General features: G+C 37.4%; 1 protein-coding gene across 4 annotated transcripts; it reads right to left on the bottom strand.

Moving 5' to 3' along the window:
- Positions 1-6,131: 6,131 nt before the first annotated feature.
- gabrg2 (gamma-aminobutyric acid type A receptor subunit gamma2) lies at positions 6,132-50,053 on the bottom strand. Of its 4 annotated transcripts, none has more exons than XM_003446933.5 (10): positions 49,560-50,053; positions 41,546-41,685; positions 38,370-38,437; positions 34,974-35,194; positions 33,629-33,711; positions 31,667-31,804; positions 15,780-15,932; positions 13,860-14,065; positions 12,444-12,467; positions 6,132-9,815 (listed from the first exon to the last, which is right to left on the bottom strand). In XM_003446933.5, exons 1-10 carry the CDS (start codon positions 49,673-49,675, stop codon positions 9,537-9,539), a joined length of 1,428 nt encoding a protein of 475 aa, XP_003446981.2. In that variant the 5' UTR covers positions 49,676-50,053; the 3' UTR covers positions 6,132-9,536. The 4 variants fall into 4 exon arrangements, with proteins under 4 accessions (XP_003446981.2, XP_005452616.1, XP_013127909.1 ...); XM_005452559.4 differs by having other exon boundaries at positions 6,132-9,818; XM_013272455.3 differs by lacking the exon at positions 12,444-12,467 and having other exon boundaries at positions 6,132-9,818.
- Positions 50,054-72,089: the final 22,036 nt, after the last annotated feature.

Genomic DNA, 72,089 nt, shown 5'->3' on the forward strand with positions numbered 1-72,089 from the left:
TCCAAACTTACCATTTCAAAAAAAGATTGTATTGCTTTCAAACTTAAGAATGCTGTACAAACCATTCTTTGGTTGCCAGTGGTACTGGTATACTGCATAAAGTGGACAGAATAATGAAAAAGAGGACTACCTCCAAATCCAAACTCACCTCAAATCAACATCTTGGACACAATTTGGTGTTCCGACAGGACAGTAATCCCAAATTCACATGAAAACTGGTTTTGGAATGGAAAAAGAGGCTAATGTTAACACAATAAACCAGGATGACAGTAAGCTTATGGAATAGCTTTCCCAAAGCCCCGATGTCAACCCTCTACCAAGTCTGTCAAAAAAAGTGGTCCAGTATCCTGCCAGAATTTTGCTAGAAGCTTGTTGATGACTACCAAAAGTGTCTGGTCAAGGTATGACTTGCTAAGGGACATTTAATCAAATATTACTGAGGATGTATGTATATATTTGATTCTATATTCATACTTCTGACCCTCTGTGGATTAGAAAAAATTCAAAATACATTCAAACTTGTGCATCCAATTCTTGTTTTTCTTAAAGCCATCCATATAGATGGATGATGTACCATCTTTCCACCCTTGAAAATGAACTGCTCAAGGAAACTATTAAAAGGCCAAAATTACCATGACATTCATCCCCATGATGAGTATATATGTAAACTTCTGACCAAAACTATAGCTCGTCTGTTTTGGCAAATCTTACATGAGGTAAATACTGAATAGCCAGTGTCCTGCAGGTTTTAGATGTGTCCAACACAGCTGATTTAAATGGCTAAATTACCTCCTCAATATGTCTTGAAGTTCTCCAGAGGCCTGGTAATGAACTAATAATTTGATTCAGGTGTGTTGACCCAGGGTGATATCGAAAACCTGCAGGACACGGACCCTTGAGGCCTGGATTTGGACACCCCTGGTTTAAGGGCATGTTATAGGGAAGATGCTTGTATGTTATGGACACAAAAATTACTAAAAAAACCCATTAACAATCCCCACAGGCTAAGGAGTGCATAGCCTGGGTGGGTGCATTGAGTTCTGCAACTTCTACTGACAAAAATGTTATCTTCAAGTTACACCTTTGTGGGATCATAAAATGTGTAACATGTTCTTAGTTGTCGCTGTTCTTGTTCTTAGTTGTTAGTTCTGGTGCTGTCAACAGGTTTCTGTACTAACAACATATCTTCTATTCTGGCTCCCCAGTACACCAAACCTATAGGTAAAAATTAGTAGAAAATATTCCTTCTTGCAACCACTTTATATTGATTACTAAACTTTATACTCTGAACTCGCAAAATAGCAAGACTTTGCACAATAACTGGCCATGTATTCATGCTTATCTGCTTGACATCTTCACATCACGTTTCTCTACTATTATCCAAACATCTACCTGCCTGAGAAAGCCTATTACCCGTTGCTAACAGCTAGTGGTGTATAAATAATTTCCCATATCAATGATTTCCCAGTGGCTGAGGTGTGTAGGTATATTGTATGCTTTAGAAAAGCATATGTAGATCTACTTTTAGAATTACTACCTTCATCTAAATTGCTATTAACTTTTAAATCAAACCCAGAATCTTTTCAAAGTTCCTTAAAGGTCAGACTATAAAAGCATAGGATAAATTTACTGAAGAACTATCGAAAGCCTAGAATGTACAGCTCCAAGCATCACGGATCATTGAATGTAAGTTGTCCATAAACTCTGTGCTTTATGATGCTTTCAGATCCTAGTAAATGTACCTTGTCTACAAAAAGACATTGTGCAAGGTTGTCATACTGTGTTAGATCTTTGCTCTCACATTGAAAAGAAGAGGATTTAAGCCTTTCTATGTGGGTCAGATTTGTACTCAGGAAATGGAGAAGTGGAAAAACAAGTACTATAATTCTTAACTCTCCATTGCATTACATTTAATACACACTTTTAACACAACATCAGCCACTATACACTTCAGATGATTACAGTGGCAATCTAAAGGTAAAAGTGCCTCCAATACAGTTTGTTTTTCTTCAGTCTGAGTCACTGGAGACTTAATTAGCAGCTGAAAATATAAGGCTTTTCAAATCTGAAAACACAACAGGGATTCTCTGAACACCTAGATGGGTATGTTTTGAGACATTCTGAATGACAAACAGCTTTTCAGCATCATATTCAGCACTAATAGTTGTTGTTCTTGTTTTAGAACTCCACACACACTCCTTTCTCCCCCCTCCTCCCATTTTACTGAATTTAAATTTCATTTGCTGAGATAAAATATTATGAGCCACAAATACAAATAAAACTAACCTATTCTTTGAGCCTATTAATGGTTTATACCATTTCACTTTCTTTCAGTGCCAGCAGCTGCTGACCCTATTATGAGTGCTATGTAACTAACCAGTTCCAAGATAAATTATAGATGTATAAATTCAATGTACTCTTTGGAAATATTGGGGTTTGGCATTCATGTTGATGTTGTAGTGGCAGCTAAATATACCAATCACAAACAGTGTGTTTGAAATATTAAGCCACTGTATGGCAACACTGACCACTCCCAGCAAGACAGTGTACTCCACCATTATCCAGAAACAGCTCAGCAAGAACTGAAAAAACATGACAAAGAGCCCCATCCATTGATCTGGCCTCCAAACTCCCCAATTACTAATCCGATCTAATATCTGTGGGACTGAGCTCAGCTCACGGACTTAACCGACAGAACCTGAAGGATCATCCTGGAGCCAGATTCCACAGGACAACTAAATGGGTCAGAGCTCTTTTGACGACAAGTATGACACAATATTAGCCAGATGTTTTTATTAGCCCTGTGACAGACAGGTGACCTTTCCACGGTGTACTCTGCCTCTCGCCCTATGGCGACTGGGTTAGGATCCAGCCACCTGAAAGCTTCCACTTGCACAGACTCATGAAGTAAAAAACAACTCAGTATCACACTTTCTGTCAGTAATTAGTAAATAGTTGTATGCATGTGCATTATGCACATGTAGTGCATTTAAAATCACATACATGATCTGCCTTTGATGATAATGGATTTGAAGTATCTTGACAGTTAGCCTTGGCAATTAATCCCAGTTTAAACTGAGTGTCTTGGCAAAAAGAAGAAGTTATGCAACCATTACCCTGTTACCCTGCTCAGAGTGTTACTAATCCCAAGCAGATTACAGTTGAGCTGGTAATGAGGCATGAAGAAAACCAGCAGAAACATACATACCCAATTAATACATATAGATAAATACATATTATAAACACAGAGAAAAACATTTGAAAAATTCTATATGCAGTTGAAAATTACATACATAGGCATTAGAGGACACTCCAACCAACACTCAGTGCTAATGCAGGAAGCATAGTCTAAATTAATGTGAAAGGTCATATTATTTTCGGCTTGACATTTTACATCCCAACAAGCATCATTGATTCAGTAGTTCAAAAGTCACTGAATGTCATATCTAATGAAGACTGTCGTATATTGATATAACGTGGTGGTATCTTTAGCATCACGACTTTTTCCAACACTGCTTTCGAAAAGAAGTCACTACTTTAACTATTACTGAAATCGGATTCCTTTGATTTGCTCTTTTGATTGGTGTCAAGTGGTGGTAACATGAGGAGATAAGTTTCAGAGGACAGTTAATATGATTAATATTATATGACCAATATAATATTAATTAACAATGGTCCAGAGAACTGTAGTTGCTCTTTCACTTGAACTCCCTTTTTAAATTTTCTGTGTTGCATTCCTCTGTTTTGTCACATGGCATCCCTTTTAAATAAGTGAGATGCACAAAGAAAGCTTCAACAGTTTAGCTAAGCAGATAATAATCTTTTTTTTAAAAAAATGCTTTGCAAATTCATAATAATGGTTCATGGATAATCAATATTTTATAACTGAAAGTTCTTGGTGTTTGAAACAATGAACAAAGATGAGTGTAAAGAAATGGTTCCTTTTATAATGAGTTTAACATTTTTCAAAACTTTTTGGTAATTTTCATTTCTGTCGTTCAAAGTGTGGCCCTTTAATTACTTTATCTAAGTCATTATCGCCTTATGAGGAAAAAAGCAAAAAACAAAAACAAACCAGTTGCCTTTTTTAAAAATTCCATTAAAAAAAACATAGATCTGTGCCAATATATTCATATTTTGGATATCTTACAGGGATCAAAGCATTGAGGTGAAGTCCTAAAAAGTGAGCCATGTGCAGACTGCATTATTAATACAGGACTCCCTGTACTCCCTTCTCTGCACTGACTGAAGAGCTTGTACCTCAGTTGATGAAAGGGCTAGCTATGATGGCACGGTGCACGGTACATTGCAGACGGTTGTGTAATAATCAGAGGGATTCACTTGCTGTCCTTTGCAGCTGCCACCCTGCCCAGAGAGAGAGGTGCCAACACAGGGGCCCAGCAGCCAACTGCTGCTCTGTTTCAAGTGCACTTTCCTGGAAGGAAGAGCGACTCACAGATTCAGATTCACTGTTTTCTTTTATATGTGTGTGTATATATATATATATATATAATTTATTTATTTATTTTTTTGGTACAACTGAGTCTGAGTTTCAGGACTGTTGTAATACATTGCCCTTTGTGCACCTGGAAGTATGCAGCCACCACAGCATTGTTGGAAATGACAGAACTTGCTTTAGTGGTCATACAAATATCAATATGATAATATAATATATAAGTGACAAAATTTTAAAGATACACATTGTTTTTAATACTTTTGAATAATTTATGTTTTAATAACCTGGCAATGATAAGACTTGGCTACAGTTTTTCTTAGCCAAGGAAATTATTTTTTCAATGATCATTTTAACTTCTGTGATCTTCCAGGTTTTAGTTTTGTTGAGCTGACAGGTGCTTTCCTTCTTTTTAAAAATATACCAGATTATTGATTTTGGCCACTCTCCAAGTTGTTCTGGTTGCTCTCATGGGTTTCTTTTTGTTTTATCACCTTAATGATAATTGAATCAATATCTCTTTAGAGCCCATGTTGAGAGTTAAAGTAAACAGCTGACAAATACAATTTGGAATCAACTCCAGATCTGCCTCACCTGGCCACGATACTGCTTTTTTTAGTCAAATGTTGACTTACCTTTGAGCCTCTGAAAATGAATAAATAAAGCTGTTGTAATTCCCAAACAGTTCATGTAGTGCTTTTGTTAAATCTCTTGAATAAAACCTGAAAACATAAAGCTATACTTCAATCACATCCACTTCAATCACTAAAATCCACTTACATGGTATGCAGAGTCAAAATTACAACAATAGTGTGATTGTAACTTGCAGTAAGCAACCCTGCAAAATACTGCTTATTTTGCCATTGAGTGCTGCTTGATGTCGCTGGGCCCAGTGACGTGAACCTTGCCCTGCCCCACATGAAAAATGTGGTCCCGAGCATGGTTCAGCTGGACTTGGGCAAATTAAACATGCAACCCAAGCATGGAACTGCAAACAATGAGTGCCTCTGTAGAAATTGTTTTTTTTAATGCATAAACAATACACGACCTGATAGTGTGTCACTGTTTCTACTGTTTTGGCACAAAATGCATAAAAACATAAAACCTGTGCTCTGCAAGGGCGCTTTTAAAACTGCATGCGTGCGCATTAAAGAGAGCACGAGAGAGAGACAAGGTAAGATTGTTTACTAAAAGGCATTTCACTTCCAAGCTTCCAAGAAACACTGGCAGCATCTTTATGCGAGGTGTAAAGAAAAGTGCAAAATTTCCCAAAGCACAAAAAGCTGTTCGAGAACAGCTGAGAAAAAGATACTGCCAAATACTTGCAAGAGGTGAATGGTGATGGCAGTAACTGAACGTGCTGGTACAGGCACCAGTCAGAGAACTACAAAAGCAAGGGATCCATTCTTGGTGGAAAAAACCCATGCGAGATGACTTAAATGTAACAATAATTTTTAAAAACTGGATAAGAATGATCCAGATGCTCAGTGATTACCTCAATAATTCTGTTGTTATTACAGGATAATTAAACCCAATATATAAACTGTGTGAGGAAGGCAGAGTATTCAAGCAGGGGCAGGGAGAACATACTGACCACTGTACACCCCACAATAATAACAACAACAACAACAGCATTAGTAAGAGTAATAATAATAATAAATGAACCTGTACACACTGATAAATGCGACCATTTTATTGTAAAATTCCACAGCTATGTGCAATTTTCTTATGAAAAGGACTTTTATCTTCACATATATAATTTATTATGCAGATCCTAACAGAATTGATCAGTGCCCATTTTATACAATAACCAAATGTACATAGATGAGAGACAACTATTATACTGTATGTATGGAGAATCGTGTGAAATGTATTTAGCCTCACAATACCTTTTACTGGGCTCTGTGATTCCAGCGCTTATTTTCTTTTCTGCAGTTTGGCAAAATACACATATTAGAAAATATCAACATGTGCTGTTCACATATATGTCTCATTTGTGGGTCCCAAAATAAATAAAATCACATCAAAAATAAGTACAGTGTTAAGTGTCCATGTCAATGCAGGCAAAGAATTAAGGATTCACCTGCAGATGAGCGAGTCCCAATTCTTCGAAACATCCCTTTTAAACCTCAAACATATTCAACATGCACGCTACTGAGAATAAACACACTTGAGTACCTCCCACACAATTTTCTATCTCTACATTTTCTGTAGAGCACACACAAACAAAAGAAATCAATCAACAAGCATCTATTATGGAAAAAAATATATTTCATAATATTTTTTTTTTTTTGACCCTCTCTTAAAATCACAGCACACACTCTCGTCAGCATTAATAAGGTACGTCACACAGTCAAGTAATTTCCATTTTACCTTGATCATTTTTATTAGTTTCATGTTCATTCGAGCATAGCTGATGCTTTTGGTTCTGCATCATGTCAAATTTGAACTAAAAGAAAAAAGAAATCCAGGGCACCTGCTAATCCATCCTGCAGGGCAGCATTTTTTTTTTTTAAAAGAAAACCCTCACCTTTTATCATGTCTTTTCTTTTACAAAGTAGTATATGATGATATTAAAGTTAGATATTCTCTATTCAGTGTGTGTCAGTTTGGCACTTTATAAGATGTAGTCACTCCATTACACTTCTTTAAACAAACACTGATGAGGACCAGTTTACATTGCTACTGACACACTTGGAAACCCTAAAGATGTGAGAAATAGCATATGTATACACTGAAGACAGATTCAGACTACTAGGTGGTAGCTTTGTAACACAACAGGACAACCATTTAATACAAAAGGGAAAGAACTGTAAGAAATATGACATAATCTGGTAAATACATATATTTGTATAACCAGAGATGCTTTATTTATTTCAGATGTCAAGACCAAAGCAAACCAATGAGATGGCTGGAAAAGTGAACGCAATTAATAGTCATTTAGACAAGCAAATGTTCTTCTTCTGGTGGCTTGGGAACTGTTTTTGTATATTTATATATATTTTTTTCATTAAATAAAGTCTACTACTCAGAAGATGCACAACAGGTAATGCTGCAAGCCACTAATTTAACAAATATAACAGATTGACAGGCTTTTGTGAGAGTAGTGTACACTGATCACAACAAAACACAAGATAAATAAGCTCAAGCTCCATTGACACACTAAACAAAAATGTATCTTTGATATAAATGACAGCATTCTGCGTTTCTTTTCAGGGGCTATATGAGCATAAAATGCATTTTCTTTCAAGAAATAAATAAATGCCAGCAATGGATAAATAAATAAATACCCCATTTCCCCCAAATATTCTACATGGTTGGTAAAACCATAATATAATAGGTGTGATAGACTTTACGTTGATATAATAGCAATGCTGAAATTACAAAATATATACCCTTTACAAAATATCCCAAGGGCTTGACCAGTTTTTTATTCATAATTTATGTACACAATCAGTGAGCTCTCCATTAGTTGCATACTGGTGCCTGCTGTAAGGGATCTGTAAAGTGGATTGTACTGTATCATACATAGCATTTACAGTTCAGAAACGTTTCATTTATTTTCTGCTCTCTATACATTCAGACATTTTTTTTAATGGAAGAAAAATAATAATAATACTGAAACAATACCAGACTTCTCAGCCTTTTGAATATATCTTCCCACTACGAATGAGTTACATTCTCAATGTGATTCTTCTCAAAGACACAGGAAATGAAATGCTTGATTAAAAAAGGTTACATCTGTTCTTACACTTGAATAAAAGCCTCGTTTTTTTCTTGTAATCTTAGTAGAATAACAAAGAGAATGAACTTTCAACTGCAAAGATTGCAAAATGCCCTACAGCTGTCTGTAGATTAGTTGAAGAGTATCCTCTATTCAAAAGTAAAACTCAGGCTCTGAATATGCTGCTGCAGTTACCACTCTGACAAACTTCCATAACTAAAAACACAATAGCGTGGTGTCATGTTGCAAATATGCACTTTTACAGCAACCGGAGAAAGGGATGAAGTGTAAGCTAGTGGCTGCAAGGTAATTGACTAAACCAGTTTTCTGCCCTGGGATGATCCTCCCATCTGTAATCACGAGGGATTCCTCAACTTAAAAGCATCAACTCGGCTGATTTTTACTGTGTCACTTTCTGAATTTTCATAAAAAATGAATGATAATTATTAGTGCTTGTTTTCTTATTTTCCATAGCCAACAGTAGAAGACCATAAAATAAGTTGCTTTTTGGCCTGAAAGGTGCATGCAATAAATGTAAACCACTATGCAATAGTAAAATATATACAGTGTCTGTACAGTAGAAGTCCATAAACAGCATCACCACACTTTGACCACACTAAACAAATAAATTGGAAAAAAAAATGTAATATTCTCATGTCAGTGTCTAACAGCTCTGTTAAAGTGCTTGGGATTTTGTTTTTTAGTAAATGAACAAAGAACTATGAACATAATTAAAGGTACAGTCAATGCAAAAGATGTTATGTATTATTACTCACCATAAACTGGTCACACTCTTTTTGTTTTTAAGAATTTGTTGATTTAGTAATAATCATTTACAAAAACACATCGATATCACTTTGAATTCTGCAAAGCACTCGGATCTTATTTTTAATTGTCCTCTGAAACCTATTGACTTTGTCTGATGAATACTTGATCTGACATGATCTGAACTGCTGTTATTGAATTACTAATTGGTTCTTGTGAAATGATCTTTTATCTAATAAAACAACTGGTAAACCCCCCATTGAGACGTATATTTCAAATTTCAAATTCAAAAATAAAGTGGTGAAAATGAAACAAAACTTTGTTTGATCTTTTACACAATCCATAGTTCCTCAACACATCTATAAACCTTTTCACACCAGTTAAATGTAATGCTACAACATTTGCAATGTCTGTCAGAGTTCTTTGATAAAATCAACGAGATTTAATTGGATTAAAAGAAAAGAAATAGAAGAAATGCTATAATCAAATCTCTGGGTATTTCAGTGGGTCCCCTCCTCCATAATGTCACTTGTTGGCGCAGAGCATATGTAGAATGTAATGGACTGTATGATAAGGCTGGATACACACCTGCACCTAGAGATAGAGATAGGAGACCCAGTAGACCAGGTTGAAGAGAGCAAATGCAGTGGGGAAAAAGATGCGTGCATAAGAGTCTATCTTGGCGATGCGAATGTGCAACCTGCCGTGCCGCCAGGCTCCGGAGCGACAGTCCTCGAAACAACAGAAGAAGCTAGTGCAGTCCTTTCCATCCAGACATTCATAGCCGTACTCCTCGTCTCGCTCCTGCATGTGCGTGGCGTTATTCATCTGAATGGCAGTGGCCGAGCGCGGACGGATGTCTACCGTGGGTGTCTGCTTTTAACAGGACAAAATGACGCAATTAGCCACCAGAACCTGAGAAAGCTCTAATGAAGACTTCACTGACATAACAGGGGACCTCATTTGAGCTGCCATTTTCTGTCTTCTTCTTCATTTTCAGTCATTAGTCAGCAGAATGTAATTTGCACCTTTAACTTGCCAATGGACCCTTTTAGCGTCAAGAAATACAAATAGACCCATAACTACCACCTGTAGTTGTAATTAGTGAGGCTTAAAATGACAAAGGGTCTATCCCCATGGAACCCATGATGCAAATTACACCTTTGGGCTAGGGTGTAATAGGCAGCTGAAGCAATCAGTTAAATTTTAGTACAGTGGTCCATACTGCTTTATTTGCCAGCTATACAAAGCTAGTGCTGGGCAATGGGCCCTCCATTTCTTATTGTGATGCTCTGCATTCGAAACATTACATTAAATAATCCTACAAAATGTCAACGAAAGCAGATGATTATTCATATTTTGTTCTAAGACATTTTAAAGATCTTTTTAACACTCAGTGATTTTGGAACAGAATGGATGTTTTTCTGAAAATTCATTTAAGAGATATGTTGTAACTGGCTTATGATGCATCATGTAGCTAAGAGAAAGCATGTGCTGGCAATTGAGCAGCACAAAGCTCAGTATTTTTCCAACCTACTCTTTCTGTAACTAGATGGGTTAAAATAAACCCTCTTTTCAATCTGTGCTCACCACTGCAGGGCACATGACTTTCATTTGTTAAGGTTTCTAAAATAGGACAGTGACATCAGTCACTCGTTGGTCCTGTCATTCTAAAGAGAGACAATTAGTATTCAAATAGACCATTTTCATCAGCCTTTATCTTCAAATGCCATGTCACCTTTGCAGAAATTGGAAGTCTTGCTGTTTTGCAGATTAAATGCTTTTCTTCCCTTTGACAAAAGTTTCCTTGACCTTGCTGATAAACTAGGGTGTCGGCCTCATGGTTTAAAAGGAGTCAGTTAAGTGTACTCCAAGAATTTCGTATGACTGCTCTCCCACTGAAAAAAGATTTAGATTGTTTCTCATATATTGTCTCCATTATGGAGAGACTATAGATAGCTAACAGCGACGATAATCTATAATTTTGCACTCCAAGTAAACCATATTTGGAGTGCCAGTGTAGCCTATAAGTGACTGCACTTACACTCCAATTATAGTTTACAACACATATTCATATTCTGTTTTGTGAGAATATAAACACTTTTAATGAGTTAACAACCATCTCAAAACGGCGAATGCTTTTTGTTTTCATCTGCCTCATTATTGCTTTTGTTCCTTTTCAATATAGTATGTAGAAAAGGCATGTTTACTGCAAAAGAAAAAAAAATAATAAAAATGCAGTTTTAGTTTTAGTACACCTCATTATCTGCTGTAAGCATGCATCCTTAAACAAGCTTAAAATACAACTCAAAATAATGTTCATTCCCTGAAACTGAAATTGCCCAGCACTAGTGCAAAAATCTGCTGACCCTTTGAAAAGGATACATAACCACAACAAAATGACGCACAGGTTAGTTTCAGCATTTTGTCCTCTTAACGGACCATATGTGAAGTTAATGACGGGATTAGCAGAGCAGGTTATGGCTCCATTCTCAAAGGGGGATTGGTTGCACTGAAGAAAGCGCAGTGGAAGCTCAAGCAGAAGGAGCATTAACAGCATCCCGCCGCATGGCCTGGTCAAGCTGGGCAATGCTGAGTCGGTGTTAGCAAAAGATATAAAGAAATAAAAACAAAGAACCAACACAGTGGCATTTGCAGCTTTAACCGACTGAAAGGAGACAACCACTCTGAGAAGACAAAAGATTTGGAAACACTCAGGATTAATACTGCTTATCTAGCTTAAGCTGATAATTTGTAGTAGTGTTTCCACATTGCAGGTGGTGATTTTAAACAGTACATTTAGATTCCCGGAAATCTAACTAATCTTACTTTAAATTATTTAGTCTAGTAAAGTATCAACAAAGCAGTTTGTGGTTTAAGCTCAATTTAAATCTTTGCTTGCTTTCGCCTACCCTGGACGCTTGTTAGGTGTCTCTGTCTCACTGTGTGTTAATCCTTTAAATGGTTTCCAATTTAATTTAGACCTAGCACACTGCATGGGTTGTCTATTTCAGTCTGTTAAGGCTCTGCTGACTCTATAGGAAGCGTCAGGTTGAGAAGCCCAACAAACACACAGGTATAGATTAACTGGCAGAAGAAGGGAAAGAAGAGGAAGCTATTGTAGCAGCTGCTAGTTCGCTGTGGTAACAACAACAACAAAGAGTGAAACAGGACAGAGGGAGCCAGAATTAAGTCCACACTGAGCCTGGAATATTACATTCTTCCTGACATGGGATGTGTGGGATGCTTATTTGAATTTTAAACACTGCAAGTATGTCTGGCTGGCTGCCTCCGCACTGTGCACTGCAGAGCGCCCTTTTTAATGTTATCTGTGATACCTATTTAGTAAATGAGGAGGAGTACAGTAAGAATGCAGGTAGATAAAGAGGGAATATAGAGAGGTGTATCAGCTGTAGAACAGACAGAAAAAAGCAGTGAGGTACTGGGGGCTCAGAGAGCCAAAATGCAGCAGACACATGCAGTCAGACACAGGCAATATACCTTTGAGGAAAAGAGCCGGAGGAGCTTTTGTCCCAACAGGAGAAAAAGAATATGTGGAATTGAAAGAGAGTAACACAACAGGACAAAACAAAACAGAACAAAAACACAGAATACATGTAAACAGAGAATTAAGAAAATAACCATAAAAAATAAAGAGAAACACAAAGATAATGTGTGAAAATTACACATACTGCACTATTTAACTCAAAATGGAAAGAGAGGATATATATTGCAAGGAGACATACATATTACGAACGGACACAGGGGGAGATGTATGGTAGGATACATGTATTTTACATGCTGCCTTAGGAAAACATTACATCCACTTTAATTCAAGCTTTACAAACTCCTTGCGACTGTGACTTCATCGTATCTTCAAGTTTTTAATTACACAGTATTTCACTAGCCTTGTAGTCGGTGTCACTATACGTAGTTTATTTTATTGTAATTCCTGAGAATATTTCAAATTCTTCAAAGGGTCATATCAAATGTAGCTGAAACAGCAAATAGTAATGAAATAGTAAAATGGAAGAAAAAAAGAAAGCTTCTCTTTGCTTGACTTGGTCTTCCCCTCTGAAATAGCAAACTAGCATTACACCTTCCACTTCATTATTCTTTTATTCACCCGCAAGACATTCTGACTATATGCAAAACCTTAGTTACAGAGACTACATCTAGATCACCTCAATTTTCACCAATTTTCATTTGAATGATTCTCATCACACCACTGTGGTGTACTTGATTTAAGATCTAATATCTTTCACTGAAAAGCCTTGTTAAAACAATTATTATCCTTCCCCAAAAAAACAGCTGGAACTTTGTCTTGCCATAAAGTAAATAGCACAAGAGGTATATTTAATCATTTTTTTAAATTAAAAATTGTTCCTCTTACACAAATCAACTTTAAGTGATTAGAGAAAAACTGCTAGTTTTGCTGTATACCATAAACATCCTCCAAAATATTAGGTCAGAGATCATGGTCCTTAAACTGAGCTGGCATGATCTCTTGGGGGCTTAAGACTTGTAAAGTATGAGGCAATTCAACTGTCACGTGACCTGGATCTAAATTACAACTGTAGCAGATGTGTAGAGGATTATGAAAGATTTGACCTGCTTGCATTACTCATTGAGTAATTTGGGGTGGTGGCCATTGGGAAAATACTGTCTTAGGAATTCTAAACACTGTAGAACTTTTTTTGCAGCTTATCCCAGTACTGTAACAGAGTGGGGGAGGGAAAAAACATGTGAAGAGATAATCTGACTATTTATCTAACTAATAATTTAAAATACACATCCAGAAATAGTAAACACTTAAAACGTTATTTGTGGTCTCATTGTTAAATCGAAGATCCATAGTTGAGAAACTCCTAATGATAACTGAAAAAAAGTTCAATTTAGTTTTGGAAAGACACCCACCGGATTCTTCTTCTTCTTGTCCTTTTTGGCACTCGGCTTTCTGTTGCTGACAAAGTAGTGCAGTGTGCCATACTCTATAAGTGCGGCGAAGACGAAAATGAAGCAGACAGACACAAAGAGGTCCATGGCTGTCACATAGGAAACTTTTGGAAGAGATTTCCTGGCAATAGTACTCAATGTGGTCATGGTCAGCACTGTGGTAATGCCTGGTAATAAAATAACAGGAAAAAGGAAAAAAATCTGATCAGTTTTAAATAATGACAGATTACAAGTTCGATTATTCTTGCTATGTATAATTTGCACATCCCAAGTTGCTATTATATGTTTAAAAATGCTCTCTTCATATGCATGATGTCTATGCACTGTATATTGTATCAGTATAAAAGGTTAAAAAAAAGTGGCTTTTGATTTGTTAGCTCTTAACACTGGAATAGCCATGTGGGAATAGCGAGCAGCTGTTTTACTGTTGCCTTGATCCACATAGCTACTTACTGGTTGACATTTCAACTGCAATTGACCACAACAGTGACATACTGCATTGCTATATCCACCATCTGCTAACCCTTTTACTCACTCTGTTGGGCTCTAATGATGATGTAGATGGAGGCAGAGTGATGGCACATGACGAGGAAATGTGTTTGTAAGTACACATACACAGCAGATTACCAACAACACCATCACAATCCCCAAACACCAACAAAAAAGCAACTAACAAGCCCGCCTTCTTCCCTTTAAATAGACCATACGTGTTAGGGGACTCGCTTCGTATATAAAGAAGATGATTTATGTCTAAATTTAATGTGGCCTGAAGGATATCAGTCTGCGCCAAGATTAACACTGTAGTACTGTGAGTGAATTGATATATTTCTGGATGGCATTGAAGGATTACGAATTATGTCATCTGAATTAATCCGCTTCCTAGCCACCAGGCTCCACGCACCTTCTGCATCATGTTTTAAAGAGGAAATTAAGACATTTCACTCTTGGTATAATTTTAGCAGGGAATTAACTGTGTTATTACTACAACTGCAAATCACGTCTGGACTCCAGAGGCTGAAAAACAAGAAAACAACCTATTTTTAGAAAGATTAATGACAGACAAAGCAGTGATGGTAGGAAGGTGGAAAGGGGGTTTTTGGCCAGAAGGGATTATTTTACATAAAGTTACTCTTGCTAATGCTAATAATCACACCACATGGACTTCAGGTCAGGCTTTGGAGCCTCGAGGGTCTAAAAAAAGCTGACAAAGGAATATTTTTTCTTACTCCATAACAAGAAAACCTTTGAGAATGTCCATTAGATGCTATGGGCAAGTTCAAAACCTGAAAAATTCTCTTGAAATTCTCCTTTTTTCCCCTCATGCAGGGTGCCTCTTTGCATTCTGTGAGGAAGCCACCTGCATTATTATTGTGCTGACGAGGCATCTCTGCATCTTCCTTTCTGCATTGCATAATTAATGCCTCATTAAGGCATGCGTGCAAACATATGTGCTAGGACAGGCTCTTCTAATCAAGATGCACTAGATTCCTAAGCAGATGTGCTGCCCCTGACTGGAAACAGTCAGGGGCAGTCTTGTGAAAAGAGAAGACAAAACGAAAAGAACAACAAGAAATGGGAAGCTTGAGCAGACTGTTTTACAATATGAGGTGCTGCCTAATCACCACACAAGTCAGATGTGTTTTACCAAGGGGAGTAATTAAAGCAAAGATTGTGTCAGGGTTAAGTGGACTGATTGAAAAAAAGAATTAAAGTAATTCTGATAAAGCCTTATGATTTTTACACAAAGGAGAGATATGTATAAAAGAACAAAAAAAGCAAAAACATTTAATTTATATTCATTTTTCTTTGCTGATGAACTTGCATACTTTTTCTTTAAACAGTCAGAGGCAGCAATGACATCATGTTTTTTTTTTTCCTTACCTAATGATGTCCTGGCAGGCACTGCATCCTTGTTGATCCAAAATGAGACCCAGGAGAGGACAACAATAAGTGTGCATGGGATGTACGTTTGGATCGTAAAGTAACCCATTCTCCTGCTCAGATCAAAGTACACAGTCAGCACCACATAGTCTCCTGGACAGACATAAAAAACAAGAAGAGGGTAAAAAGAGTAAGAGCATGGAAATGTATAACAAGGCATCAGGAAGATAGCACAAACATAAAGCATACAGTTTACTGTGTGCTTTATTTATGCTATCATGTAGTGTAAAATATGCAGAACTGAGAAGAGTGATTAGTATCAAGAACTGATTCACAGTCCATACAGAAGTACTGTAGGACCAGTGCGAGTTAAGCAATTTCACACTGTCTGCTTATGAAGAAGGCAGCTCAAAGAATGCTGTCACCACAGAAACACCAAGCATAGATTAGACAAACTGTTAGGTCTTCAATACTTAATGTTGTGTAACCACAGTCTTGACTGCATGTTTGCCCAAGGCAACCTGAGATCTAAAATGGAACAGAGCGATTCAGAGAGCTGAAACTGGACTTGCTTGGATGCACAAACACAAACGCTTGTCTCCTGCCAGTATTTAGCTGGAACATGAACACCACCGTCCAGCTGATGATGAGCCATCCCTGGGCTGGCTAGCTGACTCAAGCAGATGTTGGGTGTTAAAAGGTTGAGGTTAGCTGAGCCCAGAAAGACCTGACCCTGACAATATGGATGATCTAGCCTGCCTGTTTAAAATGCATGCTAAGCATGCGTGCCAAACATGCGAGGACTCACAAATGCACAAATGTTCACACACACACTTTTCAAATGTGCATCTAACATCCTGTAATGAGGCTGAATTGATCATGATCATCTAAATAGAAAGACAGTCATGTTGGAACACGCACAAACACACACATACCCGTGGCCTCAGCTTTACAATACAGCTTTGCTTGCCAATAGCTACTGTCTAATTTTTTTTTTTTTGCTGTCTACCGATGCACCTGTCTGTTTCTGGGAGTCTAATGACAGTTCGCTGCTGGCCTCCAGCTCAGTCAGATGTCTGCTAATTGATTAACATCACACAATTAACTGTGTCAAGAACCTCCCCTGGCCTCTCGCTATGGCTTGTAACCTGTGGGGCAGAAATATACTCTCTGATATATCTCTGTGCACGTGTGTGTGTGTGTTTGTGTGTGTGTGTGTGTGTGTGTGTTTAAGCACCCATGGCACACCATAGCCTATGCAGCTGGGGAATGAACAGCTGGCTAATAATTTCTCTCATGAGAAAGGGCACACAACACATACTGCAGTGGAAAACAGCCAACATCTGTGTATTTTTCCATTAATGAGAGACAGAGAGAGAAAGCGAGGAGGCTGTCAGTGTTTATTATGTCTGTGGCCATGCGCAGGCTGTATATTGCCACAGACCTCATAGCAACTGCACAAGGGCCAAATCTTCGTGATGTATTCCAGCACACACCCCTTTCATTCACCTAGCCATCGATGGCGTCATCAAATAAGCCCTGTGTAATAACCCCGGCAGCACAACTATAACTGTTCATATCGCAGGTGCACGAGATATTACAGTGCACTGACTGGATTTGTAAGATTACAGGAGAGACACGAAGGCTGCTCTCAGGGGTCAGACGGCTCAGTGTTTTGTTTTTATTAACATTACATTAGCAGGGGCCCAAAACCGAGACCCTTGACAGCTGAGAAACCTCCGGTTCATACGCTTATTTCAGCTTTGTCAGCAGCACAAAGCCTCCTTCAGATTTTCCCAGACTCTTAACAATAATGGACTTTCCACCACAGGGGTGAGGTCGGTTGGTGTAAGACCCTTCTGCTCCATGCTTCTCTTCATCTGTTTGCTGGTTTCATTACAGGCCGCAGCACTTGCCAAAAAGACACTCTGAGGAGGTGTTATCGACCGATGCCCTTTATTCTGGCAGCGCGATGTGTTAGTATCAGAACGTCTGCCATTACAGCCCTGTAGTATTGCAGCAGTTTGTTAATCATGTCTCTAGTCCACTCAAAACAAAATGGCTTCCAGCTCCCTGGCTAGTTTAAGTTCATGACGGGGATGCAACATACTTTAAATGTAAGTAAATTTAGTCCCTCAGATTTAAAGTCACAACACTCAGGTATATTGTTATGCAGCGCTTTGTAAGCTTTGTCCCAAAAAGTGCAAACACAGAGATGATGCTTGTATTAAATATATGCAAAATCAGTGTTACAGAAATATTTTCAACCCATTGTGACAGAGAATCAAAGTGGGAATAATAGTGTGAGAATTTTAAACTTGATCCCCCATAAAGTGTCATTCAGTGGTGTGAAGAATTATCTGTGGTATGAATCCACACGCTCATTGGCTGACGGCTAATCACACATCAGTAGCCAATGAGTGTGGAGTTTCACATGTTGCATTCTTAAATGTTCACCTCAATGCTTAAACACCAGAAATCAGAAATCCGTGGGTGACATTACAACAGCTAAGACCATCTTTTACACCGTCTGTTATTTACGTTTGTAATTACAAATGAGCGTCTAATCCAACAGTAATTGAATTAGTATCACAGAATGGAGATTTTTAAAAATCTTGTAGGAGCATTTAAAAAAAATCAACAAATATGTACCAAAAGGAGAACCAGATTCCTGCTTTAAGTTCAATTATTTCTGATATTTGTACCTTGTTACATTTGTTGCTGTTGGAAGAACAAAAGTTTGGTTTTGCCTGCATTCCTGCATATCTCAGTTTCTGTATACTTGTCCACTTGTGTACTCTCTGATATAGCTCAGTGTCTGTGTGTGTGTGTGTTTACATGAGGTTATATTCTACTGGGCTGGAGCTGGAATGTCCATCATCTAAACATCTATGTCCACTCTCCCTCTAACTGAGGTGCTCAAACTAATTTTAACTCAAACACATGAGGTTTTTTCACACTCTATCTTCACAGTGTCTCTAGAAAGCGTTCCCTTTCTAAAGCTGCTAATGCTAAGGTTACCGATAATAATACAGGTGTGATACTATTTATTAGCTCTCACAACTTTCCATGTGCATCTAATAATATCCACATGTTCAGTGATACGCTAAGTCTTTGATTCTTCATCATCATTGCGTGCAATGTTCTAACTTCTCCAGTAACACACAAATCTCACTTTCTCCTTTCTTTGCCACTCTTTCATTGACATTCGTGCCAACCCTTTCAGTCTTATTGCATAATTGCACCACTATCAATTCACCCCAATCTTTTCTGTTTATAATTTAGGAATGAAGAATGGTGATGACAGCTGCGTGGGGGGAAAAAAAAATCAACCACACAGCAAAAAGCTCAAAACTATTGTTTACATTAAGATATGCTTTCACCTATTTTTATTAGGATCACACGTTTTCTTGGCAAAAGTGATTTACTTCGAGCTGATGCAATCTACAAAAAGCAATAAAAACTCGGCAGGCACGATCATTCATCAGAAAAGAGTGTTGCTTTATTGTTAAAAGCCGCAGAGACAACACACTAAATACAATTAGATGCACACAAGAAACAAAAAAGGATCAGTCTTCCAGTATGAACCTTCTACTGTGGTGTAACAGTAGAGACATATTATTATAAACACACAATGTTTGCTCTATCGTTATGTGTTTGATACACGAGTACACACGAGTACGAGTGTTGAACACGCAAAAAGGGCTGCTGGTCTCAGTGTGACCATACAATATTATAAAATAGCCCCAGTAGGTCAAAAGAAAGAAACATTGTAATTCTGGATTGCTGACCTCAGGAAAAAAAACAAAAAAATGTCATATGAGAATATCATTCTGCTGGCAGCCAGGCTTTAAATTGGTGTAGATATGGATGGGCAGGGAGGACCTGAGGCACATGCTGGCCATCCAGTGAAGGCAGACAAGCCAGACACACTGCAGAGCTGCTGACAGGCTGTCTTACTGAGCTCTTCTCCTGTCAAGGGTCATGTATATCGGAGGTGACAGCAGATGCTATTGTGCGTTTGTGAGAAAGAAAGGAGTTTTGTTAATGACCAGCGTAAAGCCACGGCTGGTTGCCAGGGTCAACAAGACGAACAGGCAATGTTAACGCACCACTTTCGCTGACATGACTACAGGTTATGTAGAAGTGATTAACTAGTTACAATCCCTTTGCATTTTGCCTCCATAGCCTACAGAAGCTATTCTTCCCCGACCGTGGGTGGCAAGATGATGTCACAGGAAAAGAAAAGAAAAAAAGAAGAAAAAAAAAAGGATTAAAAAAAGCACCGCATTGTCATGGTGAGTAACTGCGGCAACACAGCAGCATGATTAAACACCAGGCAGGAGTCTACACAGTTTGATTGCCTTGTTGTTAACATTGTGTTTACTGTGACAGGGACAGATGATTATCCCTCTCCCAGACACACTAATAGCTCTCAAATTATTGAGAGCAAGACTGTTTGTAGGATTTATGACAGGTAGTCAGAAGCTGGCAAACCTATTTTCCATAACATTATTTGGCCAGTTTAGCAAAAAAAGGGAAAGGTAACACAAATTAATAAAACTTAAAACACTAAGCAAGGATTTTCAAGGTATTTACCCAAGGGCCCTATTTAAAATGAGGCCTTAAGCTCAGTGAAAATGAAGAGGCTACATTATGGCAGTTTTAATTTTACATTTTCATTTATGCTTCAGTGGCTCGTCTGAAACACATTTATAATTAATCAAATCGCCACAGCAGGTCAAGGGACAGCTGCCTATCATGCCAATTTGGTATTCCAGTGTGGGCTGCACATTTTTCTGTAGAAGTATTTCGTCTGAGGCTATGAAGAACATCTTGTTCATGTTTCATCCTTCTTCAAACCCCGTAAAATATTGTATTTCTCTAAAGAATCTTTAAGGCATCTAAAACGTGTGAGTTTATTTCTGTCATATCACATAATTAAAAACAAGGCCAAGACATTCCTCACTTATTTCTTGGTCTCCCCTCATTTTATCAGTTTTCCAGCTTACCTCGTCTAAAAATGGCTTCATTATTTCTTATTCACACACTGAGGAGAGATGCGATTCACACTCATTACATAAGCTTGAAGTTCAAACTCTCACTCGTTTTATTCCAGTGTTTAATATATTGCTTCCCCCCCCCACCCCGAGTCTCATTTTCTGTTTTAATCACTTTTGGCTGGGTGACAGGACTTATTCGCACTCAACAGTCACGACACTAGTGGAAAGACTTATTTGTGCTTCTTTAAAAAAGACAGTTTGACTACAATTCAAAATAAACAAGTCATTTGGTAAAAGGTGACAAGAAGAGAGATGGCATGGCTAATAATCACAGAGGACTTTTTCAGAAGCTGTAAGTAAGGGGAGCTAATCAGTTTAGCTTCATATTTGTATGTAAAACGGAAAGTAAAGTCTAAAAACACACATGAATGAACTGTTGACTTGATACTTCTAGACATGTAGTCAGAAAGAAAAAAACAGAGGACAATATTTGCAACTGTTCTCAGTAATATAGTAAAGCGCATATTTATGATTTAGCTTTTATGTTTTGCTTTGGTACACACACACAGCAAAAATAACAAGCTGTTCAATTTAAATAATTAACAGCAGCTAAACTATTTTTATGTCTAAGTGTCTGAAAGCTTTCCGGTTAAATCTAAAATTTAAGGACATGGTGGCAGAGCATATATTTGCATAAGTAAGAAACAATCAAGTGTAAAAACATCAGAGCATTAACATTTTGTCATCAAATATTCAACTGAAGAGAAATCTATAGGTACCTCCTGATCCCTTTTAGAAATGCTAGTAATAGATTTAAGACTTGCTTTTAAATATCAGAACATAAAATGACACTGACAAATTTGGAAACTGTAATTTCCTTATTTCTTAATAGACTCACTGATCAGAGCCGATTCTAACCCCTTGCTTTTGTCCAAGCAGGGATTCACTTATTTACTTGAGTTTTGGACTGAAAACACTGAGAGCAGTTAATCAACATTTACTAGATATTATCTTATCGCAGTGTCAGGTTTAAAGGATCATAAGGACTGCCTGAAAATGAAAAAAAAAAATGTATATATAGCAGGATTTTTCAGATATAATGGCGCAATATACTGGTCCACAGTATATGGATGTTTAAATCTATGTTGGATGGATAAGCTCAGAGAAATACTCTGTGAGACAAGACAATCAGTGCTCATTGTACTCCCAACGGCTTTGGGCTATTACAGATAAGAGCTTTAGATAACTGGTTTTAAGCTTTCAGTATTATTAATTATATCTGGCTTATCAACTTTATTGCCCCAAACTATAACACTAATTTATGCCTATGTATACTCAGTCTAAGTGGTGCTGTCTTAAATACCTTAACAATCTAAAAATCTTGCATGAAAAAAAATTCTTAAAGACAGCATTTTTATTGGAATATATCTATTAGGCAAATGTGCTCCTGGTGCTTAGATTTCCACATTATTCCAGTTATCTTGCATGTACATTGCGCCTCTTGGATAGTTTTACTGAAGCTAAAATATTCATGTAAAGGAAGGTTAATCCTCTTTGTAAACAAAGTCCAAGCTTGGGTGACTTGAGATTTAATTTCACTGCAACCTATGTTAACCTTACCAGTAATAGGTCTGCTTGTGTGTATTAGCCATATTAACATAACATGCTCCTTCCAAGGATGTGCATTGTAATATCTTATGCCACATATGACATATTGATACTAAAGAGTTTTGATACAGTAACAGAAAAAAAAGTAACTTAAGTGGGTGCTTAGAATTTGGGTGAGGTGCCATTATGTCATTATGATTATTATTCATGGGAGTCTGCTTACTGTTTTATGGCAACTGTAAGTTTTATCCTCTTATGGTGTATATTAACTGGCCAGACACTGAGTATTTCACAAAAATTCTAGCCTTGTGGCTAATTACTTTGAAACACTAAGTTGCAGATTATTACCCAAGGCTAATAAGCTGACTGAGAAGAATAACTAGGGCTCTGGCGTGAAACTATAACAGTTTATTGAGCAATGAGGGGCTTGCCCTAGGAACAATTGCTCCACAGAGCAGAACTGCTCTGAGCTGCTTTTAGCCTCCAGACCATCTGCATCCATCTAAACAGGGTCACAAGAAGAGATCCCAGAAGTTCATTTGCATTTTTACATTTAGGATTTAGTAATAGCTGCAAAATAGCTAGAAATCCCTCCTTCTCCACAATTCTTTGTGATGACCCAGGACATGAAATTCAAAGCAAATTTCTGGCCATCCATACCACTACATTACACATAACGATCGATTAAAAATATCACTTTGTATTGCCCTGGCCTTAAAACTGTAGAAGGTGGAAATATATAGCCCTTTTCCCCATAAAAGCACTCTCTGAGAGACAAACTGGAAGGGTGCCTGCATGCACATCCATTTGTGTGTGCACACGCACATGTACACGTGTATGTGCATTCTACCCCCCAGTCTCTCCATCCACCACATAAGAAAAATGAGCACCATAATGGTGCATGAATGTTGAGATTAATGCTCCGAAGGTGAAAGTATTGTGTTTAATGCTTAATCCATTATCTATGCTACATCTTCTTTTACAATGGACTTTTTTTCCCCTTTATAATAATTTATACTAATAGTTTTCTTTTGGTATTGGCTCAATCTTTTAAATAGAAAAAATAATAAGTAATAATACTAGTGTTGTAGCATCGTTTGGCATCACTAGACACAGTTAAAAATGTTAGAGGGCAGTGACACTCAAGTATTAATGTTAAGATGTTAGGACTTTGTCAGGCTGCATAGACGAAGCAATGTGCTGCCTTTGATAACATTATTCTATCTGCCAGCTACTATCACTCACTGTCTTCAATTATTCTCCCTGTGTTCTGTATGGTCTGTCCACCACAAAATAACAAAGATCTAACACAGATTAGACTGACAATATAAAATCTCAGACAGATTTAAAATCAGAAAAATCGATTTTTCTAAATCTGCGTTCCTTTCATGTCCCCACAGGCAGCCTTTTACATGCAGGTGATCAATGAGGAGGAAAACAACAGTCTTATTTTCTCAAAGCAATCTCTTCTCCTATGGCCTATCCCCATTTTTTTTTTCTTCAGGTGTTAATTACTGGCTTATTAGACTGTCGACTGAGAAAGGCAGAAAGAAAGAGAGCGATAAACAGAGGGGGAGGGGAGGATGCATACAAAGTAGGACACAGGAATACGCCAGGTCCAAAATAAAAATCATCTCTTTGTATGAGTGCACAAGGGAGAAGGGCTGGAGGCGGAGGGACTCCATAGAGCCAACACTCGTAAATATGAATACTGTTAGTGTATGGGGCAGGTGTATGGAATGTGTATATGGAGCATGGGGGAGGGGATGGGGGGAGTCTAAACTCGTATTTAACTTCACAAAAGGAGAATTCTGGCTGAGTCAGAGCATTTTCACTCCCACTCCTGCCCATCACACCTATCAACCAGAAGCAAGAGGGAGAACTCACAGTGAGAGGGGGTGGGGTAGGAGAGGATTAGGGAGAGTCGTTAGTACTGCAACAGAGTCACACCATGGATAATAGATTGTTTCAGTGCTTCTTAACCCTTTAGAAACTATAAACCTCTAAGCCTTCAGTCACACAGTCACAGTCACACTAGACTGGCCAGTGACCCCCTGGTCACCAGCGATTGCTATGGAAAAATATATATTCCCTAACTGGTTAGTGGGTGGTTGCTGGATGGGTGAAATTTGTTACAAATAGGGTACTGCACCATAATCGTCCTTACTTTAAAGGTAAATGTTATCAGGTTCTGGTTTGTGTTGTATTTTTGCAAGTTCAAAGACGCTCAATGAGGAGTTGGCAAATGTTTGCAGACAAGTAGGTATCTTGCATGTGAACTGTGGGTGACTGCTGCTATCTGCTAGTGACCAAAGCAATCACAATGAGGTTTTCGGAGCAGCACTCTACACTTCTTTCCAATCAATTTCACCTACAGACCAGCAACTACTTGCCAACCTGTCGAGGAACACATATCTTTCCTAGCAAACTGTTGTCACTGCACTGACTTGTGTGACTGTTGCTTTGGCAACCCATTTCACACCAACTACCATCATCCTCCAGCAGCCACTTGCTGACTGAGGCCTTGGATAGAACCATCGCCATCGGAAAAAAAAAAAAAATTTGCTGATTTGCTTTTCATCACCAACTTATCCACCAGAAAGTAAAATAAAGTGAAATAATTTCATACAGCATTCTGGATCATATTGTGTGTTATTTGATCAGGGATTCAAAGTCCCAATTTAGTTAGTTTTATTGCCTTTTGTCTCATTCCATGTTTTCTTTAATTAAACCTGGCAGGCAGTGACAGGCATTCTTGTCTCAACTGTACAAGCTTCTATGAAACTTGGTCATTTTTCATCTTTACATTGCCTTGAATTTCTGCAGTTGAACCTATATGTGACATAAGAATAACCTTGCCTTTCAAAGCTATGAAACTATTTCAGATACATTCGGATTGGAAAAGCACGACTTCCATAGATACCTGCAAGTTAGAGACTATTATAACAAGAAGTTACTATTCAAAGAGGAAAATGAATACAACCTAATTTATATCTTTCATGATGCATACAAAAAAAAGGACACTAAGAAGTTGGTCTAAAAAATATATGGAAGTATGCAAGCCTCTAAAAACCACTCTACATTATATATCAAGCAAAAATGGGAGAGGAATTCAGGATCACAAATATCAGAGGAGAGCTGGATGGAAATCTGTGAGTCTCAAGCTACCTCTGCAAATTCAAGGTCTTTGAGAGAGTTTGGTTGGAAAAACGTAGTGAGATTTTTTATCACTCCTAAATTAACAGCTCGGCAAACAGGCTTACAGAGCCAGGGCCTATGATGGAGAGGTTGCGGTTCCCCCATGGCAAACCATTTCCATGTCTTCTGGGCCTGCCCAAGAATCCAGCCAAAATAATCGGGATAAAAATGGATTATTCATTTGTTACCTTGTATCTTGGCAAGATACCTAAGACACTTCCACATAAAGATAATTATTTATTGAAAATACTTTTGGCTAGCAGCAGAAAGGCCATAACCCGAAGATGGCTAAAGGCTAATCCTCCAACTCTGGCCCAGTGGCGTGGGATAGTGAAAGAAATTTTTGGAATGGAGAGGCTTACGTTTGTCCTTAGACTTGAGCTGGAGAAATTCAAGAAGCTCTGGGAAAAATGGATTGTGTATACCCTTTGTACGGAATAATTATAAATTACCATGATGTATGTAGATATTAATGTTGAGACTGTGTATAGCATCCATGCTGACCTAATGTTTTGTAAATAAATAAAGAAAAAAAAAAGAAAAAAAAGAAAAGAAAAGAATAACCTTGCCTGATCTGCAATAGCAAGACAGCAATGCAACATCTTCACATCTTTGTCATGTTTCTTTTTTTTTTAGTAAAATTCTTTAAAATATATAAAAAAAAAAAAATCATTTGATCTATATTAAAAAAAAACCCTGTTGAATTTGATTTACCCCTGACACAGAACTAAAATATTAATAACTTCTAAAAAAAACCTTTTGGGGGTTCTGTATGTAAGATGAGTCAAATGACGTGCGAAAACAACAAATTTAGTATAAAATATTTTACAGTTCGGATCTGTTTCGGTGAACCTGTATTTTCGAGTTGTGAAGTTGTGGCTGTCTGAAGAATCTATGTTAAATGCCTTTTACGGCGCTACAGGGCTAAAGACGCAACACTGATTTTCTTTGTCATGCTATAAGCGGAAACCCTTATCACTTTAAAGCGGCTGTCTCTATATGAATGTATATATGTGTTCTCGTGCACGTGTGTTTTCATGCATTTTCATTGCTGACTGCTTCCTCTTTCTAAGTCACTTCCTCTCGACCACAATGCCTCCAGATTTGCCCCATCAAAGAATCATCTTCAAACTGAGGAGCTTCGTAATCTGGAGAAGGCCACTGATGTGTCCCTGGGCTTTCTCCACTCAACCTAAATCACACAGGCGGACGCACACAGACAACAGCACTGCACGGCATGGCTTTTGGAAGGTCACTCTAAGAATAGCTTCCAATACATAAAAAAAGGCTCATATCCAGTTGGGAGCACACACTGAAATGTGCATGCAAGCAAATGGACACAAAAAAACATGCAATAATTCATGGACAAAGGCACGGACCAAAGCACTCATACTGTCAAACACACACAGATATGTTCCACTGGCTGATGCACAAAGGGTATATTTGTGCTCAGCTAAAAGGACCGGAAATTAACCACCTCATGACCACCCAGAACGTCTCACATTCACTACTAAGGAAAGTAAAGTTAGCTGCAAAAAGGAAAGACGGCTAATGGCATTGATTCCCTTTATGCTTGGAAGGAAAAACACCTTGCCCACCTAAGAGATACTTTATATGCTCACTTCTCTGACTATGGTGATGAATATTATTGTGGTAATATTTCACAGTTAAAGTAAATGCAACACACAGGTGATGTGATTTAGCAGAACTGGAATAAAAATCATTTCTTGATTAAAAGAACGCAACATTTATCTCTGTTCTCTCGCTCTCTTCTCACACACTTGCTTCTCTAATGTATCAACACAGCCACACCCCTCTTGTTTAGCCACCAGGAATGTGGCATGCATTAAAAAAAAGTTTTGTCTGGTTTTGAGGGTGTGTCCCTGCACGCGCACTGCATATAACAATTAATCACGATACAACAATATATCTTTATCTTGTTATGTTTTAAATAAGACACAAGCTCCCAAACTACAGTAAAGCCTCGCATCCCTGTGCACCTGATCTTTGCAAATGTGCGAAACATTGATTCTGTGCAATAATGTTTTACTGCAGACAGATAAATGCTACAACCACCACTCCGTTCCACCCTTCACTGCTCTGTATTTAGTTGTCTGCTCCTCCCCCCATTCGACAACTTTCAGCGTCCTTACTTGCTGTTTTTATCTGCGCTTCTGATTATCACTGAACCCCAGCATGGCAGATGGGTGAATAGAGCTTCTGGAACCATGCTTAACCAGGTCACTGAGGGGTTAACTGTAAGGTTAGCTTTGCCCGTAGTGCCTCGGCTGTCTGACATTCAAATCCTCTGCATCTATCTTTTCCCTATCCTGTCCACTGGTCTACTTTTAAGCCTTCTTGCTTGTCACAATAAAATATTTTTTCTTTGTATCCCTTTGAGTGTGTGCATGAATGCAAATGCATGTGTCTTTGTGTTTGTACATGCAGGTATAGGCTTGCAGGCGATACAGAAAGCCCTGATGTGAAGTGACAAGTTGAGAGACCAAGCCTTTGGACACTGGCTGAGGGACAGAAGAGAAACCAAATACAAACAGACATAGCCTTTATAAAATGATACAATGCTACTGCAGATGTCATGTGCCCCCAGCCCCTGCACTTACAATATCACTCAATCATTCTTTAATAATGCACCTTTTTTTATGATCTATTCATATATTTTTTTAAATAAAATTCTCAGCACAAATACATTAGTGTGGGAGAACAGTGCTGTGACAAGTTGAGCCTGGGAGAGATTGGATTGTCCCACAAAATGAGAGGCAATCTCTTCCTCTGGCTATTTGCTACAGTCATCATTGTCTGGAATGGGCCAATTCACCTGAATGCCTGTCTGCTTAGCTTACCATTATGTGTCCCTCTGTTTCCTTACCTGACCTGTTTCGACTCAGTTCAACTGATTCAACACAGAGCTTGAAATGAAATTAAAATAAGGTTTTAAAAGAATAACTGTAACTAACTATAACCCACCGGGGAGGGCAAAGACACATAATCTTTTTAGCTGGCAGCGATCCAACTGAAGGGCAGTCATCCTGTTCACTACACTTTAGTCTGCAGTCCACTGCTGCAATTAGAAAATGCAGCAATCGCCAGAGAAACAACGTCGTGACATAAAAACAACATAAAAAGGCAAAATATATCATTCGTATGATATCTTTCGACCATAAGAAGGATTACACTAGTATAGTTATATTTATATATAATACATAAATGTCACATTCTACATGTATAATTATATATATGTGACATTTGAATGCATTTTTGAATAAAATAAAAAAGAGAACATTAAAAATGAAATGCTATATAATGAAATTCAAAAGTCAGAATAAAACCATGCATTACTGTGCAAAGGTTTTTGGGCACTCGACATGTACAATCAGGAAGGTGTGCAAGTTTCATGTTGCTGCATGACAGTGATCCCAAACATACAACCAGAGTCATAAAGGCTCTACCGACCCTACCTTGAAAAGCTGCGCCTCAGTGAACTGAACCTAAATGAACTCGTGCTGTTTCAAAGTCAATGGGTGGCTACATCATATTTATTCAAGACATTACTTTAGAGAGACTTCACTTTTAGTGTCTAGCAAAAAGTAATGCACTGCATTGAACATCAAACGACTTCTCTATTGAATTTACTGCAGTGGAATTAAAAAGCAGACTCTCTACTATCTAAAATCTACTTTCAAAGATGTGGATTTATAACTGCAACGATCAAGGGAATGATGCAGAAACAACTAGATCACCAGCTTTGGAGATTTCTAGAACCATTGTTATTATTATAAGCAGAAAGCTTAATAGGGCTGAATATGATGCAGCATATAAAGTATTAGTCCTGCGCTATGCATTGCGTGACAATTGAGATGAGTGGGTAATTATAATGCCCTAACTGACTGCTTTTTGAGACAGATGTGTTCACGAATCTTGAAGCAGGTCAGATACCCAAACTGACTGCAAAATGAGACAAGAGGTCTCTCAGCCACAGTCAAGGTTCTCTGCTCTGACAAGAGAGCAGATGGCGGTTTGTGGAAATAACAACCCAGATCAAAAGGAGAGAGAGGCAGAGGACTCTGAAAATTCACTACAGCTCATCCTCTTACATAGATTGCCTTTTCATGTTGTCACTTGAAACATTCATTCATTAAAAACGAAAAAAAAAATAAATCCAAAGACTTTTCTTTCTTTTTTTTAAATTATCTTACACAAATACAGTTCAAGCATTTGGCATTTTAATGCACATCCTCTGCATACACCAGAATACTCTTTATGCTGCTTTGTGTGTCAGAGTGTGCATGCACATAACACTCTGTGACATTCTGCTAAACTGTGGCAAATTATACAATGGCTGGGTGAATTCAGTTACTCCTGTAGGTACTTTGTATGAGTGCATACAAGTATGTATATCTCACAGAACAAGCTGAAAATAAAGATTTACAACAGCAGCGTGCATGCCGTTAGATAATTAAATGATTCTTATTTTATGAAAGTAAATTTATTTTGTTCAAAAAGAATGTGGCAAAAAAACATTTTAAAAAATCTGATGCTTCACGGTGTTTTGTCACAGTTTCTATTTGTCACATTTAGAAAATAATGGATTACCTAACAGCAGTAACAGCTTTTTACTCCCCCAGCAAGCACTTCAAAAACAATACACAATATATAACCTCCAAGTTAACTGTTTGTCAGAGGAGAGCATTCCACCTCCACCATCTGGCATTATAAACTGTTCTAATGTTAGCTCTATAACTTTTAAAATGAACGCTATAAACTGCACCTACCCTACAAAAAGAAAGAAAAATATAAATAAAATACAGAACAACAAAATAACTAGAGAACAATAAACCACATTTTAAGGGCATTTAAAACCACCATACTAGCTGTTTCACTTTACAACTTTTCTTTTTTACTGCTGGACTCTAAAAACTGTAAAGCTGTATGCCTACTGAGTATACCAAACTAGATGTCCTCATCTGCAAGTGATGGTAAAGACAAGCAGACTTCAATTAAATGATAATTAAATGAATATAACAGGAGTTAAAGCTAAAAACTACTTGTACATCCATGTTTTTAAATAACTCTTTCAGAAACGTATATTTAAAAGTTGACAGTTGGGGCAAATAGACGCTGCAATTGCTGCCCCTTCCTTCCAAGCAATTTAACATTAGAGATTACAAGGGAATGTTTTAATTGCATTTACAAAACAGACATTTACTGTAACTTTCAGTCCCTCTGGATAAAGCAGCTAATCTAATGAGAAGGAACTTTGCTCTGGTCTAAAGTTAATCTCTGTGGCAGGCATTAATGCATTCACAAGGATCGCATTTCCCTGCCAACCACTAAATACATCAGTCTCTCACTGGCATCTTATGAATATAAATATAACCATAGATATTTCCAATCTTATATCTAAAATATGCAAGCAGGATGAAAATGTTGTATGGTGAAAAATGCTGAGAACTGAAAGAAAACTTGAGTGAGCGATATTCCCTGAGATGAATGAGATGCCATCTTTGAATACTGTTATCCAGTTCGTGTAAAACTGAAAAGTGCCATCCCACTCTGCAGCAAAAAAATTCTATTGAACGTCTGTCTATCGATCTTGAAGGGGAAGCGAGCCATAGGTAGCCCTTATGGAGTTTACTTGAAGCAGTGGGCTCTAAAAATGGATAAAATCCACGATGGATCATCCCTCTGTCTCTCTAAATGTTCACGCTGTACCCGACAGCAACAGATACCAACTAGATCAGTCTACAGATGTCCTGTAACAAGTTACAGATCAGTCAAGGACAAAGAATGGTGGTTCTGTGGGAATGATTAACTCTCTATGGTAATATGATGTATAGATGTGTCCGCCAAATAATAACACTGATGCATTCAAAGGTTTTTATGTATGAAATTCTACTGCATGTCACATGAGAGATTACCTTGCATACTGGGTAAAGACTCATGATCATGATTTATGATGGGTTCTTGACTTGCAGTCCTCACATGCTAGAGAAACCCTGACTGTGCTAACTGAATAAAAGAGAGTTTGAATTAGAATTTTTCAGCAGCTTATTTTCTTACCAGACACAGTCCTGACAATCTCAGAGGTGTTCCTCAGGCCCACAAAGGAGAACTGATAGAGCCTCCAGGAGCGAATGTCCCCAACCTCCACTGAGCTCCTTTTCCACTTGTACACAATCTCCTCCCTGGGGTAGCCATCTGAAAAAGGGAGGACATGGAGATTACTTCAAACTCATTAAAGGCAGGAGAGAAGCTCAAGACTCGACTGCATAGCTATGCTGTCTTTTATTTTAGAGTAATCCATATCCACGAAGTCAGCAAGCTTGCAAATAAAATGTTTCATCAAAGAACCATTATATAACAGACTCCTGCACAACATGTTGACAAAACATCCAGTCCATCTGTGGGGAGAAAACTTCTTTGTCACTAACATCACTTAAAAGCAAAGATTACAACACAGCTCTGTAGCTGGCGATAAGTTGGATTTCTATAATTTTATTACTTCCAGCGCATCCTCTGTTATACAAATCATAACAACAATCTTAATGGAGTACAGCTGAGTCACTTAGACAAACAGATGCATTTTCATAATTAAATCATGTATGCGAGTATCGAATTTGTGTTCTTACCATCTCACAGTAAGAGTCTGTCCCTCAGTATGGGTGTTAAAGTTGGATGTTCTTTCAGCTCTATTTAAATTTCAGTCTAGTACAGTCTTCAGTCTAGTGATGAGCTGTGTGTAGCAGATGAGGGAGTAGTTTGAATAATGCACATGAACTGCTTTCAGAGCAAACTTCCAATGATTTTATCACTAAAGTGCTCTCAGACATCCAGTAATGTCTGACCTTAGAGGAGCAGGGGGATGAAAGGTGCTGCCCATTTCCCACATTACAGCCACAGAGGCTGGCAGACTTCATCTTTACTGGTAATGCATTCAGGACACATTATTGATTCAGACTTCTTTTGATAAGCTGGAACAATAATGCTCCTAGCACTCGGTGCCATGAATTCACTTTGGGCCCAGTTGTGCTGTCATAAAAGCTGCTGTAATCCAAATAATAAAATGCAATATATAGCAAACTGAAACAATATACTTTGCTCTGTGTGTCTGAAAAGTCTTGAAGCGAAAAAGTTTGGCCTGATCTTGGCTGACTACAGTCAAAATCGCCGCAAAAGAGGTCGCACTGGAAAATCGACCATGCTTTGTCACTTTGTGGCACATGTTCATAAAATGTGAATGCAAAGTGCGGCACACTAATCCGTCTGCTGCTTCTGAGATTGAGCTCATACTGTACATCAAAGTTCCCAAAAACATCCATAGCTTTCATCAAATTTAAAAGAAGGCTTGTGTTCCGTTTTTAGGTCTGCTTTCTTGTGCAGTGGAGCTATTTAGGAATCATTTTCTCTGGAGAATATCCCCTGGTGTGTCTCTCCATATATCCACTGTGACTTCAGCAGATAACTTACCCCTGTCCAGTCCGAACATGGAATGACTAACTCATTTGGACTTGTGTTACTTTTTAAAATGTCTTTTTAGAACAATACTGACAGGTTTCAGGAAAATCAATGAGTAGTGCCTTTGGCTTGAATAAATGAATGACTGAATGGTTTTTTGAATCTTGTTGTTCATATATTCCACATTATAAGACATTTATAAGGCAAGTATCAAGTTTCAACTGCTTTCTATTGAAAGGCTGCTGTTGCTTTTTACCAATCTTAGACCTAACCAGTTACATTAAAGCATACTTTACATATTCTACATGCATAATTCCTTTCCTATTTACATAAATACACGCATGACTCATGTGCCTTGTTTTAGGTAATTGGAGTGCTCCCAATGAAAATCTTAAATGGCTGCAGCTTTAATTCCTTGATTTGGTCTGTTGGATAATCACTGCTTAAATTTAGTCTTTGCTCATATGTGACGTGTTTAGGGCCTTGCTGCGTTTGTGTGTGTTTGTTTGAGAAGACGAAGACAGGGAGGGGTAAATCAGTAGGGTTTCAGCATATGGTCAAACTTACAGCTTGAAAACTCCAGGGGGCACGAGTGTTCATCCATAGGGAAGTTGTTCAGTTTAAGCTGGCACTCGGCATCGATGGTCAACCTGCAGAGAGACGAAATTTAGCTCCACGAACACAAAAATCCAATGTGTTGTCAAATACTCTGTACAAGAACTAAATTTTCAGTCTAATCACCAGGTCACCAGGGATGGGTTTTGTTTTATGTTATTATGTTCAAGTCTGGTACATTTTGGCATTATAGGTTTTATTTTGTTATGTGAAAATTCTACAAAAAGGGTAGCTCTAACCAAACCCGGGCCCTACCGCTAATCCTTATCATAAATGACACAAGAAATTATTAATTACAATTTCACAAAAAATAAATTAATGTTATTTTTTTTTACAGCTACAGTTCTTTTTCACACCTGAGGGAGTTTGAAGGAAAAGTCATTAAACTTCCTCTTAATGAGAGAATAACCTTAAATGACTTTACCCATCCACGCACTCTCTATTGTCATGTATCATTGTGCACCGAATCACAGCGGCCATCCTAATTAACAACCAGTGGTTAAGTTCTGAGTCCCTAAATTAATGAAGTGGAGAGGCAGTGTTCTGCATAGGGAAACATCCATCACAGCTCGATTGAGTCCGGAAGACTTCACTTACTCTCTTATTATCACTACTGATGTATCGTGGTGTCAGTGCAAATGCCCACTTTATTTATTATGGTAATAAGAAAAAATAATATTTATTTTTGATCTATCAACCTATTTTACATATAGCATGCGTTAGTTTCGTGGTTTTACAGTCAGAAACATTGTGAGTTATATGGTTTGAGACAAATTAAAGCAATTAAAGCAATTAAACTATTGAACGCTGATGTAAAATTAAAAGGCTTTTTTTAAAGCTGCATGCCAAAGCAGGTGTTCCCCCATCTCAAAAGGCAATTTTCTGAATCATTCAACACAATGGATTTTTCTGTACATTAATTAATGTTAACTATAACAAGCTGGAAGCTAAAATTTCCCAAGGCGTGTTCAGGATAATCAGTGTAAAGATTACTTATGTGGAATGTCCTTACATGCAGGTTAAGGCCTCTGTGCATATTAGGAAGCTTAATGGCAACATATGAAAATGGGAAATAAAAATAACAAAAGACAAAGAGAACAAAATCCAAAATGCCAAAGACTCAGAATAATGAAACACTAAGTACAAATGATAAATAAATAATGAAATATTAGAAATAATTCAGTGTGATAAAATTAAGCTGGTGTCAAAGACTCCAAAATTCACTTTAATAAATCTGTCAGTTGTAGATGAATGAGAAACATGCAAATCAGAAGCTCCAGCATCACTGACGTTTTACCTCAGCGTGTAAAGTATTCTGCCGTCATTCCATATCCTGAGCATGCGATTGGGTGTGGTGATCCAGTGGGCATCGGCCTTCTTTGAGTTGCGAAAGAAAGTATCTGGGATCCATATTTTTCCAACCATGTTGCTGTTGAGACGTAGAACCTTCATCGTGCTGTTGAATTTTAATCTTCTGTCGTACCAGGTCTGAGCAAAAAAGATGTCGATGGTGTATTCCTAATAACATAAAACTCAGTTTCACTCAAACTGTCGTGTTCAATTTTACTTTAAAAAAACCGAACATGCTTCACATTACACAACAGATAAAGGTTTGATAAAAATACAGATTCATCTAGCGCTGTCAACAGCATGCAGCTTCAAACTGTGAGATGCTATAACACCAAATTAAAAATGTGGGCTCAAAGAGAACTTTTTTCTGTCTCGAGGGAACTTTTCTATGCCAGAGGAAACTTAACGCTGAAATGCATTTGCATACAATTTTCTTAAAGGAGATGGTGTCTTTCCAGGCCGGGAAGTCCTTTGTCCCCGCTAAAGAGCACTGTTGAAAAAAGACCAGCTTGACGCCCTCAACCTGAAAATTAAATGTTCAACGGGGCAATTAATAACCCCCATTGTTTGACTGAAGTATTACCCGACCTTATAACCTGCTGCCTTGGCAGCACTTTGTCCCGAGCATTGACAAAACCTTCTGTCTCCTATTCAGTGCGGTGACACTATGCCAGCTGTGTTGGAACATACGCACTATATGGATATAGTGCATAGGCAATACACATCTGGGAGGAGAAGAAGAGCAATAGGTGAAACGTGACAGGTGTAGTGTTAAAGGGAAAGGCGAAACATTAAATAGAGAGAAAGAGAGAGCCATCATTCTGTGTTATTTATTTTGTTATTTGGATAGGCTCAGCCCTGAGGTTCAAAGTGAAGTACAGCAGGAGAGAAAAAAAAAATCTGGGGATTTGTGTGTAAGAGGCCATAGAGGCATTAACTTTCTGACAAAGCTTATCCCAACAATAAAGTCTAAATCCTTGCCAAAGAGTTCCAAATGAGATTTGAAAAACATTTTCACAAGGCAAAATTCCCATCCTTTCAGCAGCCCTTTTTATCACAAGGGACAGACAGACAGTACAAATACAATGATAAGAGAAAGGCTGAATGACTTAGGATCTTCGAGGATCTTCATCTGCGCCCCACTGAGCATGATAAACATAAATAGTCTGGGATCTTTCAAGGCCTGGGAACTTTTTATTCTTCTTAGTATTCAAACAGCTCTAAAAGCAGCTCAGAAATGTTCAGGTGCAGCGGCTACAAAGCAGCAATGTATCATTCATTCGTTTTATTCTTCAGACCTTGACCTCTTTCCATGTGTTATACTGTCCCTTATAACTTGTAACTTAGCCATACTTAGATTCCTGCTGCATAAATAAGAGCCCCCCCGTACAATCAGAGTATTCTGTGCTCTTCAGAAAAACTACCAACCTCACAACATTTGTCATGTTATAGTGTGAAATGACTGGCCCAAACACATGTATTACATATGAATACGAGGCAATCAGTCAACCTTTCATGTCAAAATGCCCTCTTCATAGAAGCACAGCCAGGCATGGTCGCAGACTTCCTAATGTGAGTATAAGCACACATTTTCTAACTGATACTATCATTGCGTCTCTTCTTCCATCACTTTAGCTGGAGCAGAGTGGGTGTTTTAGCTACTTACCAAAATGGAATGGCATCACAATGTAGAACAGATTGCTCATGTCATGAAATGATAACAAGGAGGATCAATCTACTCCTTTTAGACCACGCTTCCCTACTTTGTTGTTACTTCTGCATTAAGGGGTCACCTATATGAATCAGTGAGCATTCAGCATTTCAAAGATTTTTTTTTTTCACTCTAAAATTGTAACTTCTTTCTAAGAACCCAGCAAAGGGATTTTTGGAAGTTGAGAAGCTCTCCCACACATGTTGGCTGACAGAAATGTGAAATTGTGTAAGAGTAATGCGTCTCATGTTGGACGGACTTGTCTTGGCAAGTAACAAAGTACTTAAAAAAACACAATTCTATTCGTTTTATTCTGTATTATCATTAAATTCATGTAAGATCATAAGAAAAATATCATTATAACACAAACACACACACGGTAAACAGTATCAAACTTTAAGGAAAAGCAATATAGCAACCCAGTATCACGACAAAATGTGTAATAGACACACTGGTCCACCGTGTCCATTTCACGGTTTGCCTCTCCAAAATGTGAAATGGACACACGTGCACAAGTTGCATTACTGCATGCAGAAACTGCATTACCATCATGGGGAAATAATACATTTAAAGCCACAACATCTGTAGTGAGTAAAAATGTATGAAGTACATTCCAGGATCCTTTAATCACCAGAATCGATTAAGCTAGGGTAACGTCCGTTTAAACACTTTACTGTGATTATTTTCATGTTGGCTTGAAATAAATTATCCTCCTCTGCTGTCACTGCAACTTCTGCATGCATGTACATTTCACGTTTTGGAGAGGCAAAGTGTGAAATGGACACGGTGGACCGACATGTCTATTACACGCTTTATTGTGATATCGGATTAAATAAAGGGCCACTGAAGATTAGTGTGAAGTCAATATCCCACCGAATGTGAAATATAGCCACAATCTTCCCCGCTGTTATAGGATTTATGACACTGAATAATTAACAGATTTTTTTTTTTTTGAGAAAACATTATGATGCCCCAGTGTTTTAGAACTTTTGAATATAGCATAACCAACAAACAAAGAAAAAAATACTGAACTGGATTAGAAACATTCATGAACTACTGCTGTTGGTTAACAGAAATACATTTAGGAAAGCTACGGTATCATAGTTTTAGCAGCAATTTGTGATTCACAATCATAACAGATATGATAGAAATTTTAAAAAAGCCCTTGCCTTTAAACCAGACCCAAAGAAAATCACAAATTAAGCATATTTACTTGAACAAAACACAAAAAGCTTTGACAGTTGACTCAGATGAAATTCTTGGCATGTACAAATCCAGAATATGTCAGGATTTGCCAGCGCACACAGTCATATTCAAATATACTGCTGTGAGATCTGGCATTCATGCTGAGCAACACAAAATTGTTACCTGTTATAATGTTTTGTCTTATTTAGACATATGAGGTGTTCAACTGCAATATGTTAACTGTTTTGTATTTGCTTGATTAAATTTAAAATAAAAATATTTTACGACTTAATATTTCTTTATTTATTAATTTCCTACTATTAGAGATAAATAAAATGTACTTAATTTAATCATAGTGCTAGACTACAATGACACCAATGTCTAACGCATACTAAAGCACTCTTTACCAGCTTCACAATAATTAACAATAAAAATGTATTCACTTACCATATTGATGGCATTCACTGGTCCAATGCTGTTGACAAACATGTCTGTGTGGATCACTGTTGGCTTGACTGCAATGAAGAACAGGAAAAAACATTTTAGAGAGTAAAAACTATCTTTCATATGGTCGCACAAGGCAGAAGGGTTACATTGTTTTATATGTCACCATCAAAGGGAAAAAGAAGGAGACGATTCCCTTTGCTGTGAAAGTGTGAATAGAAAGTGTTTGGAAAATATCAGTGTTCAGTTAGATGGCAGTGAGTGGACAAACATGAACATGTTGTTTAATTCACACCTGGAAAACAGGTCATCTACACAGTCAACACCAAGTTTGTTGAAAATTGAATATTTTGCTCTGGATCTTTGTCAGGCTTTGAATTTGCAACATCTTCTTCAAACCAATAGGAAAAAAACAAACACCGTGAGTACGCAATAATACATTATTTAAGGTAGATAATTCTATCCATCACAGAAGCTATGCGACATCCATCCAACCTTACATCCAAGTCTATGGGAAGAACTCAAAGAACCTATAAAATCTGAAGGTTTTGCAGGTTCCTTAGCTGACAACAAGGAGTTGAACCTAGATTATTTCAGTGTTATAAATGTTCAGACCTCCTTTTCTCCACGAGGAGACTAAGAATACATGGGCAACTTCCACATCAAACTGGTTTCTGAGAACCACACAATCACTCTCTATGTATTCATTGTTGATATCATTTTTCACAAAACAAATATATGACATAATTTTACAATGAATGTTCAAAGTCTTATTTTTAATTAAGAATAATGAATTTTAAAGAAAACCTTTGCGTGCACATGTTTTGCATGTATCTATCTTCTTTTGCACCTGCAGTTATACCACTTGTCCACCATTTTATGTTGTACCATTGTGGCCTAATGCCTATCCTGGTTTAGCAAGTTAGGCAGGGACCAGACAAGAACGCTGGTGTCAAATGGACATTCATTCTCTGCTAGAGCCTCTGAGGTAGCCTGAATCAACTTGTACATGTTGCTATCTAATGTTCATGGATGACTGGCTGCTATGTCTTAGAGGCGAGTAAGGTTAAAACTCAACCACCCTCAAGGTTTGATGTAGGAACCTTAGTGAGTGTGAGCGAGAGACTGAGGAAGTGAGTGCAGGTTTGCATCCATTTCCCATGTCACTCAAAGGCAAACATAAATGTGTGTTGCACTCCCACCCCACTGATGTTGTTTGCACATGACGAACACAAACACATGCATGCAAAACAATGAGACACATATGCAATGGTCTCTGAAGCCTAAAATCATCTAACTTAGTGTACAACAACTCTAAGTCTTTGCTTCTGTTCTCCATATTGGTGGATCTTTAAAAAACCCTGATCAACTCTAAGAGTTTTAGAACATTTTTTCTGTCTCACAGTCCAATTGCTTCAATTCTTTATATACAATACACTCTAGTTCCATTAAAATTAAATCAGCATCACAATGGACTTCCGATGGAAGCTATGGCACAATCAGCAATTAATCTAAATCAACAACTTTGAGAGCTCTAAGGAGTGGAGTGGAAACTTCACTTTGCCTTGGTATGACTGGTTGGTTGTTGGCTCAGATGACAGTACAGCCAGTTAATTATATCCCCTGTGTAGATGTGTAACTTGGTGGCAGCTGGAAGACTAGCGCTGAGAGAGCAAGATCACAGAACATTTGAAGATGATGGCTAAGACTGTGGCAGCCAGCCGCCCAGCTAAGCAGCGGCTCTCTTGGTTGCAGCTTCACCTCAAAGCACATCTAAGCTGCTCTTCAATTTATAGCACAGACCCACTTTCAAAGTCTCAAGAATAAAGACCATCCCTCATAAAACCTGTCACTTTATAGGTGGTATTAAATATACTGTAAAATATGTATAATATTTTACATCGTATTCAGGAAAACATGAATACAGACTAATGTAAAGGATTTGTTGCTGATGCTACATCAGCATTACTCTGCTACATTCATGCGCAGAATAAATTTATCATTTAGGTCAATTCATTAGTCATGCTTAATAAAGTTATGATTAAAATTAGGTCAAAATCTTTCTGGTGCTGTATTCCATCTGTCACAATGGACTATGGCCTTTTGTTGCCACAACATTGCCTAATGATGGTATAAGCTTTCACAAAGCAGAACAGTAAGTAGTGAAGGATTTTTATAAACTATCCTTGTCATTTTTTGCTTGAATACAGCACTGGACGGTGCCTAATGTCTATGAATATTATAGTGGGTGAGCAAGCAAATTATTATAGTACCATGTAGACTGGTGCAGCTTTATTATTTGACACAATGTCACTTCAACACTGTTTCTGACTTTAACTGAGTTTCCCAGGAAACCACTGACACATTAATCAAGTATTCAAAGGTACTCAGTATCTCCCTTATCTGGTCTTGCAGATGGACGTGATAGGCTTCTGCAGACAAGGAGTCCTGCTCAGCTGTCTGTCAGACTCAAGAGAGTAAGATAGCTGTCTACAGGCTTGCAGGATGGTGACAGTTTCCCTGACCGTACTGCATGCATGTGCATTTTTTAAGAGAAGTAAGGGTCTTGGAAAAAAAGACAGCTGGTATAAAGCTTCAAGAGTATTTTCATAATTTCTAAAGACTGCTGAAATTTTATGGGAAGGAAGTTTTAGTGACTTTCATTATCTATTTATCATGTTTGAAATGGCTGTGCTTTTTATGAGTGAACAGGAAAATGAATGCTTTGTTTTTCTGAAAATTGACTTAATAATTATAACTACATCTAAATCTATTTTTCTATTATGAATTATGTATTCAATGATTCATAAGGCTAATTCTGTTGTTAAACAGAGGTTATAAATGTGTTTGTCTGGTTTGTGTTTAGTAAACTGCCAGCTACTTCATTTAAAGGTCTTTGTTTCTGGATTGTTAATGAAACTTTGTTCAGCCAGTCTTACAAATCTAGACCTGGTTCAGTAGGTTATATATTTCTGTTTTACAGTAACATCGGTGTAATACAAGTCACTTATATTTTAACTCTTAACCCAAAACTTAAGCCTAAGTACTATACTCTTTTCTTCGTCTGTGAGTGGTTATAGGACTTTGACTCGTTGTTGTATAGCTCTAATTACAAATTTGGCCAGATATCTTTATGATTCTGTGACTAAACATATTATCTGTGAAAAATCAGCGCCCACCTCCGATGTCAGGTCTGAGTTTGTTGTCATATCCATCTAGTAGGCTGTTTAGGATGTGTGTGACATCACTCTCATACACTTTGGGAGTCAGGACCCACGTCTTGTTAGACACCTCATCATCGTCATCGCTCTGGACGGAACTGCAAGGAAGAGAGTGAAAAAATGCATATAATCAGCAAATTCTTTTGAAGGGATACAAAGTAGATTCTTTCCCAGTGGTTTCCAATGTGGGTTTTTTGTGTTTTTTTTTTTAAAGCAGAACTCTTTAGGTGAGAAAGACAGCAAGAGAAAGGTATTTTAAAGATTTCAGTTAAACATTAGGATTGATTTAATATTTTCTTTCATTCCTGGTATTTTTTGTGTAACAAAGTAGTTGCATAGTTAAATAGAAGAACAAATAGAAGGCATCTCCTCCATGTAGGCAAATGCCTCATTTCTCAAACTTTCATGACATTCAATTTCATTTGTTCTCACTGTAAAATCTGTTAGCTCACTTACTATGTAACAAAGCTATACAGTTATTTGGAAAAACATATTTCTGTAGACATATATTTTCAATACCTTTATCAGATATTTTGAATATATTTGATATTTTAAGGCAGCTTTTGATGAACAGCCTGCCAGTATTTAGAGTTCAATCATATGATGCATTTAGATCAGATAACTCAGAGTACAAACAAACTGCATGCTTTCTGATATCTGATGTGAAAAGAAATGAATTTGTATGAACATATTCATATATGCAGATCTGCTTTTGCCATAATTTTGCTGTTCTCAGTCTTGCTGGAAAAAAATAATCATTGTGACCTCAAAATGAAACGAGGGTCATACAGATATGTGCAGCTAAGATGACATACGACAGTATATGACAGCTACAATCCCGTGTGGCACTGGCTTTAATCATTCATTTTATCTTCCTGGAAGCCTTGTTCACACTCTGTCCCTATCAAGACATGATGTTCATGTTTAAAATATTGCAGTTTGATAGTTAGCAACCTTGTTAGTATTAGTAATACCAACTCGCCATAGTTCAGACAGTTGTAACCTAAATAAATAATAATCAGTTAAGTAATGATGACTCACATATATAACCTTTTCTTTTCTTTGAATCAGGAAAAAACTAAATCTGTGTGACAGATTCTTAAGGGATAAAAGTAAATTTCTATTGAAATTTGACATTTTACCATTAAGTCAGTTACACTAAACCTCAAATGACTTTATTTTTTCTTTTTAGCAATGGATACAAATATGCATAGAGTATTTAATTCAAAATCCAAATGCAAGTTTTTGTGTTTTTTGACAGCACAATTTACCATAATCGAAAGCCACAAAGAAATTTAAGGCTCAAGTGTTAAATCACCTAAAGCATTTTTTTTGTGATGAAGGGCAAACATAAACTAATGCCAACAACTGTCTAACAACGATAACACCATCTGAAAAATAGTTTCTTTTAAATGTAAGTACGTGTAAGATTTGTGTGTGCTTTTACTGTATTTTTTTCCAATAACAGCTAAAACTCTCCTTTAATTTTCAGGTCAGTGATTCTATAGAAACAATGAATAAATTCAAACAAGGGAATCTGTCAGAAAAGCTGGTTTTAAGGAGCCCAAATATATGTGAGGACAGGACAGTTTTCCAGAGTTTACTTTCTCACCTCAGACTTCTCAACCTGTATGGATAATGAAGTCTCAAGAACCTATCACATATACCGCCACACTTGAGCTGTAAATGCTTTCCCTGCTATCCAACACCTAAGTATGATCCTGGTAAATTATATTACTAAAACAAAAGCAGTCTTAATGTAATATAAAAGGGACAATTAATCAGCTTACAACATCCTATACTTCAAAAGACCTTTCATTAATACGCATTTTAAAATAAAAGATAAGATTTGTACTGCCAGTGGGCAAGATGAAGATATGTAAGTAACATACAGAGAAGAACAGAGAAGAGGCATGTTGGTGAAAGAGATCACGGGGCAGATTTATAGGCATACAAGCACAAGCTAAATTTGCACTACATCTTTTCATTCAATTTGTGTGAGCACAATCTGTATGTAATTAGTGTGTGATTTACCAAGACAGCAGTTCATTATGCAATCAGTGGTTGGACTGCCCTCTAGAAGGTTTTTGTTCATGAAGGAAGAGTATACATAAAGAAATGCAGTTTGGTGGTCGGGTTTGCCTGAGATTAGCAGGCCGATAAGAATGTCAATGAAGATCTGTGTAAATACTGCAGCAAAACTATACAAAAAAAGAAAAAGTTATGGAGTAATAAAAATGGCACATATGAAAGGATTTCAGGAAAGAAACCTTTTAGCTTCTCTACAAATACATACTTGACCTATATCATATTAGGTGTTCAAAAGGGTCCCAAAGAAACATATAGAATCTGCTCTAAATCTGGGTGTTTTGAAAATAAGGTTTTAAACATTTTGGTCTAAAATTGATTTCAGACAATTTTTTTGCCTTCAGCCTATTCTATTTTTGTGTGTGTCTTTTAAAGATGCTTTACTGGTCTTATGTCTAAATAACTTCTTTTTATGTCCGAGGCATTCTGAATATTTATCAACACTTCCTTTTATATGTACATACTGATTTAGTGAAAAAACAGGGAGTTGCAGATGAGAAGATGTCCAAATGGTTGGGCACTTCCTCTTGGCTCTAATCCTCATACCATCACAGATTGGGATCACTTGGGCACCTCTAGCAACAGCTGGATTAGATCAAGGAGATGGCCAACAGACCAGAAAAGCAACCTTGAAATATTTGTGAGCTTTCAACGAGGCTTTAGAGTGGGAGATGTCTGAATAAAATAGTAAAGAATGAGAAAGAATGAAAAAAACATGGTAAAACACAAGGATAGAAGCCCTGATAGCTTTCTTGTGTTCTTAAGTTGGGTGTGACTAATGTTTTGAACGGCAGTCATCCTACATTAGATGCCATTAAGAGCCATATATTACCAAAACAAAAGAATGGGATAGATAGATAGATAGATAGATAGATAGATAGATAGATAGAGTATGCAGTTTTTCAGATTGCTGCAATTTAATCATCTGTATTCATCTCACAGAATATCTCTGTGTATATGGAAATGTTCCAAATATGAGTAGATCAAAGGAAGAGCCATGTGTTCCTCACTACAGGCAGATCTAAGGGTTTGCTTATTAATTCTGTACCCGAAGGTCCACAGAGAGGCCCGTGTTAGTGCCTGCACATGCATGCTGCATGTGTGTATCTGGGTTCATACTTATGCATGTGCACTTCAATATTTGTGCTGGTATTGACTGTGGTAACGACAGTATTGGAATTTCAATAAATTCTCATCTCAAGTTTCATGCAAAGCAATAGTGAAGTATCCTCTGCTGCAGTTTCGCATATTCACAAGAGGGTCCAAGAACAATAATATCAGTAATATCAGCAGTATAAGCAGCTTTTGACCTCATCCAGTTTATCACTCTAACACATATGTTCCAAACTGCAGCCAATAAAGCAGCATGATCTAATGAACCTTCATGATCCTTATTACTCAACATGAAATTTATCTTACACCTTTGGCAACAACACAACAAACCACTTCTGTACATGATGTTGTTGATACAACACTTTAATGAAAGAAAAAAAATATACAGTTGTATTTTGTTAGTAATGATATTTTACTGACAAATCATATGGCTCTAAAAGTTTGAAATATCTAAAAGTTTGAAATATAATATTTTGTTTTTCCTTTAATCAACCTGGAAGTTTAAATAAATGAACAACTGAGGTTGTGTTACTCACATGCTGTAATATTAACATCCAATTACCAGGATTTAACTGCTCTACTTAACTGCATTCTGGCATTCTAATACAACCAGTCTATTTACAGACCAATCCACTGTAAACCACATTACAAAGATTAGAGCATATTAATAGTTTTTGATCAGTGGGCGAATATAATGAGCCGTTTCTGTAATAATTTCACTTACATTAAGTTAAATCCCAGTCACACAGGCCTGGAAACCAGTTGTTGACTCCATGGCAAACACAAGTACAGCGGGAAAAATTTGTATTCTGTGACAGGTTGGCAAATTGTTGCTGTCTGTCTGTGAAACCAACAGCTAAGGCCTGAGTCACGCTGGCCAAGACACTAAATGTTTATTTTTCTAGTCCACTGAGGTATATCACGCTACACTGAAAACCACAATGCAATTACGTTTTTGTTACTCAAACAATAACTAGATTTAATCTTCCAAATAAAAACTGCTCATTTTTCAGCTGCAACATGTGTTGCAGCTGAATGCAAACTACAGGCGACCACAGCAATTACAAGAAGGTTTTTGGTACAGCACCCTCTTTGTGTCTTTGTGACCAATTTCACTTAGCAACCTCCAGCAACCACTTGCCAAGACACATTTTTCCCTAGCAACTAGAGGTTGTCAGGTGGTCTCTAGGCCTGTATGACTAAGACTTAAAGCGCCAAAATCTATTAATTTAGACTCTTTAAAAGTGAGTACACACACACACACATACATATATATATATATATATATATATATATATATATATATATATATATATATACACACATATATATATATATATATATATATATATATATATATATACACACACATACATATATATATACACATACACACATACATATATATATACACATACACACATACATATATATATATACACATATGAGTGATGTTTCTTTTACTGACCTGTCAAACTGTCTTCACTATAGGCCGAAAAAATAAAATAAAATAAAAATGGCAACATGTCTTTGCTATGAACGGACTTTTAGGAATTCTAAGACACAAATTCACATGATGTTAATTATGGAATAAATGGCAGTTTGTCAAAACTCCTGACCCTTTCCAAGTGACAAGAAGCAGATGATGTATGGCAGCTTGGCTGACCCATTTAATTCACTGTAGGTTTCCAGTTTGATGGAATTCTGTCTAAAAATACTGACAAACTGATGAGAATTGGTGCCAGATAGGGATAATTGCAATGCAACATATTATGGGCATACTAACATACTAACAGCTACTTTATACAATTAGCATAAAATGTGTAGTGAAATGTTTCCCATATTATTAATACTTAACAGCAGCTCAAAAATTGAATGGACATAGATTACATCCTATGTACAGAAAATACGTCTGCTTGAGAGATTTTTGTAGTCAGAAAATGAACTCTACAAAGGCGCTAGTGGAATAAACAGACAGCATCAATGGACCTGAGCCACATTTAATCATAAGATTTTAATATCTTTCAACTTACAGTTTAATTTGCTTTTGTTGCATTAGAAATCACAGTGCTGAAAAAATGGCACTAGCTTTTTATGTTTGTTCCACAATGAAACACAAAGGCTTTAGAAATTACCACAGTGTGCGATATAAATGTTATCTTATATATTCTTTCCATTTTTCTAAAATGTAACTGAAAGCTATAAGGTCATTTTGACTATGCTAGCAACATGTTTAAAGAAAGTAAAGACAGGAGCATGTTTACCATTTCCTTCTATTACCTCTTCTTTTATTACCAAGTGTTTGGGAACTGAAGCATTCAAGTTCAACATAGTCGGGGTTTCTTTAGATTAGCTGGCTAGACAACACCTAGTCCAAGAATTAGATCAACATAACGTGTTAATCAACTTTCTTTGTTAATCCAAGCATTCTTCTTCTTCAGGCTTCAAATGCACTCACACAAAATGGATTGAGTGACATATAATGTGACATTTGTTCTGTACAAAATGGATCAATTAAGTCCCACCAACTTCAGTGGGAGGTCAGGAAGTTAATAAATACTGATGTTAGAACACTGGTGCTGCACATAAGTCCAGAGGACAAGGTTTCCGAAAAAGGTTTCCAAAAATTAAAATATATTTGTTTTACCACTCATTACACTCTCAGTACTGCCCTTCATTTCTAACATGACAGCTACTCATTTGAAGTGTTAAATTATAAATAGACATTTAATGATGATATTTGAAAAAAATGCATTCAGGTCAAACAGTGTCCCATAATGACGGTGTTGTAGAAATGACATCAATTTTGAGTCAAAATAAGTCATTTTTGATGGTATTTTCTACCATATACGATATGCTCTGAGCTGAGAATTTTCACATGTCCTCGGGCAGCTAAGGTTAGAACGCTAAAAATATAAAGCAAATAAATAAATTAGACTTATGTAACGAATTTCATCTGCTACCTAACACGCTTGAGATGAGTTTGCAAAATCGTCATCTGGGATGGCACATAATGTAAGTACCACCAGACTTTGCTCATTCTGACATCACTCCATCATGTCGAGGCCCTCTTCCCATGATCTCACCTGAAAATCTTCTAGTGGATCCTGGTTATAGATCTGACACTTACCTACCCACGTATAGAAGAAAATAGCAAAGAATCTGCAACCAAATTCCCCCTTCTTCTGCTTGAGGGTGTTCTGCAAAATTTGATCTGTGACAGTAATTGACTGCACTAACTGAGTAACTGACTGGGTTAACGTATTGTGATGCATCTGACATCACTACACATAGTAAATGTCAATGAGTCACAAAGTAGCACAAAATACTGAATGCATGCAAAGACCTTGATGTCTTATGAAAGAGCTTTCATACATGAATCATAAATTACTTCCTGTCAGTGGATGCATTTTAATCATTATGCCATACATAGGACCGAAACTTCTAAAATAGTTTGAGTCATACTTTAAGTATGACCTCCGCACAGGTGTCTGCATATGGTCACATAATGATTAAGATGAACCAAAATACAGTATAACTTCCTGTAGTTCCTTATTAGTTCTTCTTCTTCATATTTAAATACCCCATGGACTCCATAAACAGATCTCATTTCTGGATGCAAATCAGCAGGGCTGGGTGCAGCATTTACTCAAGTGCATTGTATACACCACTTGTCCAGACAATTAGAAATACACAGGCCTAACAATGTAGATCTGGGCAAGGAGCCCCAAGGTTTTGACCAGCATGACGGTGATTGAACGTCAGTTGATTTATCTGCCTCCATTTTTCACCCTCCAGCAGCACAAGAGGAAACCGATGCGAGGAGCCTAACCATCCGCTTGCTCTCCACTATTCTTATCTCACTATACAGGGATGAAGTCTTCACAGGAGCAGCCACACAGCTTTCTTTCTTCTCTTCCCTTTTCTTTGTAACAAACACAATTTTGGCCCACAGTTAAAGCAGAAATGTCAGGTGTTTTTGGTTGTGTGCGGGTGTGGGGCAAGGATCAGTGCATATGTGCAGTCCATTTCCTTATTGTGCCTTCACACTTGTATTCTCTGTGTGATTGTCTGCCATTTTGAAATGCTTATTTTTTTATTTCAAATACGTGGGAGGAAAGGTTCCCTCTTTATCCTCAAGTTTGCCTTTATAACAAGCGATTGTTTTCATGTGGCCTCTATTCCATTTCGACCTCCTCCGGCCAGTGCGTTCATAACAAGGCTTTGACTCTTAGAATATACTTGATCCTTGAAGACAGCTTAACAGAGACTAAATGTAGCCTTAGCTTCACTCAACTTAGCCTGCCACTATGCTACATCTAACGCGGGGCAGATTGAGAGGGAGACACTGGTATCGTCGTGTAAATGTGTATCACTGTTATTTGCTTTTCAAAGCCAGATATTCAATCTGTAGATCTTTGTGGGGATTTTTTTTTTCATTAAAAACACCAACAACACATTGATACACAGAGTGTAACACACATACGATGTGCATGCGTGTATCGCTGAGGCAATTTTAATATTATTAACAATATTCCACTTCAACTGGAACCGCAATTAAACGTGCCACATATACACCGAAAGCTCCGGTTTTTCCCCCTAAATACAAAACTACATCCTCTCAGCTACCCAACGGCTCAGGATCCCTTAATAGCACGCCAGGGTTGGAATGGAGGCACTGCTATATTTGCTGTTAAAAATCTGAAACATGCTGACCAACGGGCCGAAACACAGTCGTGGTTTTGAGAAAAGATACGCGTTAATATCTTACCTTGTAGAGTGATTCACGACAATAAACACCCAGAAAAGCAGCTTCAGCGGGAGGGAAGGCTTCGCCATCGGTATCGAGCATTTGAAGGCTGATTTTGGCGAAGCCATCATCACCATCTTCGTCTCCTCTTTCTTGCAGATGGACGTGTCCGTCTATTTACTGTGTTTCCTCTCTGCGATACATTACGCACGCTAGCAGTAGCCGTTCTGCAAATCGAGACTGGAGGCGAACGCGCGGCGGTGTGAAATCAGCCAAAACAAAATCGACGCGAGTCGAAAAGCTTCGTTTCGTATCGCCCGTCTTCGTGCGTGTGTGTTGCCGATTCGACAGCACTGGCAGGGGCCTACAAGACTGGCACAAAACAGCGAAGCCCCAAGAAATAAGCTGCTCCACTATCGAGAAGCCAAGAAAGGCAGCGAAGCCTCAGTCTGAATGCAGATTAACACTGGGGTCAGAGAGGAACTGATGCACGTTGCTGCAGCACGGATCAACACATGCGTGGTTTCACTAAGCGGAAGCACCAAGTTAAGGTTTTGAACATATATATATATATATATATATATATATATATATATATATATATATATATATATATATATATATATATATATATATATATACATATATATATATATATATATATATATATATATATACATATAGTTGGATTATATATAGTTAGACTGTTATAATTACAATTACACTAATGTATTAATATATTGAGATGAGATATGATTGTGTGTTTCTCGGTGCCTTACACATCTGCTTGGAATGGTTTAATATGCCACAGGCATGAGTCCAGGCAAATCACTCTATCAGAACCTCGGACAGCTCTATCAGTTGCGTCTGCGTTACATACAGAACAACCAATCAGCACTAAGGACAGATCCAGTCAGTTCGTTGCTGCTTAAAGTCAGATGAATACTGGCTGCATGTCCCAGATAACATAACAGAGAAAAAAAGGTAAACACAGGTAAATTAATATCCTACACTTATTTATTTATTTGCTTATTTATTATTTCCAAAATGATTGCTTTGCGTTGTTGCATCTTTGTACATAAATTGATTATATGACATGCAGCAGGTTGTATTTATATTTACTTAGCATGCTGACATTTCTAATAAACATGTTTATTATATCTTTTTATCTTAATCCAGTTTGGGAAGTGAATTCGGGGTTTTTTTTGGGAGGGGGGGGCTGTTTTTGTTTTGTTTGTTTGTTTGAGGTGTGATATGTATAATGCTTTGGTATCCATTTCAGTATCTTCATGTAAGTATGCTAATGCAATATCTTTCCTAACTACAATTCAGTGAATTCTTGAAAAGAAGCTTAAGAAGAAAAACATAATTCTAAATACAAAAACTGTAGCGTTTCCCATCATGACTCATAAATCAATGACTCCGCTGCAGTACAGCTCTTTTCTTGTCCCTGTGCCATATCCCAACCATCTACAGAAATAGACCAGAACAATCATTTAGACATTTGGAGAAAATGTTTAAATTATTTTTTAATGTTAATCCAGAAGAGCAAAGATAGAAGAAGACAAAAAATAAAACACAACAACATAGAGAATGAAACTGGTTCTTGGGACACTGACAGAAATGGTGGCAGGAAGATAGGCCACATGTTCCCATCACCGTTGTTTTGTATTCTGGTTTTACTGACACTCTTATTTGTATGCATCTTTAACCTGAGTGGTTTTTCTGCGGTAATTTACTGTGTGTTTGTACAATCAAATAAGTAAAATATTTTTCTCCTCACATTCTTTTGTCTCTATTCATCTGGAGTCTGGTACTCCAAATTCCAGTCTTTATATTAATTCCAGAGGTATTCAGGTATTGAATATGACTTCTTTCTGTCCTAGTTTACAGTCATGGTAAACTATGGTCATTTTTGTTGTTCTTTTTGCCATACACTCATTGACTCAGAATGTTAATCACCCAAAGCCTGACTCTAGTTTTTAAGTATTAGTTATTAAAATTGGATTCCAGCAATCAGCACTGATTGCAGCTGGCAAGTGTGACCTGCATGGAAGATGAGGTGTTCCTGATTTGAAAACATCATTATGTGTTTATTTGTGGCAAGAGGAGTTCCATGTAGACTAATCACCTTAAGAAAATTGGCAGATGCTTCATCAACCCTGCAACATTTCTCAAAGTGGAATAAATTGGCAATCACCTCTTAATATAATGTAAAGAGGGTAGATTTTCTATGATCAGTTGGATGTACACTTGTTTGACCATACTCCACTGTACTGAAGAAGTCCCCCGAAGCCAAACTGGGATTTTTATTTTATTTATTTATTTATTTATTTATTTAGTTGTTTGTTTGGCAAAGGCAGATTGGAAACCTTCCCAGGGTGTACCCTGGCTCCCTCCTTATGATAGCTGGGATATCCTCCTGAAAGAAAAGGGTTTAAGGATACCTATTTATGTTCTGTCGTATGGTTATTTGTTATCAGCAGCATGTATTTCTGTCACTGTAAAATAGTCACATATCTTCATGGAAATCTAAGTCTAGCTAATCAGTTTAGCTGGTCTGAGCGCAAGTTGGTGTGCATGTGCATGCGCGCGGACACACACACACAAACACACACACAGAGCATCTCTAGGGACCAGTATCCCTCTTTCCTCTGCAGTCATATTAATGCAGCTCTCCAGTTGTCATAGGCTCTGGCCTAGCAGGCCTTGGCCGAAACGTCACCATCAGATAATCTGTTCAGCACAAGGAGGTATTGATCTAGTTTAGATGGAAGTAGTAATTTAGATAAATGCTGATACACCCAACTGCCACTAAAGTTAAACAGTCAATTAAGTCAAAGGCAGGCAGATATTTATTTCACTACTGGAAGACATTAAACTAGATTTTTTTTAAAGTGCACACAAAATAGACATATTGACTAACTTATTTCAAACATTTATTGTGGTGATGCAAGGAAGCCAGTTGAAATCCCCATTTCTCTTTTTTTATACTGTCTCTCACATAGGCAGAGATGTCAGGTTAGATCCACTTGGTTCAGTAGTCACAGCAGAAATTTGAGCCAAACTGGCGCATCCTCGTGTCAGTAATGCACCTGGTCTCCGCTGCAGTGACCTACCTCAAAAAATCCTATTCATCTGGGTTTGTTTGTCTTGTTATGATTTAGTAACCTCATACTGGCAAGTATGTGCACCCAGATTAACACATAAAGTAAGTGTTAAACGGCTACAGCTACACACATCTTCCACAACATGAAACATAGCTACCTAACATTGTTTAGGTCCCTCTTGTGCAATTAAAATACCTCTGACCTGTCAGCACTTGGACAATGAAATGCCTGGAGAAATACATGGTGTCTGTGTTGAAATCAGGTGTGAACAGTAAACTAGACCCTCTGCGGTTTACTCATAGACAGGGGTGGGGTACAGATGCTGTTTCTGCTATTATCCATTTGGTTTTACAACATCTTGAGGACAGTGCAGCTTACGCTCAGTTGGTTTTTATTGCCTTTCTCACCATTTTTAACACTCTCCGGCCCCATCATTCAGAAACTTAAACAGTCTGATGTCAACTCTATAATTATCCGGTGGCAAATAGGACTTAGTGGGTTGAGGTCTATCTCAGCCTTAAGTTAGCACTGGAGCTCCACACGCCCATGTTAGCAAGTCTGTTCTTTTTACTCCACGTGCTAACAAAAATGACTAGTCTTCCAGCCATGCACAGAATTACTCAGATGATTGTGATTGCAATATAGACATTCAAAAATAAGTAAGTTTATCAGATGGTGTACTGACCACCTAATTTTAAAGGTGAGCAAGACTGAGATAATCGTTTTTTGACAACAAGAAAAATGCTGTTGATCACAGTCATGTGGTTATTCATAACCAACCAAATGTAGAAGCCTACTTGTAAAAATGTCTTGGTGCCCACACCTTAACCTTACATGTCCTTGTTGACTGGGTATTTTCTCAACTCCTCTAGAGATAGCATATCTTTTGCAGACTGCACCTGCATGAAGTTGAAAAAAAAAAGTTTGTTTATACTTTAGAAAGTGAATGATTTGATAACATTCATTGAAATCTGAGTTAACACACTTGGTTCAGACTGAAATGGAAATTATTGGTCAAAAGGATCATTATAGTGTTTGACCAATGTATGCTTAAATGCGCAGCTAGAATTTGATCTATCCCACATCCCACTCTCAGTGTGAGTTGCTAAATATCAGGCAGAAAGTATAAAGTTCAACAGCACAAACTAAACTGGTTTAAAAACTCATTTATCCCTCTATATATTATAGCTTAAAATAATCTAAACTGAGGCAATGTAGGTTGCAGTACAGGACATCTGTCTATCTATTTACCTATCTGTCTATCTATCTGGCATCTGGAACTGTGAGGGTTTCTGGCGTCGGCACATTGGCAGCAGATCCTTTGTGTACTGTGGGTTGCAAAGTAAGGCCTCCGTGAATCAGGCTTATTCTGGCGCACCTCACAGACAGTCAATCCAATTGTGATCTGTGGAGTTTGAGGGCTGAGTTAATGCCTCGGACTTTTTGTCATTTCCTGAAGCCTTTCATGAGCACATTGTCCAGCTGGGCATTGCCATTGCCAATAGGGGGTGTGCTTGGTCTGCAACAAAAGTTGGTAGACTTTTTACATAATACAGCAAAACTGTCACCGCAGTTATGCTGTATTATAATATACCCATTTCATTATTTCTATAATGGAACGGGTACATTAGGACAGTGACAGCACTGGCATGTGAAGGTTTAGTTTAGTTACATGTCTGCTTGAAAAATTTCAATAATGATCTCATCTTTAATGGCATCCATTCTCTATCCAGACAGGGTGACATGTGTGAGTCTGGCTGTGATAATACGTTGTGTCATCTTTAGATAAGAGCTGGGGGAGGTATAGTCTTCTATAATGGCAACACTGAACACACAGATGCCCAGTTCCACTATCATTCCAGTTTTACAACCCACACATATGCTGTCACAGCCCCACTTGGTTAACATCAAGCTGTGAGAACAGAATGATCTACTGTAAGCACTATTGCATATTAGAAACAGTCTGGCAATTAAGACAAAACGATGTAACATCAAAAGCAAAAAATCCAAAAACAGTAGAAGTCAATTTCACATAACAAAATCGGAAACTTATTCTAGTTAAAATAAAGTGAGAGCCACCATCCCCACCACAAACAGCCAGAGTAAAAGGCGAGATAGGTGTTCTGTTTATTAAACTTAGAAAATGTGCAAACACATCCATCCATACTGAGCACTTTCGGACATGAACACGAGAAAGCACTCTCTGTGGTCTGACAATACTAAAAATTTTAAACCACATTTGAATTAGAGCCAGACTGGAGACCACTCAAACTAACACTCACTCTTTGTTTTGCTTGTGTTTTATAAGGCAAAGTGCAATATTCTTTCAAATATGTCTTTACTAAAACTCAACAGGAAATTGCTCGTTTATCTATCAACGTGCCATGCTGTGTCATTTAGTGATCCCTGCTGATATAATGAGGGCCCCCCTTAAGAGGAACATCTCCAGGCCTCTTGATTTGCTGCAGTTTGCTTTTACCTTCTTGCTGATGGTTTTTTCTTACCACATAAATTGTGTCATGCTTGTATTTTCTGGATGAAAGAAACATGACTTTAATAAATTGACTTTCTTGGAACTTTAAAGGCACCTGTGAATGGGTGACCTGTCCAGGGTGTATCCTACCTCTCACTAAGTGACAACTGAATTAGCCTGCAGCTCACAGACTGACACTCCTCATTAAGGAAATGTTCAAAGAGCCCGATGTTGAAACTTGAGGACTATTGCACACTGCAAAAGGCATGGCTGAATCAGCTATGCATTTTTCCATTATTTTATTCTTTCAGCCTTCATATATTCATGCTAGCTCCTTTGGGCTAATGATAAAGATACTGCGAGGATTCAATACTGTGAGCATAAATACATCTCAAACCACATACTGTGCAGCTGCAAAATTAGTGCTAAAAAAATGCCTTTTTGTTGTTTTTCTTCCAGCAAAGAAAATAAGAAAGACTACACCATCTGAGTTTGGCAAATGATCTTGAAATCAAAGTGGGATGAGAGGCAGTGAATAAAATATAAACAATATCTTTTATTGAAGTTTTCAGGGTTTTTTTTTGCCAACTTGAAAAAGGTTCAAATATACAACTTATCTCGTTCTGTCTCAGTTGTTCTGATCCAGACTAAACAAACAATAATAGTTATTTAGAAATTCAGTTTGCTATGTATCCCTAATGATTCGGTGATCTGCTGCCCATGAGCCTTACAAATGCCCCAGAAATGTGATTTATGACATTCTTGCCAGCATCTAACCTCTCCACTGTGATTTGGGGCAAATTCAGCTGGCTGAAATCATAGCCTCTTTGTATGGTATTTAGTTAGCTTGACGTTAAGCAGGTATAATCTCCACTCCCAAAGGTAGATCACATTGAGTTCCTGCTTTCAGTTCTTGTATTATTTCTGAGGCTTTTTTGTTCTCTTCTCTTCAAAGCTTTATCAAACACAAACTGTAAATGAACCCAAAATCACTGATGCAGATACTACAGATGCATACAAGGGAAAAAAATACAGGGATGCCAGAATGGAAGTGTTGCAAGTTGCTTACATAGCACTGCCAAGTAAGTGAAAACAGGAGGATATTGGGATATGCAGAGTGGTTTTAGAACATTTTTGTGTTGATCCATTAGGAATTTGTCTCTTCATTCTAAACCCTCTTTGAGAGAGAGAGAAAGCGGAAGTGTTAGAAAGCTGTAATACACAAATGTTCCCTCCCCCCATACACACACACACAAACACACACACACAGATGTGGAGCTGCCAGCGTATTTATCTGCTTTGAGATGTACTTACAGTGTGATGTATTTTTCTATCAAAAGTAAATCTCCCTATCATTACACAACAGTTGCCATCAAGATTAGCTGTTCCTCTGGCAGAATGTTAATGCACTGGGAATTCAAGCACTACTTTCATTGCTGCAGAGAAAAACTTTATAGAGGAATTCCTTTCTTCCAGTGGCTGCCATCACATCACGATGTTCACCACTTAAAGAATTGCAGGAGTGTTCACTTCCAAATGGTCTTCTCTGCTTTACTAAAATTTATACTTCATGTGCCAACAAAAGATGTTACTGCAAATCAATTTATATTTTCTTGAGTTCTTTTTATAAAATAGCTAAAAAAGATATGTTTTCTATAGAAAAAAGCCCTAATGGAGTCTACTGCATGCGCTGGGAAGCGCAAGGACACTCGTTGTAACTAAATGGGAAGTCCCTAGGAATCACTTCACCATCACATCAACCATCAGCCATAAACTCTTTTGTCTTAATGACATCCAAAGCACCACACCAGGAAAAGAGCCATTTTGCCTGTTTACTTCCTCTGTACTACTATACATTCTGCATCCTTCTAGATACAGAGCTCATCACCTAAGCTGTTAAGAAAACAGCAGGGAAACAGGTTCTCAAGGAAATTGTTTATGTCGCATTCTGATAGTATTAGGGTTTCCTAATGATGTCCAAAGGCTATGAGCACAGAACCACATCTTCAGTTATTTCTGGCCAACATGGTTCTATTGTAGAGTCTCAACCTAACTGGAATTTAAAATTCTTTCACAAATGGAGTATAAATGTTATATTTTAGCCAAAAAATATGAGTGCCCAACATATATTGCAATGATTAATCATACATTATTACCTGTAAGAAATGCTCATAGAAGTATAACACCTGGTTTGACTGGAAATGTTATTACTAGTGTAAAGCAATCCCTTTTGGAGCCAGAGAATAAAAGAATGAGCCCAGTTCAGCACTACAGATTTACTTTTATGAATCTTGGTCCTACCTTGTCTAGTCAGTGCGGTACATCTTTGCATACCTCAGTGTTTTATAATGCCATCTATGCATCCTCTTCCACTTATTCTATTATCCAAAACTCATCACAGACAGGCCCCAGCCACGTGGTGGAGACGAACTGTTGCATCTTGCTGTGAGGGAGCTCAGCTAGCCTCCGTGCCTCCGTGCTGCTCCTGTGTTTTTTAATATCTTTAATTTCAATTCATTGTGCAGGAGAAGGCCTTGTCCAAAGGTCATCACTCTTTTCTGCATCTCCATTGGGATGCTTACATAACATGTTGTTCAGCTCAAGGACATAAAACTTTGTCCCATTGTGCACAGCCGGCAGGACTCACAGTAACTCACGACAACCACTGATAATTACTGAGCTGTGCTAGCTTGATGGCTAAAAGGAGGCATTTTATTAGAGGATAGAAGCCAGGGCTGGCATATCTATAGACCTTGCTGCAACTGTCAAAAAAAAATAATTGCACTTAGCAGGTAGTCTGCTAACAACCAAACATTTCATGTAAAAATCTGTCAATAAATGGCTGAGCTATAAAACCCAGAATACCAAAATACAATAAAATGCTGGAGGAACTTTAGTTGTGGCCCATATGTTTTTATGGGTTTGTCATTCTTATTACACATACTCTGTGACTAATTTTGTGGTAGTTACTTTTTCTTTTTAAATAATTATAATACAGCCTTGAAAGTAATAAATGTTTTTGTTTAATGTTCAGGTGTCTTTAAACAACGCGCAGACCTATCTCAAGGATTTATACAACCTGTAGTGTCATGGATACCAACTTGTATATGTCTACACCACCCTTAAGATTCTGGCGTTAAATCTAGCAAATGCAGGTCTTTGTATCATTATCCTACTCCACCAAGCATTGAGAAGTCTATGAAAACCGATCTCTCTGCTCAGCAGACTTAAAAGAGCCTGGTGGGGGCCCTTATCTCAACCCTGCTTAGTGTATGAACTCAGACAGAAAAGCTGTAACTATATCTTTTTTTGTTTTTTTTCTCTTTGACTTCAGATCCTTGGCTTCTTCACACAGAAATATCACCAATTTTAACAGAAGCAATGCGTGCCGGAGAAGTTTTATTTAGAAATGCACCAAGAGCAAAACTGGTTTTTGTGATATGAAAGGCATATCTTCATGATGAAAACATGGAAATGAGAAAAGAGATAATATAAAAACTGATGGGTAAAACTGGAATAAAACAATATGAAGTGAAAACAAATTAGACTTGTTATTGATTTCTGGATGATACCTGGAATTACTGCAGCTGTCATACTTTGACTTCTGTGTCAAAGAGTTTAAACTCTAGGCCATCTGCTTTTATCTGGGAAGCTGAAGCATACTTGGTCTATAATTTAGGGAGGAAATAAAGTATGATTAATTTTAGTTTAAAAAAAATATTATTCTTAAATTACATGTTATTCTTAAAGTTACAGTGTGTAAAATTTTCCCTGCTAGATGTCAGTACAATAGAGTTCTGTTTTCTTACCCCTCTAAATGTAAGCATAATCCTTGCTGCTATAGGACAAACATATTTATTTAGCCAAGAGAGTTAAAAAACAAATAAATTTAGACTCAGCTGTAGCTACTACTGTTTGGACCGAAGTTGGACCTGCCCATGAGTTTTTCCTTTTCTGTGGACGGCTGTGTTTGCTGTTAGAAGCATCCACATTTAATTACTCTGGAAGAGGCTGTAAAATTTTGTGAAAGGAGTCCATATGAGTCAACGAGTCAGAGAAGTTCAATGTAGAGGTGAGTTGTTGATGCTGTGGTTAACTGGCAGTAAGCTCTGCTATTTTTTGCCGTTGTAAGCTGTTGTTCGCCAGGCATTTGCTTATTTCTTTTTTTCAGGTGGATGTAAGATTGCTGTAGTCTGATGCTTAGTGAATAAACTCTCAAGCTGTGTGAGTGTAATCAAACTGTTTATCACAGGGAAAGTGTGATTTTTACAACAGGCGAGTTTAACATTAGCTCGCTTAACGTTAGCTTATAACCAGCTAATGTTGCCAATTTAGCGACTTTGTCGCTATATTTAGCGAGTTTTTAGACCCCCTTAGCGACTTTTTTTCTAAAAAGCGACTAGCGACAAATCTGGCGACTTTTGCTGGTGTTATTGGAGACTTATGATGACTTTTTGATGTGAAAGCATGTATGGCTCTTACTCTCAACAAGCAGCGGCTGCTGCCTTGGGCACTTCGCTCGTTCCAAAGCACTCACAGGCGGCAGATAGTCCTCACGCTGCATTTGCCCCCAGCTGCTGTCAGAGCAGGAGATGTTCACACCTATGGTCCAAACTGCAGATGAATCGAGCATGAGTGAAGCCGCTCCTGCCCTGACTTTAACGCAGTCAGTTTTATTTTACTGTTACTTTTTGTGGATGACAAGGTTTAAAACTACTTAAGAACACACACTCACACAAAAGTAAGTCTGCCAGAGTGCCTATTTCGAGTCTCTTTTGCCTGTCCCAAGCCCCGATAAAGGAGGAGGGTTGGAAAAAACAATAATTGCTAAAAGAAATGTAATTTGTATTTCTAAATATATTCTAAATGCATTTAGGGTGTTTTTTACTTACTTTATGTCTGGTTACAATTACATAAGCATGACCAATTATACAAATTGGGCGATGAAATCGACTTCTAGACTTTTAGGACAGCCAATAGCGATTTTCCTTACTGAGGAGTTGGCAACACTGTAACCAGCTTATGTTGTTGTTAAGCTGGGTTTTGTCAGGAGGGTCACATATCTAATCTGCAAACAATAAGTAAGTGTGACAATATTAAGAATAAATAAGCATTTTTATGCACATTTTTGTTTGTTCAGGAGACTTTAGGAGATTGAAGCTTGATTTGAAGAGGAAGATGATGACATTTTATTAAGATGCCGGTTGCTTTGCCTCCTTCCTTTGTGTTTTAATTTTGTTGATTAGGGGGACCCCTTCACCACTGATAAAACTCAGGTATGAACCTTCATATCTTGATTCTGATGGCGTAAGCACAAATTTAAATGTCCCTCCACAGCAGGCAAGCACATATGTCCTCTCCTCTGCCTTTGGGTACTACTTATTTGGTCTCTAGCCACATATGTAAGACCCCATTAGTTGGAAGAAAGATGTCCTTCCTGGCCACTGTATTCAAATATGGTGAGGGATCATGGTGGCTTTCACAAACCACAAACCCGCTCTTATGTATTTTTAATAACATAATTATAAGTTTATGGGAATGCATCTGTTTTTTTTGGAAGATGTAATTACACGCTATTATATGTTTATGAGCACAGTATTCTTGTTTCTTTTAAATAACCTGAAAAAAAATACTAACTGTACCGTTAAAACATCCAGGCAGAACACTGACTGTTCAAATCAGTGCTACTTTGCACAAATATATAGACAGTCCAGCATAATAAACTGTCACATTATTGTAATAAACACCACTTAAACTTATATTGCTTTCTAAATTACACATAATACACTGTATTAACTGTAAAAAAAAACCCAAAACATACCGTGTGTGAAAGCATCCACAGAGCCATGTCATGCAATGACACTGAATATTGATTTCACCATAAAATCATTAAATGTGACAAGTAACACCTTGTCTGAAATAAATTTCTAATATTTATTAACCTTAAGAAATATGCCCTAAAATTAGGCCAGTGACAATGATGTCATCACTGTTATAGTTCCTCATATTTGAGATTGGGGGACTGACTTTGTAGTCTTTGTAGAAAAAACAAACAAACAGTGTTTTATACCCAAATTTTTTTTGTGATAAAATTGTTGAGAGATCCAAACCCAAAGAATTACCAGTTTCCCAAGAAAGTACCACTGAGAGCTGTCACATTATTGACAAATTTGTTCCATCCAAGCAAATGGAACAGCTCCAGGAGGTATTCTGTGATGACATCAAAAGTCTTCACTTTCTTTTGTGAGCCTTTCACATTTTTTAATATTTGCAGAGATGGGTTTAAAGAACCAAGGTCATAGAGAGACAGTGTACACTTAAACAATATTTGATTTAATCTAGGAGTGCTTTCAAAGTTTGTCAAAGACACCACAGTGTTCAGGGTTTAGGCTAATTCAGAGGAGAGATACAGAAGACATAGTGAGAAAGATGAAGTTATATTTTAGCTGTACACTCGCTTTGCTGTAACAAAAATATCTAATATCCCCGTTGCATGGCAGTAACTCAACACCCTGCAAAAGTTCAATCCAAGCATCAGAATGTGGAAGAAAGGTGATTTAAGTGACTTTGAACATGGGATGGTTGTTGGTGCCAGAAGGGCTGGTCTGAGTATTTTAGGAACTGCAGATCTGCTGAAATTTTTCCACACAGAGAATGGTCTGAAAAGGGAAAGAGAAGAAAGAGAAGTCAGCGGCACTTCACTGGGCAAAAAAGCCTTATTGTTGTTGATGCCAGAGATCAGAGAAGAATGGTCAGACTGCTGACAGGAAGGCAATAGTAGCCCAAATAACCACTTGTTACAACAACGGTATACAGTAGAGAACCGTTAAATGCAAGCATATCAAACCTTAAAGCAAATGGGCTACAACATTAGAAGATCACACATGGAGCCATTGAAGCTACAGTTCACACAGGTTCACCAAAATTGGATAATCGAAGATTGGAAAGATGTAGCCTACTCTGATAAGTATCAACTTCTGTTGTGATATTCGAATGGCAGGTTAAAAATTTGACATAAACAACATGACAGCATAGACCCATCCTGCCTTATATTAACAATTCAGATTGCTGTTGCTGGTGTAATTGAGTACAGTGGAACCCCGACTTCCGCAACCATCGTGCCTTTTGAGTGAACGATAGCCTATAGGCTAATTGCTAACTGCAACAACAATAAGTCGTTCAAGTGGAACAGCGAAGCGCAAGTACGAAAGCCAAGGGATTGTCACATGATTCGGAAGGCATTCTGGGCATTCTGGGCTCAGCCAATCAGAGCCAGCGGATTTCGTTACGCGGGCATTTTGCCGTAACACGGGCAGAAATATTGCCGTTAAGTGCCTTTGTAACTTGAATTTTTCGTTAAATGGGGTATTCATAAGTCGGGGTTCCACTGTATAAGATATTTTCTTGGTACACTTTGGGACCCTTAATACCAATCCTTAAACATGAGCATCATTTAAATATCATTGCTTACCTGACTATTGTTTCTGACCATGTCCAATCCTTTTCCAACCTCACTGTACCCATCATCCGATCTGCTTCCAGGAAAGTATCAGACAATATCAGATCATCTCACACTAATATCTTGAATATGCCAATGATGTCACTCGCCTCTAGGGCTCAGTCCAGTAGAAAACCAGACTGAGATCCTGTTAAATACTTGTTGAAGAATTAAAGAAGTTCTGAAGGCAAAGGGTGGTCCAATCTTTTAGCAAAGTGAAGTTGCTGGTGAGTGTATATAATTGTAGTACGAAACATCTTGATGTAATAATTTACAGTACTAAAAGTAGTACATATAATTTTATAATGATATCCTGACAAAGAGGCTAAATACATGTATAGCTGGGTCCATACATTTTTGGACAATGTCACATTTTGGTCATTTTGCCTTGTAAACCACCACGGTGGATTTAAAATCAAATCATCAAGATTTGATTGAGGTGTAGACTTTTAGATTTATTTCAGCTTATCTGCTTAGTTGCTTTTGCGCAGCTAGTTTGGTGGGGCAGGAGTAACTAAAATGTTAATTTGTGGGCGAGGAATGAAACTTGATCAAACTGAATACCTGAACACAAATCAAAATGTAGAGACACTATATGAGTTCACTGCTGTTGATGTTCTACATTGAAGTTGATGAGATTCAGTGTCCATTTATTTTTTAAAGATTTTCAATTATGCAGTGCTCCCCTTTGATAGGCTCCATGTAAAGGTCAATTTGGGCTTCACACATTGAAGGTTTGAGTAATTCATTTGCTATGGCACAGTCATTTTTCTTACTTGTAGCAGAACGAATGAGAACTAATGTGGCCTGCCTGCAGTATGGTGTAAATTATGTTGCATTGTGTTATGTACTATATTTCTTTCAAAACTATAAATTAAGGTGTATTAACTTTAAAAAAAAAATGTAAATCGTAACTTATAGAAGATTTAGTATTACATTATCACGGTCCAATGGCAAATTCGTCTCCTTTCTAGACACCAGTAGTGATACTCAGCAGATTATTGGCACTGTATTGGATGGCCTACATAAAAGTGTGTAAGTGCAGTGCAGAAACACAGAAGCGCAATCAGTAAATTTTGCAATTGTAAATCAAGGTAATCACGTCATCATCATCGCTGTTGCCAATTATGCTGCTGTCCTTGTTGTTTTGGCTTTATTACAACTCACTTCATCTCAGAAACGCAATGCTGGAACCCTCCTCGTGGAGTGTATTGCATTATCAACATTATAAACATCATCATCTCATCAATACTTCATCCCTCGCCTTTCACTTTAACCATCCCCTATATCAGATAGATGGAACAGGGTGAGCCAGCATTCACGACGTAGAAGACGGAGGTTGTTTTTCTAATGTGAGAACTATTACCTGGATGCATGATTTGATTTAGAGCAAAAAAGCAGCCACATCCTGTGAGGCATAATAGATTTATCGAAGTAACTCCTTAATGCATTTTCTGGAGAGCATTCAAAAGCCCTATTGGATTTTTCACCCTCCCTCTTCTTTTGCGTTGTCTCTAACATTCCCTACATAATTGCTCATGCTCATCCCTTCCTCTGGCTTGGTGTCCCCTACTTCACCCATGCCTCCCTTGTTGCTTCCATCTGGCAGTAAGGTTGAATCTAAAAATCACTGGATGACTACACGACAGCAGGGAAGTGTCAGTGGGGTATATGAGATAACAGTGGTCTTACTTTGCCCTGCCAATGATATATCTGATGCTGTGTCAATCAGATCTTAACCTACTGTGCACTTGAGAGTCAGTGCACAAAATACTGTACCTTCAGAAGAGAATACATTTAAATGTCTTCTGCAGTTTCAGTTTCCTTTTGCTTATATTCATGTGACCGAATTTGTTGGGGTTTTTTTGTGAAGATAATTTTGATTATTTAACAATTCCATAAAATGATTTTTAGACTGAATTGCTTTTAGTCGGGGAGGTAGTGACAATAGGCAACCAAGTTCAAGGTAGCAAAGCTGACAATCTAAAACGTCCAATTGTAACAAAATGACAAGTCTAGACTGCCATGGTAATCCATTTTTATTGCCAGAGTGTCAAAATATCACAGTTTTTCGGAGCACAGCTGGTGTCTCAGAGATATGAACAAAGTGCCCTTTAGCAGTTGTTCCTTTGCTCACCTGGTGCAACAATATTGGAATCTGAGAGCAAATTGTCCTGTTTGACAGACTGGGAAAATCCACTTAAAGAGATAGGATAGGTGGCCATGACATAATACACTTAAACTGCTTTCAAGTAAGGTGATTAATTCCATATTCAAACTTTTATAATTACTTTTAAGAGTAAAAAAAGTTTAGATTCATTTAAGGTGCCATAAAATTTGCGTTAAATGTGATGTATATTTGCTGCACTCAATTAAATAAATCTTCATTACACAGAAACTTCAAATTACCCAAGTTTGTCAGCCACACTATCAGATAACTTCTGGATCCGAACCTGACAGATATATTACGCTGAAGTAAAGAGCGTATTTTTTTGGTTTAATTTTTTTTTCATTTTAAAACTTATACCATACTTTTATACCACAAAATATATTCTTCATTTGCTTCTTGCACTGCCCTTCCTTTCCTTTTGGTGGTGGTTTATTTATTTTGCTGACATTTTCTATGATAACATGGCTTAAGGACTGGTGTCACTAAATGAAGGATAGGTGATTCTAAGTGACTTGAATGCAGTTACTTCAGGCTGTAAATGCCTTGCCTCATTATCATTACCCTTTCTTCAGGCATTAGACCTTTGTTGATTACTACTGTTGTTATCTTGACCAGAACAACCTTGCAAAAGGTCTTAAGAGTGATAGTTTCCTAGTCAAATAAAGGTTAAATAAAAGTGAAACAAATAGGGACCATTTTAAACACTTAAAGATCATCTTTAATAAGGTCATTATATTTTTTAACAATTTTTCAACACACCTTATAAACTGTCTTGTGTAACGTATCTGTATGACCTTTTTGATGCTCACATACTTTCAGTCTTAATAACGAACATGAATGTCTTGTTATTTAATCTTGTGATATTAATAATTTCACTAGTGCAAGTAGTTACTAAGTATTTGCAGACTTGTTACCACCTTCCATGCAAACTGCTGGTGACTGGAGTAATCTTCTAGCTACCGAAGCAATACTATTTTAACAGTAAAAAACACAAAAAACCTCACCTTTGGAAATGTCACTGCAGTCATGCTGAAGGTGGATTTGTCAAAGAATATTACATTTAAAGCAATGTATATGAAATGCTAGGTGATGGTATTCATCTCAGGTTGAAGTAAACATAATGAATGAAATTAATGCAGGCTCTAACATATGATATAATTGTCCTGTAGAATGAGGAATAAGTATAAAGATAAAAAAATATCTTTATAAAGCTGCTGTATTTGTGGATCTGTTGACTGCATACAGAGTATAAGAAGAACATCTGGTATTGTTTTTTTTTTAAACCCGGACACAGTAACACTATAAGAATTTAAGATCACTGGCTTTCCTTTAAATTGAAATTGAAATTAGTGTTTCATGTTACATATTTGTCCATATAAAAATAAATATTAACCTTTCATGCATGAATTATGACAACCTCAATCAGGATTTTTTTCTTAAGTATTTTTATTCATCTTTAGGCATGAAAAAAAGATTTTTGAACATTTTGAAAATTTGAATTTAAATTTAAATAACACATTTTTTGTGCACTTACACTGGCTGAAAAGTGGGTGGCAGGGTATGGAGTGACACGTCAGTGTCCAATGTAGTGGTTTAATGTGCAAGTATACCATCAACACTGACACAAATACAAGAAAACAGCCTTTGAATAGCTGTCCACTGTAGTGACAACCATGCGTGAAAGGGTTAAGCAAGCAAGAAAGAAAGAAATCTAATGTTATTGACTGGTTGAAAATATTAAAAATAGGTTAATACATATGTTTACCATTATATTCAAAAAGTAAATAAACAAATTACACTTAAAAGCAGAATTTTAGGATTCACTTTGTAATCTGATTTGGAACAGCAAAGCAGCAGAGATGGAGGCTGGAGCAGAAATGGAGAGAGAGAGAGAGAGCGAGGCTTGATAGTGGTGAATGTTTTGGAATGCAACAATAATTCATTAAGAGCTAAAAAAAAAAAATCTAGATCATGCATGTGGCCAGCCACAAAATGAATAATAGCTGTTACCCAAGACACACTATGGCCTGCAAGTGCCTTGGCTATGTGTTAATAATTTAGTAAAGAAATGAGACTTCATATCAGCCTTCAAAATGCCCACCCGTAAGAAATGAGCTGCTTCTTATTTGTTGTGATTTTGATGTAATGGCAAAAGTTCTTTTTTTGTGGATCACATCATAATCTTCATAACGGACTATGTATTCGTTTGTGTAGGTGTGTGTGAACTAATTCTTATATTATATAATAGCCTCAACAGATGTACAAGGGAAGACTAAAAAGATAAACAGGGAACTAAAATGTCACCTTTACTCAGAATGAAACAAATCATAACTTCTAAAGTAATTTCATTTATTGTAGCAACAGCATGTCTGCTTTGAAATTTTAGAAAGGGTAGAACAACAATTTCTAATAGCTGGAAAATTAATAATCATTTGCTAATTTGTTAATTAATTTAACTGTAAACTTGCAAGTGGCTTTCTTTTAGCTTAATTAAGAAAAATATTTGCAATAAACACTTGAATAAATGTAGAAGTTAGTGTACATATAACAAAAGGTTAATGAGACATTGACTTGTTTTATTTGTTTCGAATATTTAGGAATTCCAAAGATACAGATACAAATATGTTTTATACGTGAACCACATATTTTCTGCTTTTTAATTCATGTCGTAACACATTTCATCCAAAGCTGGTTCATAACCAGCCAAATCAGGCAAGTGATTCAAGCTTCAAATCCCAAGAGGGCACAAAAGTGAACTTCAGGGTCAGTGAGTCAGTTAGCTTATAGTAATTTCATTAAACTGCTATATTTGTATGTGTAATATTTCATGCATAGCTGAATCACAATAAATAGAAAAGCCCTAAAAATATTTTATCAGTACCTTGTATAATTCTTTTTTTCTGTGATAGTGGTTGCCCATTTTACACAACAATCACACTCTGTTTGATAAAGATATACAGTTCTGTCTTTGTTTTGTTTCATCCTGACATCCGTGTCCCTCACTTCCTGCCTTCATTCGGGCAAAATGTCAGAACCTCCCGGGTGAGGGGAGACATTTCATGCTTTTGAACAGGTCTTTTTGCCATTCTGCTCCACATTTACCTTTCCTCCAGCCAAGTGAGTCAGATTTGCACACTAAAGAAAGAAGACAGAGTGATATATTTTTCTGGCCTATAGAGAGACAGAACAGACACATAAGCTCTCTATTCAGTATCAGATTACTCTATTAGGGATGTCATGCAGGCTTTGTATTCCTTTGTTTGAGGAGCGCTTCTCAGGTGTGAAGAAAAAGTTGTACACATTTGTTTGTAAGTGTGAATGAGATTATATAGTTGACTGGCTTCTTTCAACAGACAGGCAGAAAACCAACCATATATTGCAACACCTCCCCCTGCTGGATCTACTGCAGTGAAATGAGCAGATGAATAATGAAGGGGCTGTCTCTCTGTTTCTGCATATCTCACAGCTTCTCTCGCTGTCTTATCGACTGAACTTTTCCCTCGTTTCCATAGCCTGATATTGTATATGTATGTGTGTATGTATCTATTTATCTACTTGGTGGGTGGGATCTAATGAACACAACGAAGTGCACCATCATTAGCAGCATCTCTGTGATACAAACACACGCACACACACACACACCCTCAAATGAATGACTTCAAAAACGATTCATTAAAGATTATAAAATATGTGGAAGACTCACCACGAAATTATATGTAAGATTTTATTACTTTTTTGGTCTTTATTGTCTTTTTTCTTGTGCAATATGGACAGCATGCCTACATGAAGTGCAGCCTGCAAGGTTTTTTATGTTATTCCATATTGCATGATCGCACTCATGTAATATGGAATTGTTGCTCCAAAACAACAATATTACATCTGGATTGATTAATCTTGAGGTTTCCTCTGTGGTGGTCTAAAAAAGAAATTAGATGCAGTAATGACATAGCACCATATTGCTTATATCTTAAGTATGCTATCTTTCCCATTGTGATGAATTGAATATGGTAAATTATTTCATTTACAGTGCACACTATTAGATTGGTTTATTTTATTTTCATGGCTTTAATAGACAGACCAAATACTATTTTACTATTTCAGTTCATTCAATTCTATTCAGTTTTATTTATAAAGTGCCAAATAACAATAACAGTTGCCTCAAGGTGCTTTATATTGTAACATAAACCCCACAATAATACAGAGAAAATAGAGAAAACGCTAGCAACTGTACGACCCCCTATGAACAAGCACTTTGGTGACAGTGGGAAGGAAAACTCCCTTTTAACAGGAAGAATCAGGCTCAGGGAGGGGCATCCATCTGCCACAACCAGTTAGGGGTGAGGGAAGGGAGACAGGACAAACATGCGCTGTGGAAGAGAGCCAGAGATTAATAATAATACTTCACTGAATGTAGTGAACATTTAGTACTAAAATATTGGTCTTGGACTGCACTGGACTCCACAGATTCAAGTTAGATTTACATTATAACCGTACGAGCACTATTATAAAATGAAAACAAGGGATATGCTGACAAATGCACCTGGAAATAATACAAACAGTAATCCCTAATTTTATTGAAATATAAGATGACTTTGTGTTAATTGTTTGGAGAGAAGAATTTAACCAAAATAGGCGTGCAGTGTTACATTCGTACCCTATAATAAAGTATTTTCCCTATCAAATCTCATGTTAAGTTGTGTCAAGTAATGCCAGATTCAATCAGACAATATTTTTGTTTGGTAAGAGAGTGTCAGTGCAGTTTACTGTACATCCTAAATGCGGCCATTACTTTACAGAGACACATGAAAGATTATACATCATCTACCAATCAGACCAACTTGGTAACTGCTGATGGATGCTTTAGAATTCCATTAGGAGGTTATGTGAGTTATATGTCGATTCAGTCTGTGCTGTCAATCAAATTGTGATTTATAGTTACACAAACAGCAGTATGTGTTGCCTATAATACACAAGAAAATCTTACAAGTGAAATGGAAGAGGTGCAATTTGTCCTTTTCAAGTATTTTCACTTTTTTCCCCTCACCACTGCATGATATAGCCTAACTATACAGTATCTCACAATGTGCTTCCTTGGTAACACATTAGCTTGTAGGTTCATCATCCTATAGGTTCTTTATTCATTTATGTTTAAAGGCTGAAAGGCTAATAGAAGGCTAACAACCTACTGCCCTGCAGAGGAAGTTAAATGTTTTACTTCTACTCCAATATATTTAATGTTACATCTGTATTATGCATTTCAAGAAGTCCATTTTGCAGTGGAAAGGAAGGCTAATAACTTTCATAGTGCACAAAAAATATTTATAAGAAGAAACTGTGATGAGAAGAAAAAAAAGGACATTTAAGTTGCTAGTTTTCTTTCAAACATAGCATGTCATTGTAAAATGCTGTGATTGAACTGCAATGTGTGGTCGAAGGAAAGTCAGAGTCACTGCCTTATGAACTACAGAGCTTCTCAGAGATAAACATGGTTAACAGCTGCTTTTGACAAAGAACATCCAGAAGGCTTTGAAGATAGTGGGAAAATTGGGAAGGATAGGAGGAGACAGAAAGAAAGAACAAGGGAAAGGGAGGGTAAAAGAACATTGCAAGAGAAGAAGGAATATAAGTGATTCCTTCAGAATCCCCAAAGGGTGAAGAAGTGGTCAACCTGAACAGGGTACAAGACAAAGAAGAACTGAAACATGGTGATACTGCTGACCACGGTAAATATGGGTTTGCTCTGTGATTTATAGGAGTAAACAGGATATCAGCACAGCTTTAGGCTGGACACACACAAACACATGGACATGAATACTAGCATATGCCCATGAAGCACATCTTTACCAGTCTCAAACAGAGAAATATCACACCTTTAAACCAACCACGGTGAAGCTAAACATTTATAGGTAGAGTTTTTTGGCAGTGTGAATGGGAGTATTAATAGGTGTCTGTCTGTCTGTGCACTGACAGCCTAGCCAGGGTGCACCTTTCCTCTTTCCACATGAAAGCTGGGTAAGTCATAGCCCCTCGCAGGCCTGGATAAACAGTTAAGTAATGAATGGATGGATGCATGGATGGATGATTAGTCAGCTTTATACGTACCTGTGAGCAAGTGTGCATACAGCCAGTGCTCAACAAGCCTTCTGGGTGTGGTGCTTCAGCTGCATTGTGTCTATGTTGCCAAATAGAGGCTACATTATTACAGCTTTACGTTATGACAGCTGGCAGCATATACATTCTGATAAAACCCCTCTAAAGAAAGTAATTTCCAAGCAAAAGTAGTTCCAAATTGCCCATATTGTCCACACTAGATCCAAGGATATTTATGCTATGACCTTCAAGAATTAGGCAGTGTTCATCGACTGTGTACCCCACTAGCTTACGGCAGCAAAACTGAAGCCAGAGCCATTGTTTGGAAGAAAAGAATTTAATAACCGCAAACAGGCTGAATTTGCTCCACATAAATCCAGTTGTATTGCTATAAACAATGGATTATATGCTGCTGATATGGTGACTGAATACTGAAGTATCACCTTCTTGCTGTACAAACTCAGAAGAGAATAGCAAGTAGAATGTCTACAGATAACTTGTCGTGAGTGTTTCTCATTACTTGCTGTGAAAAATGTCTTTTCATGAACACAAAACTAAATATGGTTTAGCTGGGTTACAAATAAACAAACAAAAAACAAACAAGGGCGCTCTATGTGCCTCTGCATGTCTGTGACTCTTATGAACGGGTGAGTTTGAAATAGCATTCCCAGAAGTAGTCGGAAAATAATTCCACATGAAAGCCCTCACTAGCAGTTTAATAGAATAGGATGCATTTGATGATGTAAGCCAAATAAATTAGTCTTCTGTTGTCTGGAATTAAATATAACCATGAATTGCGACAAGCTTAAGACCTCTCTTGATTTAGGATGCTTGGCTGGCAAGTGAAAAGCACATAAATGTAATTGAATGATGGTAAAACAGCAACTTTTAATTATATTACATAACTGCTATTATATAAGGCAACGCTGCAGATAAATTGAATGTATATACGACTTAAAAAGGAAAGTGTTTTTTGCCATTTTAAAGACTAGTATACGTATTTAGGTTTGGCAGAAAAGGTGTTATTTATGGTTAGGAAAAAGCATGTCTCCATCCCAGCAGATTTACAAGAATTAAAGCTGAGACAAGTCAATAAAGAAATCAAAGAATAAAGAGGTAAAGTTTTCAGGAGACAGGCTTAATATCATTGTAGCCACTGGCTAGAATTATACAATACTTTATACAAGAAAATCCCATTTTTTATTCAGAT

The sequence above is a fragment of the Oreochromis niloticus genome, linkage group LG10 (assembly GCF_001858045.2).
Source record: "Oreochromis niloticus isolate F11D_XX linkage group LG10, O_niloticus_UMD_NMBU, whole genome shotgun sequence".
NCBI classification, from domain to species: Eukaryota; Metazoa; Chordata; class Actinopteri; order Cichliformes; family Cichlidae; genus Oreochromis; species Oreochromis niloticus.

Excerpts from the sequence above, each read along its gene's own strand:
- gabrg2 (XM_005452559.4), bottom strand. The coding sequence starts at position 49,675 with ATGGTGATGATGGCTTCGCCAAAATCAGCCTTCAAATGCTCGATACCG. Across the intron at positions 31,805-33,628 it reads CCCCCTGGAGTTTTCAAGCT|ATGGCTACCCCAGGGAGGAG; the intron begins GTAAGTTTGACC and ends TCCCTTTTTCAG. Across the intron at positions 9,819-12,443 it reads TCCGGCTCTTTTCCTCAAAG|CAGACACCCACGGTAGACAT; the intron begins GTATATTGCCTG and ends TCCTGTTAAAAG.